The 68640-nt window shown below is 39.9% G+C and overlaps 1 protein-coding gene and 2 pseudogenes across 3 annotated transcripts; 1 reads left to right on the forward strand and 2 right to left on the reverse strand.

The window, feature by feature from the left end:
* The first annotated feature begins 25824 nt into the window (after positions 1–25824).
* Positions 25825–54013, forward strand: LOC149302999 (ATP-dependent chromatin remodeler CHD1-like). Of its 3 annotated transcripts, XM_089481872.1 has the most exons (37): positions 25825–25871; positions 27036–27222; positions 28138–28251; positions 28740–28801; positions 30166–30330; positions 31544–31800; positions 32536–32761; positions 33331–33431; positions 34388–34566; positions 34861–34988; positions 35399–35615; positions 36370–36459; positions 36744–36934; positions 37602–37790; positions 38250–38412; positions 39149–39301; positions 39425–39496; positions 40026–40175; positions 40363–40511; positions 40594–40690; positions 40794–40889; positions 41501–41674; positions 41982–42142; positions 42243–42284; positions 42381–42511; positions 42630–42768; positions 43539–43689; positions 44342–44464; positions 44679–44819; positions 47543–47785; positions 48094–48231; positions 48620–48798; positions 51366–51462; positions 51912–51963; positions 52527–52740; positions 53553–53555; positions 53653–54013. In XM_089481872.1, exons 1-37 carry the CDS (start codon positions 25825–25827, stop codon positions 54011–54013), a joined length of 5382 nt encoding a protein of 1793 aa, XP_089337998.1. The 3 variants fall into 3 exon arrangements, with proteins under 3 accessions (XP_089337998.1, XP_089337997.1, XP_089337999.1); XM_089481871.1 differs by lacking the exon at positions 53553–53555 and having other exon boundaries at positions 47540–47785; XM_089481873.1 differs by lacking the exon at positions 47543–47785.
* Positions 54014–58293: 4280 nt separating this feature from the next.
* On the reverse strand, positions 58294–58989 carry LOC149303000 (DNA-dependent metalloprotease SPRTN pseudogene; annotated as a pseudogene).
* A 4995-nt stretch (positions 58990–63984) lies between these two features.
* LOC149303001 (DNA-dependent metalloprotease SPRTN pseudogene) lies at positions 63985–64680 on the reverse strand (annotated as a pseudogene).
* Positions 64681–68640: the final 3960 nt, after the last annotated feature.

The following is a 68640-nucleotide window of genomic DNA, read 5'->3' on the forward strand; positions in this document are numbered from 1 at the left end:
AAAGTAAGACAGCGTCTTACTTTCTTTTTATCCCTAAAAGCCCCACTATGTCTTACTTTCGGGGTATGTCTTATATTGGGAAAAAATTTTCGAATTTAATGCTTTCCTACCTTTCCTTTCTTCTTTCAGCTTCTTTTCCTCCTCTTCGCCAGTTCTTGTCTCCTTCCGGGTCAGAGGGCACGGACAGCGGTGGGCGCGGCTTCAGTGTTGTGCGCCGGGATCTGACAAGAAACCCCGGCGCACAACAGCTGTTGCCGCGCAGATCACAAGGGAGCGGTATCGGAGGTCATTAACAGACCTCCGGCTCCCTTGAGTGATTTTAAGCCGGGTTGAACCCGGCTTAAAATCACTCAAGGGAGCCGGAGGTCTGTTAAAGACCTCCGATACCGCTCCCTTGCGAGCCTGCTCCTCCAGCGGCGGACATTACTGTCCGTCTCTGGAGGGGTGCCGGGTGCCGCAGGTTGGCACCCCCTGGAGTGTGGCGCCCTGTGCGGTCGCACACCCCAAAGGTCGGCCCTGCTCTAAGGGGCCGGCCTTAGGGGTCTGCGGCCGCACAGGGTTTAAATAAAAACATCGGGGGTTTTTTTCAACTTTATTTAACATCCTCCATGTTAAATAAAGTTAAAAAAACTTTATTTAACATCCTCCATGTTAAATAAAGTTTTTTTTAACTTTATTTAACATGGAGGATGTTAAATAAAGTTAAAAAAAAAACCCCGATGTTTTAATTTAAATCCTGTGCGGCCGCAGACACGTAAGGCCGGCCTTGGTGGGGACTTCCCGGCCCCTTAGAGTGGCGGACCCGGTCGCAGGTGCGGCGGGCCTAAGGGGCAGGCGCCCCTTATGCCCTGCGTTAATGCGGCCGTAGGCCGTAGGCAAATCCCCCGTGTTTCCCCGAAAGTAAGACATATGTCTTACTTTCGGGGTACGGCTTATATTAGCTGACCCCTCTGAAACTCCCGATACGTCTTACTATCGGGGGTGTCTTACTATCGGGGAAACACGGTAGGTGTTATTTATTTGAATAAATAATATGGTTTTTTTTATTCTAGCAGCATATTCACTGCTTAAATGTTACAACTTTAAATTTAACAACTGTAAACTTCGTTGTGTCTCACGGTACTTTCCGAAGCAAATGCATTACAGGTATTAGAGTGCCATCTAGTGGTAACCAATCCATTTCCTTATCTTCTTACAAAACAGTAGTATTGCAACATTTCCTGTAAACCAATATTGGTTTTGTAAACCTAAAATAAAATAGGTAGTGCCATTACTACCCCGTGCAAGGGAGAACAGATTAATTCCGCTATCTTTAGATAGTAGTGTAGGAGCTCAATAGCGTCTATAGTTACAACAAATAGCAATCACACAAACCTAATGGTGACTAACTCAATCATAAAAGCCAAAGATAACGGCTATAAACCCATTGTTGTGTAACACACAGAAGAACATTAGGAACCTCCAAATAAGTGTCCTGCCTACCTCTGGAATACACGGGGTCTCCTTTTCTGAGAACTCTCAAGATTGTAAGCTTGTGAGCAGGGTTGTCTCCATCTAATATATCGGTTTGTCTTAGTTTGTCAATTCTTGTCTTGTCATACCCATTGAATATATGTATTGTATTAAGTGCTGCGTAAACTGTTATATAAATAAAAGATAATAATAATAACTTTAAGTCTTTTCTGCCAGTTTGAGTCCCTCTTTTACACTGTGCAGCCTGCACCAGGTATGTGTGTGTGTGACTGTCTGTGTGACAGGGGTTAATTCTCTGAATCTGCTCATGTGTAGTAATAGAGGGGCTAATTATCTGAATCTGTTCATGCCTGGCAATAGAGAGGTTAATTATCTGAAACGGCTCATGTCTATATATTATATATATATATATAATATATATAATATAGTATATATAATTACATTTTGAAATCAACATGGTTCCCAAGGCTTCCTAACAATTAATATAAAATGCATTTTATGTGTATGTGACGGTGTGTAGTTGTGAATCAGTGTGTTTGATTATGTATACACACCTGTGTGTGTTATCTCAGCCGTTTCATAGTTCCCCATATGGAACTGAATGCTAACTTTAAATAAGGAAAATAATTGTAAGGTTTGCTGTCGCTTTCATCTACAAAACTATGATTACTCTGAAAAACTAAAAGCATGAGATGCTGGTAGATAAATTAATCATGCCAAATGATGTGAAGTAGGTTACTAAAAGCAGGTCCAAACTAGCCATTAAGCATACTGGGCAAATGCCAGGTGGGACAGTGCCCAATGTAATCCTAGTTCAGTCATGGCTATTATTTCGGTTTCTATGTGAATTATTTTTCCATAATTCTATGGCATTCATTTTTCGTTAGCGTGCTTTATTGAAAATATACTATTATTTAATAGTGAAAAGCCAATGACTTGGCTCTGATAAAACATAAGGTTTAAGATACAAGTACAGGAAAAAAGTATAAAAACAATGGGGTTTTATTACATTTTTTTTTTATCCCAATGTCTGCATTATAATGCAGTCCTCACTTTGTATTAAAATAGGAATTCCAAGATTTACATAAATGTTTTCTGTGTATTATTAGTTCAGTGAGTGGGGCTACAAAGGGTCTGTATAAGGACTTATGTTCCTGGCGCAACATTATGTCATGCTCCGGCATCCTCTTCTATGTGAGTAGGCCCTCATCCAGGCCTCTCTCTCATAGCAAAATCACATGACCATGACACGTGCATACATGAATGACGTGAACAGCGTTATGGAGACTGCATGACCTCGCTTCAACCCCATTTGCTGGCAGGCTTTTCTAATTACACCTTGGGCCTGTACTTTCTCCTTGCCCTTTGTGGTGTTTCTTGCTAAGCTTGTCCAGGCAGTCCTTTATTATTTTGGTTCCTGACTCAGCTTGTTCTTGACCATGGTTCCTCCTGGTGTTATGATGGTGAAATGCTATTTGTTGCTGACCCAGCTTCCCTTGTCGACTTTGTGTTGGAGCCTGTTTTGGCTGTGGTTATAAGGGAGGTAAAGAAGGTTCTTTTTGCAAGGGTGAGAGCAAAGTAGTAGGAATGTAGAATTAATTTATAGTGGAGGAAATCAGACATAGAGTTCCTATATATCTTCACAATTCCGTACCCAGCTTGCCTGTGACACAGTTCCTGCCATCATCTGGAGTATTCAGCTTCTCCGCAGGTTAGTCTCTGCTCCAGGGTTCCGGTATTCTAGTGTGACAAGCTGGGATGATATTTTGTTGAAGACTGTCCATGATCATATCAAAAAGAGTATTTAATGGTCCATGAAACTATGATATTTTTTTATGTGACTTCTTTACTATCATCTCTCTCATTTCTAAACTTTGACACTGTTGTTATCCATGACTTCTGCTTATCCACACACCCCAAATTCACTCTATTAGGTGTAATAAGAACTTAAGTATATTGTTAAACCTCCTAAACTAGTCTACTTTTCCTTTTGTATTATGTGTATTAGTTATATATTTACATCTTACTGTAGAGTACTAAATTGATGACTTCCATTGGCGAAAAATAAAAAATTGTCTGTGTATTTTCTAATTACTGAATCACAGGTGACCTCCATGTTCCACACAATATGTTATATTTGTAAATGCAAACCCCAATTATCCCCACACCACGTTATTGCCATTAAAGGAAAAGCTGCCACTCTACAATTATCTGCTGGGCACATACACATGGGGAAGTTGCCAATGCACATAACAGTTTGCTTGTGTAAAATGCATTCACGCCAGGAAGTCAGCTCCTCCATTGACTGAAGACAATAGGCTTGTATAAAGGATATTTTGTGAAGTTGTCAACACGATTTTTACCAGCTAGCCTCTTGAAAATGTAATTCTTTTCTGGTTCCACTTTTTGAATTTCTTGCCTTGCTAACCATTTTCTTTAAATAGGAAACCAGCACCCACATATAATGGAAACACATTTTCAGAATCAGAATTTATATATTATTTATTGTTTTATATACCGCCATCATATATACCAGTGCAATTCTAATTCTTATTTGAATTTGACCGTTGGTGTGAACTTTGATTCTGAACTAGCTTTCCTCCTTTGAACTGTGTTTGATATAGATCACCTGGATTTTCCCCCCATTTGCAGTCTACACTTAAGGACCAGGGACCCTGTTACCTGAAAGAGCTACTAACACCCTACATCCCTGCTCGCCCCCTCCGATCCACACATATGTCTCTTCTCTCATTACCCAAAGTGCGCACAAAATCCGTCTCCAACGCATTCTGTCATGCTGCTCCCACACTCTGGAACTCTCTACCACTATCAATCAGAGAGGCCCCATCTTTAGAGACTTTTAAAACAAGACTTAAAACCCAGTGGCGGAACTCCCGGGGTCGCAGGGGTCGCTACTGCGACCGGGCCCTGGAGTTCTGCCAGTCAGGGGGGTCCAAGGGGTGCCGAGCGGTTGCTGAAAACGACTGCTCGGCACCTCTTGGGCCCCCCTGACTGACAGAAATCCAGGACTCCTCTGCTCCCCGCCGCTGCCTCTGCTGCCGCCGCCTGCCTCAGCGCTGCCCAGAGTGCAGTGTTGGGAGCGTGAGGCGTTTGTCTCGGGTATATATGCATATGACGTCATATGCCGGCGCGCAGCAGTGAAGCGCCGGCACCCGAGACAAACGCCTCACGTTCCCAACACAGGAGTTGCCGGTAAGTGACCTACAAAGGGGGGTAGGGAGGGAGTGGGTAGATCGTGAGAAGGGGGGGTAGGGAGGGAGAGGGAAGATCGTGAGAAGGGGGGTAAGGAGGGAGAGGGTAGATCGTGAGAAGGGGGGGTAGGGAGGGAGAGGGCAGATCGTGAGAAGGGGGGTAGGGAGGGAGAGGGTAGATCGTGAGAAGGGGGCGTAGGGAGGGAGAGGGTAGATCGTGAGAAGGGGGGGTAGGGAGGGAGAGGGTAGATCGTGAGAAGGGGGGATCATGAGAAGGGGGGTAGGGAGGGAGAGGGTAGATCGTGAGAAGGGGGGGTAGGGAGGGAGAGGGTAGATCGTGAGAAGGGGGGGTAGGGAGGGAGAGGGTAGATCGTGAGAAGGGGGGGTAGGGAGGGAGAGGGTAGATCGTGAGAAGGGGGGGTAGGGAGGGAGAGGGTAGATCGTGAGAAGGGGGGGTAGGGAGGGGGAGGATAGATCGTGAGAAGGGGGGGTAGGGAGGGAGAGGGTAGATCGTGAGAAGGGGGGAGGGAGGGAGAGGGTAGATCGTGAGAGGGGGGGTAGGGAGGGATAGGGTAGATCGTGAGAAGGTGGGGGTAGGGAGGGAGAGGGTAGATCGTGAGAAGGGGGGGTAGGGAGGGAGAGGGGAGATAGTGAGAAAGGGATAGATGGGTTGGGGGGGCCCTTAACAGATTCTCGCACCGGGGCCCTGAGGTTTCTAGTTACGCCCCTGTTAAAACCCCTCTTTTCTCCCAATCATTCAGATAATTCACTCTTTTTCCAGTATGTATATACCTGTAAAGTGCTTTGAGTCCCACCGGGAGAAAAGCGCTATATAAATACTTGTTGTTGTTGTTGTTACACTTGCTACAGGCCCCACTTGCAGTCTGCTCGTACCTGCCTGGCTCTACAGACCCCTTTGGTGCCCCAAAGCTAGTATCCACAGATGGCGCCAGAGAAAAAACCCAAAGGCTTAATATACAACTGGATGCAGAATTGCCCTCTCTGTCTTGGGCACAGTCTCAAGACCGATTATTCCACTGCACAAGGACTTCCACCTGACCCAGCACCCAGACCCCTGACAATAAGAGAGTTAGAGAATGTGGGAATGGGGCTTGTGGAAGAAGTGAGATGGGGAGAGAGAGTTAGTGAAGGGGAAGTGCCTGAGAAGAGAAAATGGGAGAAGAAAGTAATGAGGGAGAAAGAAAATTATAGTGAGTTGATGCTTGTTGCTGGAGAGAGAAAAATTCTATTAATGATAGAGTAAAGTCAGAATAGCAACAAGAGGATTGTGGACATGGTACTTTAAGAATAATGGTGATGGGGGTGAAATGGTAGTGGAGAGTAAAGGGAGTGCAAAAAAACACAATAAACTGGTATGGCAGCAGATGACAAAGGGTTAATGGAGTATTGATTGAAGGGGTGCTTTCAAGTTCTCCTTTGTGCTTTCTTGTCCAACTCCTTGTTGCACTCCTTAGTGGACTTCATTGGTAAACTCCTATTTAGTGGCACATGGGAAAATGGTACTTATATGGAAAGTGGCAGACAAATGGAAAGTGCATATCTGCAAATGGGCCAAAAAGGATTCCGACAATTTTTTCAGTTTGTTGTTACCCATTTGGTTTTTAGAAAAATCAAGGGGGTCATTTTACATTTTGGAACAAAATTTGTTGCCCTGTGCTCACATTCACTCACACCTGGCACGAAATTCCACCAAAAGTGGCAATGCTTCCAGTGACCTCCTCTCCCATGATCCTCTGATTGGGCAGAGATTATTACTGAAAGCACCCTTATTTGCCTGGAAGTTCACCTTAGGGCAAAATAGTGGCAATGACGTCCTCTAACCTGATTTTCTATATTTTTGATGGTGTCCTGATGTTAATACATTTGTTTTTTGCTGCATCTATTCCGCCTGCTATCAGGACTTATACTGTATTCCACAGTCAACTGTAGGTGGTAATATGGGAAAGTGGAAGCGTTTACGAACAGCAGCAACTCAGCCTGTAAAGTCACAGAGCGGAGTCACTGATTTCTGAGGTGCATGGTGTATAAAACGCCAACGCTTTACTGATTTCATAGCAGAAGAGTTCCAAACTTCCACTGGTTTCATGGAATGTGTTTCCATGCCTCAGCAGCTCACATCACCAAATACAACCCCAAGCACCAGATCGAGTGGTGTAAAGCGCGCTGCCACTGGACTCTGAAGCAGTGGAAACTAGACTTGGGCACCAGGGGGCTCTTCGTGTTCGTCTTCGTGCTCGTCTTCGGGGGGGGAAAAAACCTTCGTATTCCGCGAATATTCGCCCGTTCCTGTCTTCTCTTCGGGCGAATATTCACGGACATTCTTCGTGCTCGTTTAATCTTCGTTTCCTTCCCGGTTGCCTAGCAGGGGTTAATACGGGGTTAACAACACATCCGAGCAGCAGCAGCTGCCGTGAAGGAACGTGTGTGTAACTCTATTGGTCGTTTCGGCAGGGGGCTGGTCTGGCATCAACGAGTGAATTGCAGAACGCACTTCATTCGTTGATGGCAGGCCAGCCCCCTGCCGAAACGACCAATAGAGTTGCACACATGTACTGAGGTGTACTGTACACAAAATGACCTAGAGACAAATGCTCCAAGGAACTTGGCCTCCGTTTATCATACACAATCACACATCCATAGATGTTTAATAAAAGAATAGGGATTATTTTACATTTTTAAATTGATTTTGGACCACTTGTAATACATGCCTAACATTTGCTACCTATTCACAATGGCATACTTTGCAACAACCCAACTTTTACTGGACAGGACTGGAAAAAAGCAGGACTGTCCACCAAAATCTTGGGTGTGTTGGCAGGTATGCGGATGGAAAAATGTTGGACAAGAACTAAAAAATAGCTTAGGGTTAATGTACGGTTATGTTTAAGATTAGTAGCAGTGCACTGGTTTGGTTAAAGATGTATTATGTCTAAATAATAATTTAATTTTAATGGGTTTAAAAAAAAAATTTGGGGTTTATTTAAATGTATTTTAAAGTTAGATTTATTATTTAGTACTTTATTATATTTATTTAATGTTTATACTAGTGCTACCTACCGAGCTATAACTACCAACGTGTATTTGCATACCTAGATAGCTAAATTAGATGGGACAGGACTGGAAAAAAGCAGGACTGTCCCTGAAAAAGTTGGGTCTGTTGGCAGGTATGTGGATGGAAAAATATTATAGTATGAAGTGTGAGTTATAGCGTTAATGCTAGTGAGTGTAGAAGTGAAGGCCAGGACAAATAACAAGAGGAAAGGTCCTTGTGATTTCTGCATTGTATGTGTTATGTGTGTTATGTGTGTTGTCACTGTATGTTATATGTGTTGTGTGTTATGTGTTATGTCACTGTGTTATTGTGTGTGTTATGTTTGGTTGGTTGGTTGTGTATCAGAAGGAAAATAATGAAATGGAAATGAAAAAGGAAATGGAAAAGGCGAATGAGTGGGCACTTGGCGACCCACTCACCTGTTTCACCCCAGAGCAAAGCATCCAAACACTGTCAGTCCTAGACGTTTGGCAGCGGACTTCCAGAGCTCAGACACAAGGCCCTAGCGTAAGCTGGCCACTCCGGCGGAGGTAGCAGGCGTTGCCACACCGCAAACAGACGCAGCCAGGGGGGAGAAACTGCCCTTACCATTAGGGACATTTTGGGCATGACTCTAGCCAGTAAGCGAACTGGCACAGAAGAGATGCTGGCACCACCACCAGCAGCAGCAGCAGCAGAATTGGGAAAGGCGAATGAGTGGGCAATTGGCGACCCACTCACCTGTTTCACCCAAGGGAAAAGCACCCAAACACTGTCAGTCTTAGACGTTTGGCAGCAGACTTCCAGAGCTCAGACACAAGGCCCTAGCGTAAGCTGGCTACATTGGCGGAGGTAGCAGGCGTTGCCACACCGCAGCAAGTGCAACCAGGGGGGAGAAACTGCCCTTACCATTAGGGACATTTAAGGCATGACACTAGCCAGGAAGCGAACTGGCAGAGAAGAGACGCTGGCACCACCACCAGCAGCAGCAGCATTGGAAAAGGTGAATGAGTGGGCAATTGACGACCCGCTCACCTGTTTCACCCCAGGGCAAAGCATCCAAAGACTGTCAGTCCTTGGCGTTTGGGAGCGGACTTCCAGAACTCAGACACTAGGCCCTAGCGTAAATTGGCTACACCGGCGGAGGTAGCAGGCATTGCCACACCCGCAGCAAGTGCAACCAGGGGGAGACACTACCCTCTCCATTAGGGACATTTGAGGCATGATTTCAGCCAGGAAGCGAACTGGCAAAAGATACTGGCACCACCACCAGCAGCAGCGTTGGAACCGGAAAAAGGTGAATGAGTGGGCAATTGACGACCCGCTCACCTGTTTCACCCCCAGGGCAAAGCATCCGAAGACTGTCAGTCCTTGGCGTTTGGGAGCGGACTTCCAGAACTCAGACACTAGGCCCTAGCGTAAATTGGCTACACCGGCGGAGGTAGCAGGCATTGCCACACCGCAGCAAGTGCAACCAGGGGGAGAAACTACCCTCTCCATTAGGGACATTTGAGGCATGATTTCAGCCAGGAAGCGAACTGGCAAAAGATGCTGGCACCACCAGCAGCAGCAGCGTTGGAAAAGGAAAAAGGTGAATGAGTGGGCAATTGACGACCCGCTCACCTGTTTCACCCCAGGGCAAAGCATGAAAGTCTGTCAGTCCATGGCGTTTGGGAGCGGACTTCCAGAACTCAGACACTAGGCCCTAGCGTAAATTGGCTACACCGGCGGAGGTAGCAGACGTTGCCACACCACAAACACGTGCAACCAGGGGGAGAAACTACCTTAAACATTACAGAGAAAAAAAATTAACTTTCCAAGCTAAGAGCTGGGTAACCCAACTTGGGCAGATTGAATTTAAGAAAGGCAATCTGCTCCATCAGATGAGGTGCCATGCGTGAGCGCTGTGGACTCAGTATGTTTCCAGTCATAGAAAACACGCGCTCACTTTGAACAGTGGTTGGCGGACATGATAGTAGCTGCTGCGCAACCCATGAGAGTGCAGGCCACACACTCTTCTTTTCATCCCAGTAGCTAAGAGGATCAACATTAGGCGCAGAAGGAACTTCACAGAGGTAAAGTTTGACCATTTCAGCAGCACTACTCTCCTTTCTGCTGCTAGCTCTGTCAGATGGTCCAACTATACTCCCAAGTGCCTCTTCCCAAAACGCAGCTGCTCCACTCAGCTGTGTTGTGCTGCTTGTGGCACTGCTGCTGATGCTGCTGCTAGGAGTAGCAGACCACATCATCTCTTCCTCCTCCTGCACCTCTCCCTCCTCGGACAGCATTCCCATTTTACGCTGCCAGTCACGCACCTTGTTGACCAATTGCTCCCGGTAGCTACTGAGAACATTAAATTTCAAAGCTAGCTTTCCCTTAATTCTTGGATCGCAAAGGCACGCTAGCATCATTTCGGGACTCTCTTCCATTCGTTTGCGCAGGTGTACTTTTAGCAGATCCTTCAGCTTCCTGACTATGGCTGCTACGTCAGGATGTAGAGTGCCACCTTGAACAGCCTCACGGAACACTGGGATTACCTGGGCCAGACTGGCAGTGTTTGAGCTTAAATTTTCTGTGGCATCCCTGAATGGTTTAAGGACTGCCACTAGCTGGGCAATCACTGTCCAATCCTCCCTATTCAATGGAGAGGTAATCCCAATATTGTGCTCTGAGGCAAATTTATGGATTGCCCTCTGCTGCTCCAAAATCCTCTCCAGCATGTCTAACGTGGAGTTCCACCGTGTACTGACAGTGTATGGGAAGACCTGACCTCTCTTGCTCTTCACTCAAAAGTTGGCTAGCCTTCACACTATGGTGAAAGTGCCCAGCGATCTTTCTGCAGCGGGACAGAACTACTGCTGCCACATTAGTTCCTTCTGACATTGCTGCCTTCACTACAAGATGGATGATGTGGGCTCCACAGCGCACACCAACAATATGACCATCTCGCAGCGCTATCACCATATTGGCACCTCCGTCAGTTACCACAAAACCAACTTCAACATTGGTGCCCGCCTCTGCTCCCACCCAAAGGCTAAAATATTTCCTCATGGCATGCAGAATATTTTGGGAAGTGTGCTTTTCATCCATCACTTCTGCATGGAGAAGGAAAGATCGGTAGCCTGCTGCAGCAGCTTCCTTAGACACACCGGGCTGCCACCAGTGTGCTGTCAAAGAAAGAAAGGCATGCTGGCCGCTAGGTGCACTCCACAAATCTGTAGTGAAATGAACAGACTGACCAGCAGCCTTGGAAAGCTCCTCTTTCACTGCTGCAACACAGGACCGATACAATGAGGGGACAATGTTCCTGCTGAAAGTGGAACGTGACGGAACTGTATATTGTGGAGCCACAGCCGCCATCAATTGTTTGAAAGGCTCCCCTTCGATCATAGAGAAGGATGCCCCTCCAACAGCAATGAACTGACCAATCAGTCGCGTTACTTTATTGGCCTGCTGTTTGGGCATTGACCTTTTGGATTGGAATGCCACAAATTGTTCCAGGGTGGGCTGGACATGCAGTGCTCCAACCTGCCTTGGTCTCTGGCTGCCAGCACTAGCTGCTGCTGCTGCTATTGGCTCAGAAGAAGAAGCTGTTGGGGTTTTTCCATGGCCACCAGCTATGCTGCCTGCACTAAGTTTTACTTCTGCATCTTTCCCCAATAGCACAGCGTTGTGTTGAGTGCTGAGGTGATGCTTCATGCTAGCACTGGAGGCTCAAGGGAAAATTGTGCACTAGTCATTTGGACACTGCTCCCTGAGGAATCTGATTCCTGACCACTCATCTCCTCTACTTCCTCTGGCTCATAGTCTAGCTCTTCATTAGCCAGATCGAATGGAATTCCTGCTAGGCTGGAGATAAGACTGATATCGTCGTGAGACTCGTGACTAGTAGTAGTGCGAGCAGGAAGAATAGACTCTGCACTTGGCCTCTCAGTCTCAGGCTCCTCTGCTACCTCGCTAGGTGGAGTTCCACTATGTGTAGCCCTCTCTCTAACTGTCTTTACAAAAATTTTGTAAGGACTTGGTGGCTTGCTAGAGGTACTAGGAGGACATGGCGTGGCGGTACCAGTGGGAACAGTAGGCGCAGCACTAGTGGTGGTAGAGGCGGTGGGGGTGGTGGTGGTGGTTTTCCCTACAAAGGAATGAGATCGCTTTGGTTTGGGACCCCTCTGAGTCTTGCTGCTAATTTGGCTCTGCTTGGTACCTTGCATGCTGCTTGTGGATGGGGAAGATGCTGCTTGGGGCAAAAGGCACTTCTTTTTAGTCACTGGGCTGGTACTACTTGTGCTACCCTTTAACTTTGAACGTGCTTCTGGTGCTTTAGGCTTTCCGTAAAAAAACATAGAGCTTGTGGGCCTAGCCGCACTACTACTGCCTGCTTTTGGTGCCTTTCCTTTACTTGATGATCCTTCAAGCAATGCTTCCCCAAATGATAAGCGAGAGCTTGGCCTACTTGGCCGACTAGACTGACGCAAAGGCTGCATCTTAGAACTGGTGGTGGTGCTGATGGTGGTGGTAGATGGAGCTTGTCCCTCCTTAGTCCCAAAAGGAGGATCCATTTCAAATTTTGTGTTGTGTGTGTTGTGTAGTGTAGTGTAGTGTTTAAAAAACTATAAAAAAAAAAAAAAAAAAAAAAAAGGAAAAACGAATTAAAGACAAAAAAATTAGAGGAAGTTCTCTTCAGTGCTACTGCTTAAAAAGTAAAACTATGCACTACTGCACTGTGCTGTTGTGTGCAATCTGCCAAAGTGCTAAAGTTATTTAAATTATTAACTCAAGATTAACTATTTAATAACTAGCAGTATTTTATTTTTAATTTGAATTTACACGGGCCTAAGAGCTTAGCCAACTACTATGCTAGCCTAAAGCTATATTTCCTTACTATAAGTCTACCTCTAGGCAGACGCTCTCAAACCCACTAAGCTAAAGTGAGGTTAAATCAGATTCAGTATATGATTTATTAATTAATATTAAGTTATATAATATTAATAGATTAGAAATAATGTTCTTATATATTATGTATTATAGATAGAAGAATATAGATTATGAATTAGAATTTAGAATTAGAATTACTTATATTATAGATTATGAATTAGAATTTATATTGTTATATATTATTTATAATATATTATAGATTAAGATTAAAGAAGATTAGAATTATTTTAGTACTACAGCTAGTAGCTTGAAGCTTTGCTTAGTACAGCTCGTCACAGTCAATTTTTCTTGAAAAGAATTAGAAATAAAATAAAATGTCACAGCAAAACAGTTAGCTTCACTGCTTGCTGAACAAAAACACACAGCACTTATGCGGCTGCACTCACTAGCCCAACAAGTTCACTTCACTGATGGACTGAGGTGAGCAAAACACTAAGGGTAAAATTGAAATAAAATGTAAAATAAATGAGAAAATCTTTGCAAAACAGTTAACGTCACTGCTTGCTGATCAAAAAAAAACACAGCACTTATGCGGCTGCACTCACTAGCCCAACAAGTTCACTTCACTGATGGACTGAGGTGAGCAAAACAAATGAAATAAAATGAAAGATTATTAATTAAGAAAAATTGACTTGGTCTCTTGCTGTTGCTAAAACAAAGCACAAACTATAGAGCTGCAGCAACAGTACTAATAAGATTAGCTGAACTATACGCTAGTAGTAATTAATTAATATTATTACTTTTATTTATAGCTAATTTAATTAACTATTAAGATAAGAAAGAATTATAGAATTATTGATATTACTGATTTTAGATTAGACACTAGTAGATGTCTTGAATGTCTACAGTACACTCTACATTAGTATACTATTACTAACTATAACTGACAAATATATATATCATTTTATAATGAATTCAATTATTAATTATATTAATTAATATTACTGATTTTAAATTAGACACTAGTAGATGAATGTCTACAGTACACTCTACACTAGTATACTATAGTATATATATATATGACTGACAAATATATATATAATATTATAATGAACTATTAAATTATAGATTCTATTAAATTATTATTTATAAATTCTATTTAATTTATTTAAGCAGGACAGGCAGTAGGCACTAGTGCCAGCCCAGGGCAAGGGCACCCCGGTGAAAAATGAATGGATCTCTCAGGCAAGCTCTGGTCTTATAAAGGCGCCTTCAGAATTAAAAAAACAGCAGCACAGGCATTGGACGAGACCCTTAGCGTGACGTCACAAGAGTGAGCTGATTGGACAGACGAGATCAGTTCACTCCTGTTTGAAATTTTGGCGGCTGCGCGGCAAAAACAAAGACGATTCGATTCTTCGTGGTTGTGAGTCTTCGTCTTCACCTACGTTTTGCCGGCACTGTATTCTCTTCGGCGTGTCTTCGGAACGAACAAAAAAACGACCTCTTCGTGCTCGTTTTCATGTTCGCCCGAAGACGAATGCGCAAGTCTAGTGGAAACGTGTTGGGTGGAGTGGCGAATCAGGCTTCCCTGTTTGTAGTCTGATGGGTGAGTCTGGGTTTGGATGATGCCAGGAGAATGATACCTGCATGACTGCATTGTGCCAACTGTAAAGTTTGGTGGAGAACGGATAATGGTATGGGGAGGTTTTTCAGGAGTTGAGCTAGGCTCCTTACTCCCAGTGAAGGGAAATCTTCCCTTCAGCATACCAGGATATTTTGGACAATGCTATGCTTCCAACTTTGTGGGAACAGTTTGGGGAAGGTACTTTTCTATTCCAGCATGGCTGATCCCCAGTGCACAAAGCAAAGTCCATAAAGACATGGTTGGATCATTTTTGTGTGGAAGAACCTGACTGGTGTGCACATAACGCTGACATCAACCCCTTCGAGCACCTTTGGGATGAACTGGAACAGAGATTGTGGGCTATGTCCTACATCAGTGCCTGACCTCACAATTGCTCTACTGGATGCATGGGCAACAATTCCCACAGAAACATAATAATCTTGTGAAATACCTTCCCAGAAACTGCTCAGGGGGACCAACTATATATATATATACCATATATGCTCGATTATAAGACGAGGTTTTTTTTCAGAGCAAATGGGGTCGTCTTATAATCAGACCTCAAATTGGTCTAACTATGAGACTAAGATCCAGATCCCCGCAGCACTGCAGGGGACCTAGATCCTCCTGTCTTATGCCCCCCATTTAACCTCCCCCAACTGACCGGTGCTTCTGAGTCCCCGGGGCAGCGTGTAGACGTCTATGCGATTTGCGTAGACAACGTCCGCTGCAGCCGGAAGGAGGTGTCGCACAGACCTTCCCCGGCTGTCAGAGATCAGAGTTTCCCTCACCATATAGAGGGTTAAAAGGCATGTCATGGGGCACAGTGGCATTTAGAGGGTTAAAAGGCATATCATAGGGCACAGTGGCATTTAGAAGGTTAAAAGGCATATCATGGGGCACAGTGGCATATAGGGGGTTTAAGGCATTTATGGGGCAGAGTCACAAGCCTGGGGGCAGATGTGCATAACTGGGGGGCAGGTTAGAAAATAAGGCATTAAAAACAAAATATTTTTCTCAATCATAGCTTTTATTAAAAAAAAAAAAGTTTACATGAATTAACATTTACTGATAAAACTTTTTTCCTACAGGCTTTTTCTTTTTTTCCTAAATTAATATTTAGATTTTGGGGGGTCGTCTTATAATCAGGGTCGTCGTATAATCGAGCAAATACGGTATATATATATCAATGTCTATATATCTAGAATGTGATGTCATAAAAGTCCTTGTTGGTGTAATGGTCAGGACAATAGTTTTGTCCAAATAGTGTATTTTCAGATCCTCTCTATGATGTTCTCAATGGCTGCTAGGAGAACCTTACAACAAATATATATTTTTTTTGTGAAATGCTCTTTGGCATTTAAAGATCTGCTTAGAGAAGACCGAAAAGAGGAGCAGGTTCCCTGGCAAATAGAAGGTCCTTTTGGGATCAGTTCTCCTCCTGAAACAGTATAGCAGTATTAATCAGAATAAGAATCCAATTGAGATCTGGCAAACACCTTCAGAAAGCAAGCACGATAGTGTTCCAGTTCACATTTAGGTAATGTAAGGAAAACTTCTGGCTATAAAACACACCTGGACATAATCAGTTCAAGACACTTCTAGACTGTTTTTGCGATTCTTATGAAGCCACGAGAACGAGGCCATACCCTCCATGAAGCTGATGAAAACAAAGCAAAAAAATTTTCAGAAATCCACAGCCCCTTTCACTCAAACACTCTCTTACACTCTCCTTCTGGGTCACTGCTCAATCGGGGGAGACGACATAACCGAGAGCACTGCAATATTGCTTTAAGGTGAACTTTAAGGGTAAGGTAAGGTCTCAACCGACTTCCATATTCTAATAGCCAGCTGTCAGTATCATCTCTGATTTGCAGTGCTTTGACTTTCTAGGTATGGGAATCAGAATTCAAAACCTCAGATGCCTCGGCCACCTTGTCCTCAACAGCTCATTTTACTTCATCTTTGCTTTTACAAACAGACCCAGTTACATTAAAGAAGAAAAAATACAAGACACAGATGTGCAGAGGAGAATAAGTGGACCAGAGAAAATCCTTAAAAGATCTATCATCTCAGAATGTATTATCCCATTAGTTTATTGGTAATAAATATTTTGGATATTGACTTATGTGAGCATGAGTTTAGCTAGGGGGCTCCTGGGCTGAAACCCCGAATCTCAACTTCATAGCCCTGAATGGTGACTCTCGGGCTAAAGTATGTGTTGGGCTAAAGTATGCTTTAGCAGCTATACATGGGGAAATACGGTATATGTCTGATTTAATCTTGTCCTAGCACTTGTGAGGGGGAAGCTAACCCAGTAGTAACTCGACCAGAGACAATAACCACAAAAAACTAAATTAGAATGGCATAACTTTTTTTTTCATTGTTGTTTACGTACAAACAAAGCAAAAGGCTCCCTTACATACTACATTATTTTTTACTTAATTTTGAACTTTGGATTTTTGTCAAAAAACACCCTGATCTCACGTGTACCGTACTATTACTTCCTCTGTCATCTTGGGCATGTTTTATAGCACTTAATAGTATGTAAAACACACTGGTACAAATGGAGAAAGGGACCCTGGTTTTGCAAGCTTACGATTCAGCAATCATTTAGGTAATCATTTAGTAATCAAATCAAGACCTAAAATGTATGATACTTTACAAGGGAGAATTCCCCTTGCATTTACAAATTTGAGGATTTTTAATTTCCCAATGGGGAAGGGCATTTTAACCCCTTGGCTGCTAAGCCATTTCCCACCCTGGTGCTAAGCTGGTTTTCAGCATTTTGGTGCATCTCACGTTTTAACGCGTTTATAAGTAAATTTCTTTGGAATAAACTATACAAACCATATATTGTTTTTTTCAGCACACCCAGCAGATTCCAAATATACCATTTTTATATGTGTATGTCTCATTAGGTTTGCAAAATATAGCCAAAAATGGGAAAAAAGTGTAATTTTTCACTTCCGACTCAATAAAAACTAGTTTGTAATTTTATTTTTCTAAACTCTAATATCAAAAGCTGTGCTGCTAAATATTTGTAGTAGGTAACCGGTCTAAAATAAACAGAAATTGAGAACAGTAGACTTTGTTTTTCTAATATTTTATTGCTAAAAGTTACATTTATTAGACTATCACAAAAGACATCTTTACATTTAATGCATGGCTGGCGTCAATTAAACAGCTCTAGCTGCCTGGGATGTTAAAATATGCCAACAAAACTATATATTTTTAGAAACTACACCCCCAGCTGCAGCAAATGTGGTCTTATTTGTATTTGTATCACAAATCTGACGTGCACAACAAATAAATATCACACTTATAAAAATAAAAAAAAAATTAAGTTAAAAGCGCCAAGTTCATTTATGTCTTGCGCACTCCAGTCTTGTGCTACGAATACATGCAGCTTCTGAAAATGTAAACTTTATGTACCATAATTTAACTTTCCAGCTGTCTAGAGCTGTCTAATTGCAGGCATCACCCCTAAATGTTTTAAGAAAATTTTTGACAAGATTCTCCAATCTTCCATATCTGAAGTTAAAGTGGTCTAGACATCTGGGAAGTTAAATTAGGGTACATAAAGTACACATTTCAAGAAACTACACCCCTTGGCGCTTCAAATGAGGGGCTACTAGGACAAAAGTTGAGTGCACAAATAATGATGGAATGTGTCGCTTTGGCTAGAAAATATGTTTTTTTTCTAACCATAGCGACATGTTCATTTGTGTCTTGCGCACTCCAGGTTTGGACTAGAAACACATGCAGCCCCTCATTTGATGCACCAAGTGGTGTAGTTTTTGCAAATATGTACTTTTTGTGCCATAATTTAACTTCTTACGTGAGCAGTAATGCCACGTCAAGGCTTCAACCCTAATTACTGACCATTCACACGCCTTTCATATCTCCATTCACTCGCAGAAGCACACACCATACTTTCCATACATTCACTCACAGACGCACACACACCATTCTTTCCCCTTACAATCCCCCAAAAAATGGTAATGGGAGAAAAAAAATCACTTTTACAGCAAAAATAAGTTTTGCAGTAAAAATGCAAGGAGCTCCAGGGATGAGATGGTTACTCACATACCGCAAAGGCTAAATAGCTGATTTTAATAATATTTGCAGTTCATCAGGATTTCAAAAATTGTCTCCCTCTACCATTGGCTAAATTTAACCCCATGAGCAAAGGGATCATGGGGTTAAAATGTAGTATCGGCCATTTTTAAAAAGGGAATGTGACTTTTCATAGCTATACGATCACTGTGGTAACATTGGCTACCACAGTGATTATTTAGCTAGAATACTTTTTTTTTTAAAGTTAAACTAGTTTATGTTTAGATAATTTAATTTGGGGGTCTCTAGGCAATTTTGATCTTTATTTATCTGCCTTTAGAGACCCCCAAATCATTTTTTTTACTTTTTTTGTACATTTTTATTTTTTTTACTTAATATCTTTTATTCTTTTTTCCAATGGTATATGTTGGGGGTCTGTAGCTGCTTAGATGCCTGAGATACAGGCATCTAAGCAGCATGCCCCCATACCGCTTTAACTGACAATTGTCAGTTATTAATAAAGTTGCGCGGTGACGTCATCGCGTCATTGTGCGTGCCGTCACCGGCCGGATCGGGTGGCCCCGGTGATATCCTTCAGTGTGAGGGGCAGATCGCCGGGGTAGGTGGTGATGGGGGTCCACAGACCTCCATAAAGGTAGGAGAGTGCTAGCGACGGCATGGTGCCGTCGTTAGCCCCTGACTGGGACTGCTAGCGACGGCACCATGCCGTCGTTAGCAGTCAAGGGGTTAAGAGACTGAATCATTTGAACTGACCACTTTTAACTGTGCTCACCCTGACTGCTGCACATACAAAGACCACTATTATTAACTACAGTAAGATACATCACAGTTGATACAAGATAAAATTAGCGACACAACTTACTTTTTAGTCTTGAGACTATTTGAGACTGACCGGACAGCAAACTCTCTATTTTGAAAATATCTATCAGGTCCAGGTGGATTCTGCAATTCATATTATAAAACTTTCACACAAATTTTATAGCCCAGAGAGAGGATGTCAGAACTCATTGGTCCTTCTTGAGTTTCACAGAACCTGTTGCATGCTATTAGATGGTGCCATGCAGTAATTCCACAGCTACAGTCCTTCAGTCAGGCTTTCTTTCCAATACCTTTAGAATTTGTAATTGAACATGCCAGGGCATGTCCAACAGAGAACATTGACAAATGTTGGGGTTTTCCAGGGGGTCCTCCAATAACACTGGGGTGGTTGGCAGGTGACATAATTGCCTCTATTACCAATGTATTTATTTCATTTATTTTCACTATTTCGTTCTTGATGGGGTGTTATGCGAAATATAGTTAAGCCTCTTAATGTAAATCTAAAAAAGGCACAAATATTAAGCTTGTACACTCTCCATCATATAATTGAGATGACACCTGGACTAAGGTTAAATCAGATATCTGTAGGTGGCAGTCATTTGAGTTATTGTGGTTGTGAAGAGGTTGCGGCCTAAATGACAGCAATACCCAAATTGCTACACATGATTAGAATGGATGGGAATAGTTTTTCTAGCTTTTATTAACTCCTGTTTTTTTAAATGTATCCTTCTTGACCGAGGTTATTATAACGATACTGTGGAGATTGTTTAGCTGTAAGAAGAGCTTTCTTTAGATACCAATATTTTGATCATGTCATCTAATTTACCATAAAAAAGCAAAATTTTGAAAAATTACACCTCCCCCTTTTCTGACTTTTATTTGAAAAATCTTTTACTCATCTACAGAAGCTAATGGAAAAACCTGCAATACCCATTTTTTTAATGTTTTTTCCATGATATGATTTTTAGGAAGATACATCGCCTATTGTAGGTCTTGCTTATAATTTTTTTTTATAATTATTTTACATTATTTGGACATTTTTTTTACATTTTCCTGTGGCTGGATGGTTCCCCTTATGGTGTCATGGTGACATCACTGGGGTCCTTTAATTTTTAACATTCTAACACAAGTCAGGCTCTCAAAAATGTATGCCACATCATCCACAGATTGCTTAAGAGAATCCTGTCGTAGGGGTACAATGTTACACATTTGGTTTCCTTTACCGCAAGCACTATGGAGGAAAATGTTCAAAACTAGTTTTTTTCCAGAAGATACCCCGTCGACGCATCGAGGGTTGTCAATTCACATTATCCTTGCTTTCAAACTCTTGAGAGCTAGGAAACGGATACCAGCCATCGCTGAATTGAAGGCCACACTGAAAGGCCATGGAAGAAATGTCACATACCCTGAAGAGCACACTGAAATCATATCAAGCGTGATATAAATCAACATGTTAGTCTCGCTATACAGCGTGGTGTTAAAGGTAATAAAACCATATATGTATACTTTAGCTTCTTGGGGGTTAAGTCTTTATCTATGGCCTCAAATTAGAAGCTGTGTACCTAGTTAAGGAAATGGAAGCTGGTTCTTTATCGTACAGACTATACAGTACAGTAACTATGTCTATTTTGGAGAAGTATCCCATAAAATGCGAAACTGGGATTCCATGTGCAATTGGAATAAGTGCTTGACAAGTAAGATTGATTTATTTTGGATTTATTTTCTTAGTTGTTTCATTGTAATGATATGATTTAATTGCAGTTGTCTTTTGTTTGTTTTTGCTTAAGCCTTTGGTGGTTTATTGGTCTTCAACTACAATGTAACTTTGAAAACTGTCATTAAAAATCTGAAGTTAAAAAGAAAAAAAAAGTGTGGAGGGGCATAGGTTTCTTCAATAAAAGGCAAGATAAAATCTGTAAATCATACTGCATTAAATAAGCATTATAAAGGGTAACATGAAATTCCTTCTCTGGGAAGCGCTGAGCAGCTCAGTCAAAATCCATAATTAAATTAAATGTTTAATTTCATCACTAGGAACATGTGACTATATTATGTAACCGAAATCATTCAGAACTGATTAAGCCTGAATGACAGTTAGCGCCCACAAAGTGCAGAAGTGTATGAGTTCACCACAAATAATGGAAAAACGTACGTCTCTCGTGTACTTAGCCTCAGCTCTTCGAAAGGCTTTCTACCGAAATACAGCTTGTTACACAGACGCTAAACCTGCTACGCTACACCACACTTCGCGCCTCAGTAATCTGTCACAGTTTGTTACACAAACGACAGTTCGCTTCCGGTAACCTCCCCCTGACTTCAGTAATTCTGAGGCATCCATTCACGCAACTTCCCAAAGGGCCTGTGGTCACGAACCGGAAACACAATGTTTGCGTCACATGACAACGCCATCTGCTGCTCTCCAGGACCACTGCGTTCTAAACACAAGAGACGTCTTCACCAATATGGCGGAAAACGTGCATTCCACAAATACGCTTCATCCTCAGGCACGTGTCATCGTGGTTTCCACAACATTTTCTAGAGCCATGTCCGATCGGTTTATTTAGACCTAAAACAGAGCGCGTGCACGCTATGTTTAGATACCTAGTTCTACGACACATTCGCGCCACGTCCAAAGACAGTAGCTTTGTAAATAGTCTCCAGTGCTAAACACAATTCACGTCCGATACGAAGAGCGTTTGAAGTCTGTGCTACTGGCCAAGAAAATGACCTGAGTAACCGAAACATCCGGCTGTGTATAGCACTCGCCTCTAAGCCTCTGTGCCGAGCAGTACCCGCCCTCTAGTCACTACTATCTGGGTGCAGAAGCTGTTACAAGACTGGAGTGGGCGGGGCGAAGTGCCTTCGTGTGAATCCACGGCCCGAGTTACGCGCCCTGCAGCGCTCCTGTGACATCACGCCCGGGGTTTCCATCCATCGTGAGTTTCGGAGAAGCTCGGCGGCGTCATGGCGGCTTCCTAGAGATAAGGCTCCTCAGTAGGAAGCGGGATATAGACAAGCTCAAGGGAGCTGGAAAGCGGCCCCTTTAAACGGATTTGTTAGTATTTTTACGTACTTACCGACTTTATATAGCTACGCTACCGAGATCCGGGACACGAGCCAGGCCTTTTCCGACGCTTTTGTAAACAAAGACAAGATAACTCTCCTTGAGCACGGTTTGGGGGGTAGACCCCATAGCCGGAAGGAGGTCTCACTGTAGCCGGCATCAGCCCGTGTCTTGTGTGAAGGCCTCGCGGGCATCTGCAGCGGACCCTCAGTGCGGGGATTGTCGCGTGCCGGCCTCGAGCCGAAGACCAGCGCGCGCAAGACAAGAGGTAAGGCTCCTGGCGGTCACACTAGAACCCCGTACGCACGATGGCGCTCGGGCTTAGCAAGAAATCTGGCCTGCCGGCTTGTAGGCCACGTTCTGGTCAGCGCTACCGGTGTGAGCACGGCGGTCCCTGCCAGCATGCGGGGCTCACCGGTGAGCTGCATAGGAAGGGACTAGGATCCAGGCAGCACCCTACGTACTGTCCTGTATGTGACTACAGCGCCCGGGCCTTTCCGTGTGCCCTGGAATGTCCTGTCTCATAGAAGCGGGGGGGGGGGGGGGGGCGTCGCGTGTGGAGATATCGGTATTGGGGCTCATCCGTAATGGCCAAGCAGTACCAGTACCTCGTTCCAACGCCGCCAAGCCTCACCTCTATAACATTACCTCAACGCATTAACGTAGTTAACCCGACGGGCTAATGCCGATCAGTGGAGAGTGGCCACCAGGCCGATGGCTCTCCTCCGCTGCTATTATAAATATACGGCTGTCTCGTTTGATATTGTAAGGTTGCTGCACTTTTGGATGTGGCAATGGAGGTGTCACGTGGGTTGGAGTGGCTCTGCATTTCATGGATCCTGCTTACAGGAGTCAGCAGCAGTCCTCATGTTAAAGCCTAAACTCATCAATGACATTTTATTTTCTTGAAAGCTTCAAGCGCTTGCTTTTTCTTTACTACAGGAAGTAGTTTAGTATTTGCATGTTATGCTTTTTCGTTGACGGCTTTGTTAAAGGATGTTTGGGTTTTTTTTTTATGCAAAGGAGTTATCTACATGCCTTTAAATTATTAGAAAGCTGTGCGGGTCTGTAAAATGCTACCCGAACGCATGATTTTCATTACTTGGCTTTAAATAGTTAAACGAGTTAAATATTGTGATTCATTTAAAAAATTTCTCCATGCTGATGTGCTGCAGATCCGTGAGAAATTGTGTCAAGTTGCATTTTATATATCGCCATCAGATTCCGTAGCGTTGTTACAGTCAGACTATTTTATAATCACAAACAATGACAAGCTGGTACTAAAGGAGAAGACGACCCTCGCATCTAAAGTGTCTAAAATATTGTCTAGCGTTAACTTTAATACAATTTTGGTCCAGTTGTAGATGCGTGTTACACGCATTCTCTGTTTACAGTATTTTGCACGTGACGTATCTATTATCCTAACCTCATAAATAGAAACAGGATTTGACAAGTAGTATCAGGAGATATATATAGTGCGCTTTAGTACTGTCTGTAATATTAGTGAATGAAAAATGTTGTGCATTTGTTGTGAGATGCATGTGTTCTTTCCAGTATTTCAGAATATTGTATTTTCTGTTCCTACCCGTTACCGTTGTATGTGTGATTGAGGGGAGCGCACAGATATTGGGTGCTGCTGATGCGGGGTATAGGCGCTGGGTGGCTCACATTTTTGTTTTGGTTCTCATCAGTAGACTTTGACAGCAGATAAGACCCATTCGGACCATCTAGTCTACCCGTTTTTCTTGATGTAAAGACCTTAAACAGTCCTCGTGTTACATTCTGATGGGATGTTATTACTCTGCCTCTGGTTTTAGCACGTGTTATCGCTCTGACTTATAATACTTTGATATAACTTTACTGAATATTTATAAAAGCCATAAAATGACCCAAATGTGCATGTTATAGGGAAACTTTAAAAATAGCGTAAACAACAAGAAAATAAGGTTTGAGGGTGTGGTGCTAACGGTTTCAGTTTCATATAATTTGTTTGTCTAAACATACAGCTGGTAAAAAGTTGTTTGGTTTTTTTTACCAGTTGGGACATACTTTTCTACTCCACCAAGAGTTTTTTTTTGTTTGTTTTTTTCTAATCTCCTGTTTAATGTTCAGTGTGTTTTAAAAATTCTCAGCAGGGTAATCATATAAGTAATACATATATAAACTCTAGACGCCACCGGCTCGTAGCGTGGACTGTCGAGAATGGGGATTGTCCTCTCTAGACCTCCATGAAAAGTATGTTGGCACCTATGGTGGTGAATCCACTTTTTGCCTGTTAGTACAGAAATTGTATGAGCCGGTCATTGCATATCTACACATTGAATTAAAACAATTGTGTTTGAGTGCAACCGATATCTTCCCTTCTCTAATAAAACATAAGTGCCATGAACGCATGTGGCTTTTGTAGGAACTTTCTAGAGTTTCGCTGGCGTGCCTGTCAGTATTGGACATCTCTGCTGATTGATGTTTCAGCTTGGTCATATTTAAACATTCTATCACATATGAGGAATATTCACAGCTTTTTTCGGAAATAATAAAAAGAATATACTATAAGAGCATATGTAAAGCGAAGCCGCAGTGTGCCAAGTAGTGGACCTTGATATGAAAAACCAGCCCTGCCTTGCGCTGACAAGTTCAGTTTTTAGGAATATTGCTAGATTGCATTGAATTGTTGTACGTCAGGATTTCTGATTATGAAAGTCCATGTTAATTGTTTGCTGGTTCGTATTCCAGGCGCACTTGCTGTAGGGTAGAATGTGATGACCAATGAGCGTGTTAAAACTAGTAAACCGTCAATGAGCCTAATACCACGACAGTAGCTAGAGGGAACCTCTAGTGTCTGTGAACTAAACTTTGTGCCTTACGGATATCCTGTTTTGAGAATGTATATGTGTGTGTGTGTGTGTGTATGTATATATATATATATATATATATATATATGTATATGTATGTTATTCGTGTTTCCAAGTAAAGTATTAGCCGTGGCTACTTGATGCAGAATTATCGGTTTTTATTTCTGAAAAGTGTCTCACAAAAGGCTTGTTCTGTCACAGTTGCTACATAAATAATTGTAATCCTAAAACCAGGGATTTAATACATATCTCTGTTCCTATAGTATTTTTCTGTTTTAAAGTTGCTCGACTCGCTTTTCTTTTTTTTTTTTTATGCATTATTACCAACTTCTACGTCTTGGCCATATCTTAAAAGAAATATGCAAGTTGAGCAGTCAGTCTTGAAGTGTCTGGTTTTATTCTGACAAATGTTTGGGAAGAACCCCATATTAAGTGTTCTGCACACCAGTACCTGCAAATTCTCATTGAAATGATCTGGGTAGCACCACCAATGAAACTAACTAAGTATGGTACAGTTTAGTCATTTCTTTGTATGTATTTTGTGAATTCTGTGCTTATACTTTGTATATTTGTCCTGTTTTTATTTTGCAATGCAGCTGTTACATAAACCATATTTTTTATATATATATATTTTATAGGCAACCCGGTGGATTTTCTCATACCTACAGTGTTTTATTGAAGAAGTCAGTGATTCATGTGGGAGTATTAACATCCATTCATAAACCTTCTGAATTTGTACATAATTGTTTTAAATCTGTGAATATTTAACAATGAATGGACACAGTGATGAAGAAAGCAACAGTAGTGGAAATTCAAGGTGAGTGTGTGTGTTCACGTGTTTTTAAATGTGCCACTTTATTTACGTAAACGCCATTATCCTGTCTTCACCCATTAAGTGTAATGTTATTTGCAGATTATAACTAGTTTTTGACATGTTAGTGGGGCATTATATTTCCAAGTGTTTGCTGAATAAACCTACTTACTACTTCGAAAACATAAATTAGTTGGCTTCAAATGCATTGTGAAGTAAGCTAAAAGGTTTATTTGCTCTTTTTTCACAAATTAAACCTATATAAAGGGAGTTTAGACATGGAAATAATCAGTAACTCTCAGTACATTTATGTCAATTAGAACAGCAAACTTAACTCGTGTTCTCAAATTCTGCTTCATTATACCACCCCATTAAGGTCTTTCACCCTATTTAATGGCTCATCATCCTTGCCCCGACCCTTACAAAGTCTGTCTGAGCCAAAGTGAGAACTCATGACATTGCATTGACAATCGGGATGCAATTTACAATCCTGTCTTCAGTTAAAGCTGTTCAGAGGTTTCTCTGTTCATCATTCTTCTGATCTCCACTTCTCAGCCCCAAGATTTCTCAAGGCCTTGCCCCATCCTCTTAAATGTTCCTCCTCAGCTTATCACACTCTCTCCTTACCTTCATTCTTAAATGGCTTTTTCTGTAGGGATGTCCACCAACTTACACGTTCACTCCCTTCTACCTCTAGCTCTAGCTTTCCTAGTTCTTCTCCCACCTCAGTTAAATATTATTTATTCTGGATATACTGTGACTTGTGTAATGTAACGTAAGTCCAAATTGTTGCATTGCTTAGGTCCTGTCTATTGTATAGCACTGTGGAATATGATTGTGCGATATAAGTCAATAGTTTTACCAAGACTGAAATAAGTAGGATATATAAATGGTGACCGTATATTAAAGTTAATTCGCTTACATTTGTTTCGTTTGCACCAAATGGGAAGCACACGGTACCATAGGAAGGTGGTGGTAGAAGAAGCATTTCAGCCACCTATACATAATTGTATGACTGAAACCAACAATCGTTAGCCCATACAGATACTTTATTATATGTAAAACATTGTACAACAAGGTAATTGTGCGATGGGTTTAATCTCCAGTACCTTATATCTCTTGTGTAAATACAATACTTCTGACTGTTTTGCGTTCTGTGTTTTGAAACAGCCATTCTGATAATGACTCTGGTTCTGGATCCAGCTCGGGGAGCAGTAGCGATGGCAGCAGCAGCCAGTCGGGGAGCAGCGACTCTGACAGCGGCTCTGAGTCTGGAAGCCAGTCTGATTCCGAGTCCGAGAGCACAAATGAAAAGAAAATTGTTCAGTCCAAGCCACCGAGAATGGATGGTGCAGAGGTGAATGCGCGGAGATAGACATGTACTGCTTAAATATGTTCTCCTTGCCGTCTTAAGTAGAACACTAGACAAAAACTGAAGGCGTGCTTAAGAGAGGCCCTGCTCTCCTGGTCACAATTTTCAGTCCTACTTGAGGTGGTTTGCAGTCTTCTAACTACTGCCTTTTTATGTTGTAGGATTCTAGGTTAGGCCCTTTCGTTTTTGTCCTTCAGTCCAAGTTTTGAACTCAACCCTCTTTGCCCAGAGAAGAACTTTGAAGGAATATAAAGTACAAAAGATGTATTTTCAACATGGATTTTACACAGTGGTGTGAGAATCTGTTCTTTTATTTTGTTAAAAAGGAAACCGTGCTACGCTAATAGGGGGACAATAACACCTTGGTGTTTTTGTTCATTCAAAAAGGTATTATCTAATTGAGCTTTAACATGCCCAGTTAGCATACGTAACCCATCTCAACATCATACTATGGTTTCCAGCAAAAGATCTCTTAGGCTTTGAAGCATTTACCGGCACCATCAAGGAAGAACTTTGTATTCGTCTAGAACAGCCCCTTTCAAAATGAAAGTTCTCTGAATTAGTATAGTAATTACCAGGGCTTTGCTGTTTTCTTCAGTTTATTAGAAGTCTGCCATTTCCTTTCCAGTATAGGGAAGGAAGAGCCAATTTTATCTTGTTTACTACCTAGGATGTAAAAGGGAATTCAGGTGAGACAGAATTCCAAGTGGCTGCACATTTCTGATTGTGTGATAAACCATAAATTAGCAGTTGTGAATATTGGCAATTACATCTTCAGCGATCTCTAGATCTATAACCTGTTTTATTTCATCTTTTTTATGTTCTATGGGATCTACTTGTATTTATTCTCCTTCCAAATCTTAAGTGAGTATTTAAACACGCTTTCGCCCCTTTTTGCAGTTTTGGAAATCTAATCCCAGTATTCTTGCCGTGCAAAGATCTGCTATGATAAGGAAGCAGCAACAGCAGCAGTTGCAGAGGCCGCAAGCATCTTCAAATAGCGCGTCAGAAGAGGTAATGATAGTGTTAATGTATTCTGGCTTCAAAGCAGGTTTAATGGAAGTATGAGTTTCTTGTCATCATAACATTGGATCACTTCATTCATCTTCTCACCTTTCTTCTTCAGGCCAAAGCACCCTTTTAGATATCTGACAAATAGCTCTATAAATCTGCATTTTGTCTTGAATACTGCTTTCTGGGTAAATCCCGTGGCATGCGTAGCGTGACTCTGTGGGCTCTCTATGATTGTCATTCATGTAGTTCAACAATGTAAGAATTATAGCACTGCTTGGAAAACTGCAACCTTAAGTATGATTCGGTGTTTTCTGTGATTGCTGAATGAATGTGTTGGCTGCTTTTAGCTTCATTTCAGTGTAAAGCTGATAGAGTTGTATAGTTAGATGGCCGACTTTCATTGCGTTTTGGATTTCTTGTTTTCTTCTTTTCAAAATAAATTTACTTAACTTATTACGTTGTGTTTACAATTCTCATTCACTTACCAGGACTCCTCTAGTACCGATGATTCAGATGCGGATTCTAGTGACAAGAAGAAGAAACACAAGGAGTAAGTTATGAGACTTTTCTGTGTTTGTGTTGCTTCTTAACAAAAATGTCCTTAATCTCTGACCATCTAAGTGCTTCTTGGTGCTGGTGTTATTTTCATTAATTTGCGCACATAATTCTATGTCCACTGTCCACAACTCACGCACCTTCTCTCCCTTTTGTGTGTTAATTCATGTACGTAACTGTGTCATTCCACTAAGACTCTATTTTCACATTCGTTAACGCCTTGACATTTGCATACAGTAATTCATCGCACAGGGTCAGTTTAGTGCAATAATCTTTCTTAGTGGTGTCAGTCGTTCTTTTCCGGGCATATGACTTCTGTATTGTGATGTGTTGGCTTTCATGCTCAGGGTATGGGTCTTTTAATAGATTACAAACTGCCCCTCTGTTCTTCTTGGCTTGGTATAAGTGTTTGCTTTTCTAAATTTGTTTGTTGGCATTCGTTGTCGTTTTGTATGGCGTTTGTGTCACTTTGTGCCAATGGAAGTGAGTTTGTATACTCAACTTGGGAAACACGTGCTGTTGCCCGGTACCGTGGAATTGGTGATAGCCGGCATATTTATTTAATTAATGGTCAAATCTTTTTTTGAAGTCGGACATATCTTTATATTGGTGTTGGGTAACTATGAAAGATGTAGATTGCAAGGCAAATTAGCAATATTCAGCCCCATGTCCACTAGCACAATATACATCTTTATTGGCGTTGAACAGAACGCTGGTTTAGACACCTAATTCAATCTGACTTTCTTGTTCGCCTGGAAAGTTAAGTTCACATATCTAGTTCTTTCACCTTCTACCTGAGGGTCTGAACCAACCTTATTATGGAGGGGGAATGGTAAAGTGGAAGTATCAATATTTTCTCTAATTTGTATGCCGTTTTTATCTTTTGGTGCTTTACTGTGTAAATGGAATTAATTGTCCGTTACATAGACTTTCACCTGTCTTCTACCATGAGTGGCTGATCTCTTGTTTGAACCCAGTGAGAACAAACGTAGAATTACCTGTAAGCATATGTTTAAAGCCATGGCACTAAAAAAAAAAAAGTGAGTTTTATGAGGGTTATAAAAGGCTATATTTGAATATTAAATTCAGAATTTTGGAAGTACAACAGAGTATGCGGGTTTTTGTTACTGTTCTGCTGTAACTTGTTCACGGTGGCACATTTTAGGTCTGACGCTTCCTTTCCTTTTGTGATTTTTTGTGTTTTTTGTTAAGGTGTCTCCTGTTCTGGCTAATAATTTGGCATTTTAATCTGTATTTTCCCCTTAAATGTATTAACTTAGATTGTGCTTGCATACTATAGAGTTTGGCACACTTGCATGTTATAACTTTTCAACGTTTCCACCCTCTCAATATGTCCAGTGAAGATTGGCAGATGTCCGGCTCAGGTTCTGCTAGTGGCTCTTCATCGTCCAGTTCCAGTTCAGATTCGGACACAGGGGGGGATAGACAGAAAAGCAGCAGTAGGGGCAGCGAATCTGATTATGAACCGAGCCATAAAGTTAAAAACAAGAAGGCTCAAAACAGGTAAGGGCTAGAACTTGATATTAAGATTTCATATTCAATCTTATTTTAAACATCTCGTGCACAATTGCTTACAGCCCAGACACTTTGTCATGTTTACCTTTTAGAGGACATATCATAAAGCGCAACGTAACCTGCCACATTTTCACTCTTTCAATGAAAATACATCAGCACATGATTGGAGCAAACTTTTCTGTTTTGTATTTTGTTTTTCGCCTTTTTCGCCTTTTATTCTTGCAATTGATCTGATTGAATCCTGCTACACATTACTGCATGGTGCAATGGCAAGAGTTGATAAATGTTGTGGAAAATAAATTAAACCATGAATCCCGTTTTTCTTAAAAATAAATTGAAGGGAAACCAAGTTTGGATTACGAAAGTGGGTTTAACATGCGCTAGGCTGTGAGCAATTCATTGTGCCCACATTGGTCAAACGTAGACGCAATACATTGTCAGATCTTTTGACACTTGCCTTGGTATTTCTGCATAATTTGTCCATCAGCAATGATGTACAGGAGAATGAATTTATTAAATTGAAATGTCAAAAACTTTCATCAGAAAAACTTGTGAATGGATGATAGCCAATAAAACATCATCAGTGAGGTGATTTGAAAGACGGTATAGCCATCAGGTTCATAACTTCTATAGGGTGTAACAGGACTGTTTTATTAACCTTCTGTTTGTGTGTGTATGTATAATAAATACACACACATGTGCATATGTAAACATAGATATATTTGTTTATGGTTTATGTAAATATGCATATAGAGAGAGCATTATGTAATAATGTTTACCATTATTTTCCATGAATGTACATTGGATGGAAAAGCTCGAATGTTGTGGCCAATTTTTGCATAATGCAAACTGCATTATAACAAAATATTTATCAGGGAGAGAGAAAAATTATATGTTGCTGTTTAGCACCAAAATGCCTTGATACAATCCAAATGTAATATAATTTACAATACAAAATTATGTTGCCCAAGAGCGTTAATTCCAACCGATACTTAAGTGAAGGATTGAATTGCAATTGATTAGTGAAGATGTCCCTGATTTGGATCCTAGGCTTGCAGTTAGATCTCTCTGCCATAGACTGTCGTCGTGTTCTGCTTCCACTGTACATTGGAGAAAAATTGCCGAAAAGTCGTTTCAAAATGTATATACGGTTACTCGGCAGTGATTCCGTTTTTACCAGAGTTTGTCTCTCGCTGTTCAGAACCAAAGCCAAAAATGGAAAGAAAAGTGTTAGCCAAAAGAAGAGAGAAGCAGATTCTTCAGATGATGATGATGACTACGATAAGAGAGGATCTCGTCGGCAAGCCACCGTCAACGTTAGTTATAAGGAAGATGAGGAAATGAAAACCGATTCGGATGACTTACTGGAAGTATGCGGGGAGGATGTTCCTCAACCTGAAGAAGATGAGTTTGAAACAATAGAAAGAGTAGTGGATTCCCGGTTTGGACGTAAAGGAGGTACTGTGTTTTTCAGAAGAAAGCAGTTACAAATGCTAATGTCCAGTGTTTACAGCAATCCAGTTTAACCGTGAAGAAAGCTAAATTATATTTTCCTGTGAACATATAGCTCTACAGGCTGTATGTCTCACAGATACTGATCCTTAATGGCAGCCCTAATGAAGTCCCTTTCCCCTATATAAACCTTTTTTGATCATTATAAGCATTGATGTATACCTCTTTCATAAAGGATTTTAAAAGCATAAATGATATGCAAACCTGTGGTTTACCTTTGCTGGCATTTATGATTATTTTATTGCACTGCTAATGAAGTCTCTTGAATGCATGAACACCTCTGGCTAATTAAGACTTAGACATTACATTATTCACAACAAAGCAGGATAGAGAGTAAAGATGTTTGTCTACTAGATTGTAATACGATGGCAGAGCAGAAATACACACACACACACAACTTATATGCAGCTGCCTGTAACATTATGTGAAACTTGCGTTGTTTCACGATGGAAAGCACCATTACTGAAACTTTTTTTTTATATGGACACCTTTTGATTTTTCCCCTTTTTAATTGTCCGAGGGTCCCTGTGGGTAGTTAAGACCCACTTAACTATTCTGATTCCCACCAGTGATAGAAAAGTGCAGTGTTGCAGTACTTAAATTTATATTCATGAAGCAGAGATAATCTTACATGGGTTTTTGGTCAATGGGGAAGTTCTCATTAAATCTTTCTTTTGACAGTCACTGGTGGTACGACCACTATTTATGCTGTGGAGGCAGATGGCGACCCAAATGCTGGTTTTGACAAAACAAAAGAGCCCGGGGAGGTACAGTATCTAATCAAATGGAAAGGCTGGTCCAGTATCCATAACACGTGGGAGACGGAAGAGACGTTAAAACAGCAAAATGTAAAAGGAATGAAGAAACTGGACAACTACAAGAAAAAGGAGCAAGAAAAAAAAAGATGGTAAAAAGCATCGAAGTTCTATCAAATGAAATGCTGACCCACCAGACTGATTCTTTCTCTCTACAAATGCTTATGCACCAAAACAATGTTTATTAGCTTTGTATGTAAAGTTAAAGTAAAGTCATCTGTCCATATGGAGAAGATTTAGTGCTGCGATATACGTTCTGCTCAAGTTGTGTTTTAGCTTGTCTACAGAAATATGCTTAGACAATGCCTTTAACCCTCTGCGTAACAAATACTACGTTCAAGTGTTGCTCTCTATGTTTTTAAATACTTAATAATTGTTAGAGCCACCTTTCACGGCGATAACCGCTTTTAAGGGTAAATCTGTACCAGCTTTGTCGTGGTGTTTTACTCCAGGTCATTCAGATTGGTTGGATGTCACTTGTGAATGAGAATTTTTATGGAGACTGTATATGTCTGCACTACGTGTTCTATATACTATACATGCACAAAACCATCACGAATATTGGTTTATTTTACTTCTCAAAAGCTGTATCTGTTACATTTTATGTAATGTACCTGTTGTGAAACAATTATCTTTAATGTTAATTTTAATTCTAATATAGGTTGAAAGCTGCATCACCTGAAGATGTAGAGTACTACAATTGTCAGCAGGAGTTGACTGATGACCTGCATAAACAGTATCAGATTGTTGAAAGAATTATAGGTAAAGTACCATTTTTTTTTTTTTGTTCTATGGAAAAGTATTCCTTTAAATGTTTTTAAAGAACTGATATATCAGTCTGTGATATAAAGACTTGGCCACACACCTTGTGGCTGCACAAATTGTAGCATTGTTTGTTTTTCTCCTTATTCTGCTGAGAGGTTTTATTTTATTCACCAAAACATGATTGCTGTGGTTTAAACCCGCAGACTTCCTTGTACATTATGAAGGCCCAACCCCAGTGAGCTCTTCTCATAAGAAAACATTGTCTGCCACTAGTTATGTACAGTGGAATTTGTGCATCCCTGGTTAAAATGTAACACGTAATGCTGAGCCAGCTCGGTTGTTCTTGTAAAAAAAAGTGCTTCGTCATTCTTTACCTAACCAGCAATCTTGGTATTTGTATCGCTGTTCACGTTCACTACAAATGTACAGAACAAGTATGATGAGTACCGTATTTGCTCAATTTATAAGACGCGCTTTCTAAAAAATAACTATAGTCTTATATTCGAGATCGTCTTATAATCAGACCTCAAATAGTGGTCTGACTACAAGACTAAGATCCAGATCCCCCGCAGCAATACGGTCATTACTACCATGTATTTTTCACCTTAATGATACATGTGTATGGATGACTCTCAATACACAACTGCAGTTGCCTCTGTGGTAGGACTCTGATATGTTTGGGGATTTATTTGCCACCAGAAGGGCTAAAATATTTATGCATGTTATCAGACTTTTGTTTTGAAAAAGTCATGAATCATTCTGAGCTTTCTGTTCCCATTGTCATATGAGCACGGCTTTAAAAAGTACGATCCTTTTATGTAACTTAATTTATTTTTCCCTTTCAGGGATAGGTTTATCCGCTTACTAGAATTGTTTCATATACGTATCATCGTGTTAATTTCTTAAGAAACCAATTTTAATTCTTTCCCTTTTGTAATATTTTTTTTTGACAGCACATTCAAATCAGAAATCTGCTGCTGGATATCCTGATTATTTCTGCAAATGGCAAGGGCTGCCTTATTCAGAATGCAGCTGGGAGGATGGAGCACTCATAGCCCGGAAGTTTCAGGCAAGGATTGATGAGTACGTCTGTCGAAATCAGTCCAAGACCATTCCATTTAAGGAATGCAAGGTGAGTGGCGCTGTAGGAAAAGACTGTATATTGCTTTTCAGAATCATTGCTTTACCTTTGCCCTTTCACCAGACTTCATCAAGTGAATCATTCCCACAGTTCCAAGATAAAACGTTATGATGCAAACCTGATTAATGGACAAATTGTGTATCTTATGTCTTTCTTTTCTAGTGAACCGTAATGTTCATACATGTATATTACACATAGCTCCTGTTTTGATATTCCTTCTGTGACCTCTTTTTCTATAAATCCAGTTGCTTATCAAATGTTTGAAGGACAAATATTTTCTTGTAGGTTTTAAAACAGAGACCAAGATTTGTAGCTCTGAAAAAACAGCCATCCTATATCGGAGGGAGCGATGCTCTAGAGCTGAGAGATTATCAGCTAAATGGCTTAAATTGGCTGGCGCATTCATGGTGCAAGTAAGGACCCGTGTTACTTTACAGCACTTTACCCTGCTGTCGAATGGTTTTTAAAGTGAATAGTGAAATGAAATGCTCTACCAAAAATAACTATCTTGAAGTGGTTTGGGTTATATGAGTCTTGATGTTGGCGGGTACAATCTATATTAAACAATTTAACACGCCACAGCCAACAGATTGTTGTATCAGTCCGATTTGTGTTTAACATTACTCCTCCCCTTATTGTGTGGCTCTTCTTCATGTTAAAAGAATAATGCCGGGCTATATCGGCTTTCATAGCGGTATACAAAAAAAATAAACCCCGTCTACAAAACTACCACATAAACTGGCTGTTCACGATTTACATATTTTTACATGTTTGCTTGAATAATTTCATGGAGAAGTAACTATTTCTCTTTGCACCTTTTCAGGGGAAACAGCTGTATTCTAGCAGATGAAATGGGCTTGGGAAAAACCATTCAGACCATTTCTTTTCTGAATTATTTATTCCACGAACACCAGCTCTATGGACCTTTTTTAATTGTTGTTCCACTTTCTACGCTCACATCTTGGCAAAGAGAAATTCAAATCTGGGCTCCATTAATGAATGCTGTGGTTTACCTTGGTGATATTAACAGCAGAAATATGGTAAGTAACATTCATTAATAAGTAAATTCTCATCCGTCAGTAGTTTGTGGAGATATGCCTCCACTAGAAAACTAAGTGAAATGTATTGCTTTTTCTGTGTGTAATATATTTAGTACGTGTGTGTATTTATCTATCGATCTATTGCGTTTACCCAAACCCATCTCGCTCATAGAAAATAGCTGGGGGATGGGCACATCTTTACTTTCCTGTTACTGGCAGTGGCTGTCTTCCTACTTAACAGGTTAGAAAAAAAATAGAATTTCATAGCAGATAAGGATCATTTGACCAATGTTGTCGGCCCATCTTTCCTGATGTAAGACTTGGGTCTTAGTCCTTGGATCTTATCTTAGATTGGTGATGGCATTATGCCTGTCCCATGCATGTTTAAGTTCCCCCACTGTAGTACCCTCCATCGCATCCAAAATCTCTCATCTATTTGTAAATCGTAAATCCAGCACAGCCTCCTTGTTGGCTCCTCTAGCAATTGCCAAAGACTCCATCCCTGTAAATAATTTAGGATGTCTCTACTGGCTGACCCAGCTGCTTGGTTTTAAAAATATACACCTGGGAGATTAACGTCCCCTATAATAACTTCACTTTTCATTGACGTGTCAATCCTGTTATTTTTATTGGCATCTTATGCCAAAGAAAAGCAACTCTACAAAGCATAGCACTGCCTAGAAGTTTGTGTATTTAAGGTTTCAAGATATGTCCTGATAATTGGCAGCTGACTTCAATATTTATATCTTAACAGATCCGAACTCATGAATGGATGCACCCGCAAACGAAGAGGCTTAAATTCAACATACTTCTAACAACATATGAGATACTGCTTAAAGACAAGGTAAGCGATATATAGTTATCTGCTTTGCAATGAACATGTCAGGGGTCCACCTCTCGCTTCTAAACTTTCTGCACATGTTTTGGTTCGATATTATAACTGAATTTATTTTAATAAAAAATTTAGCCCATTTTAAGGTATATATTGGTTTCTCTTGACACATTTGTGTACTTTCAATGTTTTTCCTTTTCTTTTGTTAAAATTCTTAGGTAAATTTCATCGAGCTTTATCTTGACAGATCACACAGATGTCTTCTCTATTAACATAACTTTTTGCATTCATTCAAGTCATTTTTAGGTGCTGTTAATTGGGCTTTCGTAGGAGTTGATGAAGCCCATCGCTTAAAGAATGACGATTCCTTGCTGTACAAGACCCTGATAGACTTCAAGTCTAATCATCGGCTTCTTATCACTGGAACCCCGTTACAAAACTCACTGAAGGAACTATGGTCTTTGCTTCATTTCATCATGCCTGAAAAGTACGCTATTTTAGTAATCATTCAAGCTATGTTCCTATTAATATTACGACAAACTCTAAAAATGTGCCTGTTGTGTGTCTTAGTCCTTAGAACGAAGGAATTATGTGACATACATTGTGTATGAGAGATATAGATTGCTACCTACAGGTGGTCTTTTAATATGGATATGATTAGTATACACTTATAATACCAGTAATGGCAAAAAATATTTTCCCTATTTTCAGTCACGTACTGTTTTTTATTAGAAAATGCAGAAAATGTGACACCAGTTTTGTGTAACTTGTATTCCTAAGACTGCTGTAATGTGTGTTGACAGGATCTTCAACAAATTGCTGCATATCCCTACAATAATGTAATAATGTGCACTTACATCCCTGTCATCAGAGCGCTTGCTATTGTACATTGTGAGAACCTGGTTATTTGGTTAAATTCTGGGAGTCTGCGTCTCCCTAAAAATGGAATCAAATTCAAGTTCAGTAATAAGTTTTGGTTTTGCTGAGACAATAAGTAATTGACACGTGTGTGTATATATATGTATGTATATGTGTGTGTGTGTATATATATATATATATATATATATATATATATATATATATATATATATATATATATATATATATATTTGTATGTTTGAGTGCGTAATTACCATGTTTGCGAAATTCTGTAGGTTTTCTTCTTGGGAGGATTTTGAAGAGGAGCATGGCAAGGGCCGAGAGTATGGCTATGCGAGTCTCCACAAAGAACTAGAACCATTTCTTCTAAGAAGAGTGAAGAAGGATGTGGAGAAATCTTTGCCTGCTAAGGTTGAACAGATATTGCGGATTGAAATGAGTGCTTTGCAGAAACAGTACTATAAGTAAGTTGTTTTTTTTTAATTTATTTTTTTAGTTTTTGGGGGCATTTTGTTTCACCCATTCCTCTTGTTTAGCACTTAATGTGTTAACCATGTAGGAGACATGCCTTGCAAACTAGGCACAGAATAACAGCCACATATACATGGCACTGTACCTTGCTGCGTTGGCTAAACTGCTTTATCTCCGTAAAGGAACCAAAAAAAACCTCATCCCTGTTAACAGTAATCTGGCAGTTTAGTGTTGTTCTCCTTTTCCATGGGAACAGATATCTGATCTCTGCTGACATGACTGGAGCAAATAACTACTGGTACCAATAAGAATAAACCATGTACTTCTTACTTTTAATCTATTTTTATTTATTTTTATTTGCTATACTTATGCAACCACTTTGGAAGAGATAGCAGTCTGTCCTGACTGTTTGTGCTATATGTTTAGCTCTGTTTGCCTTTTTCCCCCACTAGGTGGATTTTAACAAGGAATTATAAGGCTCTAAGCAAAGGCTCCAAGGGAAGTACGTCGGGCTTCCTCAACGTAATGATGGAGCTAAAGAAGTGTTGTAACCATTGCTACCTCATTAAACCTCCAGATGATAGTGAATTCTACAACAGACAAGAGGCTTTACAGGTAATATAACAAATGAAACGTTAACATCTTTAGCAAATACTTCTGTATTTCACATTAAATTAATCTCTGATGCGTAATGTGTGTCTACTCGTCTTAGTCGCATGACACACTTGGTATGGTCGAATGCGTTTTTGAGATGTTATTGATACCCATCCTATTAGTAGTTCTGCACTCTGCTGCAAGTTCCTATAGTAAAGTTGGTTTATTCAGTTCTGCAGTGATGGCGGGACTGGCTCTATATATATATATATATATATATATATATATATATATATATATATCTCTTTTATCAAAACACTTCTAAAAGCTGTTAGGAATTAAATTTCATATTACATATTATACGTGTATGTAGTTTGATGGTAGGCTTTCTTGCATCAACTAAGTGAAAAAGCACTGAACAAATGCAAGCTTATTCTATAAAGTGACTCAAACAATGTCAAAAGGGAATCTGTTCCCAAATCTGTAATGACGTAAAAAGCAGGAGACCTGAAAATGTTATACATGTCACAAGTTGAGTCAATAGGTAGACATAGCCTTCTCTTTATTTAAACTTGGTAATCTTATAGATAAAAGCACCACTGGAAAGACATGACATTTTGTATGCATTATACAGCGCTGTCTTTTAATTGGAAAATGTCTCTTGTCTTAAATGAAGAATATATGAAAGTAGATGTTTTTCTGCATCAGAAGAATTAAGATAAACAAGATATGACTTGACTTTTTCTTCCTTCCCCAGCACTTAATAAAGAGTAGTGGGAAGCTAATTCTTCTTGACAAGTTGTTAATTCGCTTGCGAGAACGTGGTAACAGAGTTTTGATCTTCTCACAAATGGTGCGGATGCTGGACATCCTCGCAGAATATTTAAAGTCACGTCAGTTTCCCTTTCAAGTAAGTATTCGATATTCGATTTTCTATCTGCGACATTTCACTTGGGGAATAATAGTGGAATTTGGTAAAACGAACATTGGAAATGCTAATTTTCATTGTTCTCTGTTTGTCCTTTCTTGCTAGAGACTTGATGGGTCCATTAAAGGAGAAATTAGAAAGCAAGCTCTGGATCATTTTAATGCAGAAGGATCAGAGGTAAGAAATATCTTTTATTCATGTTTTTATTCTTGTTAAGAATGTGCGACATTAGACCTGCCATTTAAATTTGTAGTACTGTAAAGTGTTTGATAATGGATATTAGCAATAAGATATACCGTGTTTGCTCGATTATAAGACGACCCCCCAAAATTTTAATATTCATTTAGGAAAAAAGCATGACTGTGACTACCCTATACGAAAAAAGGTTTTACTAGTAAATATTCACATGTAAACTATGACTGAGAAAAATGCATGTTTTTGTTTATTTACCAGCCTGCCCCCTTATATGCCACTCTGCCTCCCAGATATGCCTTATACCTCTATAACCCATTCTGCCTCCCTGATAATCCTTTTAACCCCATATATGCCACTCTGCATCCAGAAAATCTTTATCCCTCCCATCTGCCGGCAGCAGCGGAGGTTGTCTGTGTGCATTTGCCTTGATGATAAATATATTGGTGTAAGTATTACATGAAATCGAAGTGTCTTCTTCCACATCATGTCTGAACTTGTAATTTTTTTGCAGGATTTCTGTTTTCTGCTCTCGACCAGAGCTGGAGGGCTTGGAATAAATCTGGCATCTGCAGATACAGTTGTGATATTTGATTCAGACTGGAACCCGCAAAATGATTTGCAGGCCCAAGCTAGAGCTCACAGAATTGGACAGAAGAAACAGGTATATGCTCCTGGAAATATGTTTAGTTTGCATTGTGAGAAATGTCTCTGTGTGTTAACGTGGTACATGCCAAGAGTCCAGGAAATCCTGTAATTAAGATGTCGATTCTTTAAACGTGTGTACTTTGTTGTAACAAACATTTAAATGCCGTGTTATTTTTAAGCTAACATTATGAAATATTTTTAAGGTGAATATTTATCGCTTGGTCACCAAGGGATCAGTAGAAGAAGAAATTATTGAAAGGGCAAAAAAGAAAATGGTGCTAGATCATCTTGTAATTCAGCGTATGGACACCACAGGCAAGACTGTCTTACATACTGGATCAACACCATCAAGGTATTTACCGTCCGACCCAGAAAAACAATATACCTGTTTTCGGTACACACACAGTAACACTTTTTTTTTTCCTCCGCTGAAGTTCTACACCGTTTAACAAAGAAGAATTAGCTGCTATTTTAAAGTTTGGTGCTGAGGAACTTTTTAAAGAGCCTGAAGGAGAAGAAGAGGAGCCTCAGGTAATGTTTTTCAGTCAGCGTTCATTACCACCATGCACCCAAAGCTATAACTATGTTTAAATATGTTATAAATGAGCCTTCTGTTCTCCCTTTTATTAAAAAGGAAATGGACATCGATGAGATATTGAAAAGAGCGGAGACGCGTGAAAACGAAGGTGGTCCTTTCACTGTGGGGGATGAGTTACTTTCCCAGTTTAAGGTATGTGGGAACTATACAGTTTGTCATATTCGTGTAGAAAAAAAAAATAAATCATCACATATAAAGTCACGCTGAACTTAACATATTAAATAAAAAGGTAAACTTCATTGTAAATCTTGGACATTTAGATGTGGTTGTTTGTATAATAACGGATTCCCAGGAATGTTCCTCCAAAAACATGATTCTGCTCAGTGACACCAGCATGGAGATATAGAACAGAAAACATACAAGGTATCCCCCATGGGGCTTTTATCTTCCCATCTTAATGAACATCTATTGAAGGCCTATGACCATAGCCATAGGTTAACAATGTTTTCTGTTCTTTTTAACTAGAATTTGTCTGGGAGGGGCTTTTAGCTGTTTATAGCCATGATGTCGAAGTTTCTGTTAAAATCTTGGTTATTTCTTACAAATATGTAGTTGCAATGCTTTGTAATCTTAAAAACATTCAATGAAAACCTTAGATTGAGCCCTATTTGCAAGACATTAAACACCTACAACAGGAATATATGTTTTCCTTTACTAGTACATTTTTATCTATCCGCTTGTTATGTTTAACCGCAAGCCATGCTGACTTAACATTTCATATAAAAATAATTGCATTTCACAAGGTTGCTAACTTTTCGACGATGGATGATGATGATATTGTGGATCCTGAAAGAAATTCAAAGTCCTGGGATGACATTATTCCTGGTGATCAGAGAAGACGAATTGAAGAAGAAGAAAGGCAGAAGGAACTGCAAGAAATCTATCTGCTCCCGAGGATGAGGAATTGCGCGAAGCAGGTGAGCAGAGATGTTTACCGGTGCTTTCTTTCTGTATTAGAATACTTTTATAGCAGTGGGTTTGGTGCGCTTTTCAAGGTTACCCATGAGCCCTGTTGCAATGTGTGTACTCAAGTTGAGACAAGATTATCTTTCAGTAACTCCTCTGGGGACATTCATTCTCTAGTGTGGGTACGGGATGAAAATTGTTGCATCTGGATATATTTTTATATTTCTCCCAAGGATCAACCTTTTGTAGTTATTTCCAACATGGCATTTTTCAGTCTGGATCATTGTAGTTTTATACATAAATGACTTTGATTTTTAGGCAAACTTTAATGGAAGTGAAGGGAGACGCAGTAGGAATAGAAGGTACTCCGGGTCTGACAGTGATTCTATGTCTGATCAACAACGCCCTAAGAAACGCGGCAGACCAAGAACTATCCCGAGAGAGAATATTAAAGGCTTCAGCGATGCAGAGATAAGAAGGTAACATTTATAAACTCAACAGAATATTTGGAATTATCAAAACACTAATCTGTTTATTACACTATTTACATTTTTTCTTTTTTGTTTCCTCTTATCCTAGGTTTATCAAGAGTTATAAAAAGTTTGGTTGCCCACTTGAGAGGTATGTCTTCCTGAGAATGCAGGCAATTAGTTATTACATTGCTCGCCGTAAATATAATGTTATGCAGGTTTAAATGGGAAAAATATTTGTTTGCAGGTTAGATGCAATTGCTCGGGATGCTGAACTGGTGGATAAATCTGAGACAGATCTCCGGCGACTTGGAGAACTTGTGCACAACGGCTGTATTAAAGCCTTGAAAGATAGCTCTTCTGGCACCGAAAGAACAGGTGTGTGACAGCATAACTTTACTATTTCTAGTGCTAATATATATTTTGTTTACTTCAAAATGTGTAAGGGGTACAAAAAAAAACCCAAAGGTTTTCATTTTTTTTTTTCTTATCCAAGGAGGACGACGTGGGAAAATGAAAGGGCCGACATTCCGTATCTCTGGTGTTCAAGTAAATGCCAAGCTTGTCAGTTCTCATGAAGAAGAGCTGGCTCCATTGCACAAGTCGATTCCTTTGGACCCCGAGGAGAGAAAAAGGTGTAGTATATTTGTGAAGGACCAAGTCTTTAACAAAATACCATGCTGACTGCTATGCACGGTTACGTGTTTGTGCTAGCACAAAGTCTATTTTGCTGTCGTACTTGTACATACTTCTAAAAGCTGTTTCATTTTAAACATTATTCTGATTGGTCTCAAGCTGTCTCACATTGCACTTAAAGAAGGAATGGTCATCTAAACCAAGAGCTGAAGTCCCGGTTAAGAAGGAGACCAATCCTTTTTATATAAATCATCCCTAAAAAAATATATAACTTGGAACATTAAAAAGAATTACAGGAAGCAGACATTAAAATGTTCCCTATTTACTAATCTATTTACTCATCTAATCTAGTAAATTGCTAGTAGTCACTACTATATTATATTGGGAATTAGCATTGTTTAAAATTAAAAAAGCGCTTTCACTTCACTGACTCCAGTCATGGGGGGAGAGGTAAAAAGAAATCAGTAAAAGTAGCTAGATTTGGAGATTTGGCAAATTATAGCACCTCTTGGTACACCAGCATATGAAAAGCACTTACATTGACGTCAATGGATGTTTTTTGTGTGCCTGTGCAAATGGGTCAGGGCTGGAAGCAACTGGCAGTAGGTATATCACAGGCAAAAAGGGGCGATGGAAATTTAAAGGCAAATGTCATACGTATTAATGCAGATGTCCCTTTTTCTTTTCTCCTTTGGTTAATGTATGCATATCCTATTTAGTGTTAATGCTGCAGTACTTTATATATAAACTCACTTTCCTTGTTTCGTAGGTATGTTATGCCTTGTCACACCAAAGCAGCTCACTTTGATATTGACTGGGGCAAAGAAGATGACTCCAATCTTTTAATTGGTATCTATGAATATGGGTATGGCAGCTGGGAAATGATCAAAATGGACCCTGACCTCAATTTAACACACAAGGTATGTAGGATGATATTTTCTGCATGGCTTGTAAAATAACAAGTGTTATGATATTAATGTTCCCATTTTGTGGCGTTTTAATCTTGAATCACATTAATTTGCAAACACATTTAGTAGAGCTCTTGTTGATTGGACAGCTTACTGTCCCTGGCGGTCCCTCTAAAGTAGAAAGTACAAGAGTACTCTGACAAAAAAATACTCCTAGTCTGTAGTCCCGTAATTCTTCTGTTCATCTGAACGCATCTCCTTCACAGTAACTAGCAGGGGGCGAGAGGAAATTTCTGGTGTTTGAGTACTGCGTCTTCCCTTGAAGACCGCAGTTTGTTTGTTTTTTTAAATTAATTCCGTGCTCGTGATTCGCTTCAATCGATCACGTGCACGGAATTGAGGGGGAGTGGCTGCTACGGCTCGCTGGGGACACCCAGTGGTCAGTAGCAGCCACCCCTCGCGATCCCAGCGTTCATAACGACGCTGGATCGCGCATCATCGATGACGTACCTGGTACGTCCCAGTCTGCTGGTGACCTTTGACCAGGAAGTACCAGGTACGTCCCGGTCTTGAAGGGGTTAAAACGGGTTCACAGCTATGATGTTGATGCAATGTCCCTTTTAAATCACAATGAGTGTATATAATGTATTTTACTATTCCCCAGATTTTACCTGATGATCCAGATAAGAAACCCCAGGCCAAGCAGTTGCAAACAAGAGCAGACTACCTCATTAAGCTTCTTAACAAGGACCTGGCACGGAAAGAAGCACAACGGCTCTCTGGAGGGGTATGTTTTTCAGAGAATGTTATTACAGAACGAGGGAAATAGTACTTGAAAAATAAATAAAAGCTTAAGACAATACTCATTTATGCTTTTAGTGTTCCCTTTCAACATTTTTCAAATTTAGTTATACGTTGCTAGCATGAAGCTGGAATCCCAGTTCTGCAATTTAATTTTTGACGGAAATTTCTAAGACTTTTTTTTTATTTTTTATTTAAAGGGTAATTCAAAACGAAGAAAAATGAGAACAAAAAAGAGCAAAGTTTCAAAACCTGTAAAAGTTGAGGAAGAAATAAAAAGTGAATCGTCGCCACCTTCTTCAGAAAAATCAGATGATGAAGATGACGAGGATGAGGAAAAGGTGAGCAACGCATACATGTAAAACCTTTTGATAACTATGGAAGATTTAAGGAAATATTTCTCTACTAATGTTATAATTTTAATGTATTTCTGTATTAAGGTTACTTGTGAGATAAAGGTTTTGGTACCATTTGGAAACCATTTAAAGACTTAAATCCTGTTTATAGGAGTAAAACGATTTGGTATTGTTTTTTACGGTAAAGAGCGTAAAAAATTAACCTCTTTACTGACAGTACTCCAAAACCTAAAGCCTATTTCTATAGACTATATAGCTAAGCTAACATATAATATATAAAAACTGTATACAAAAGAAACTTAAAAAGCCGTATTTTTTTATGATACTAAAGTAGTTAACCAAATTACACCTATATACAGTGGGGCAAAAAAGTATTTAGTCAGCCACCAATTGTGCAAGTTCTCCCACTTACAAAGATGAGAGGCCTGTACACCAACTATGAGAGACAGAATGGGGGTAAAGAATACAGGAAATCACATTGTAGGATTTTTTATGAATTCATTAGTAAATTCTTCTGTAAAATAAGTATTTGGTCACCTACAAACAAGCAAGATATCTGGCTCTCACAGACCTGTAACATCTTCTTTAAGAGTCTCCTCTGTCCTCCACTCGTTACCTGTATTAATGGCACCTGTTTGAACTTGTTATCAGTATAAAAGACACCTGTCCACAACCTCAGTCACACTCCAATCCCCACTATGGCCAAGACCAAAGAGCTGTCGAAGGACACCGGAAACAAAATTGTAGACCTGCACCAGGCTGGGAAGACTGAATCTGCAATAGGCAAGCAGCTTGGTGTGAAGAAATCAACTGTGGGAGCAATTATTCGAAAATGGAAGACATGCAGGACCACTGATAATCTCCCTCGATCTGGGGCTCCACACAAGATCTCACCCCGTGGTGTCAAAATGATCACAAGAACGGTGAGCAAAAATCCCAGAACCACACGGGGGGACCTAGTGAATGACCTTCAGAGAGCTGGGGCCAAAGTAACAAAGGCTACCATCAGTAACACACTACGCCGCCAGGGACTCAAATCATGCAGTGCCAGACGTGTACCCCTGCTTAAGCCAGTACATGTCCGGGCCCATCTGAAGTTTGCTAGAGAGCATTTGGATGATCCAGAAGAGGATTGGGCGAATGTCATATGGTCAGATGAAACCAAGGTAGAACTTTTTGGTAGAAACTCAACTCGTCGTGTTTGGAGGAGAAAGAATGCTGAGTTGCATCCAAAGAACACCATACCTACGGTGAAGCATGGGGCGGAAACATCATGCGTTGGGGCTGTTGGGGACCAGGACGACTGATCCGTGTAAAGGAAAGAATGAATGGGGCCATGTATCGTGAGATTTTGAGTGAAAACTTCCTTCCATTAGCAAGGGCATTGAAGATGAAATGTGGCTGGGTCTTTCAGCATGACAATGATCCCAAACGCACCCCCCGGGCAACGAAGGAGTCTCTTCGTAAGAAGCATTTCAAGGTCCTGGAGTGGCCTAGCCAGTCTCCACATCTCAACCCCATAGAAAACCTTTGGAGGGAGTTGAAAGTCCGTATTTTCCAGCGACAGCCCCAAAACATCACTGCTCTGGAGGAGATCTGCATGGAGGAATGGTCCAAAATACCAGCAACAGTGTGTGAAAACCTTGTGAAGACTTACAGAAAATGTTTGACCTCTGTCATTGCCAACAAAGGGTATATAACAAAGTATTGATATGAACTTTTGTTATTGACCGAATACTTATTTTCCACCATAATTTGCAAATAAATTCTTTAAAAATCAGACTGTGATTAATAGACTTTGTTGTCTCATTCTGTCCCTCATAGTTGAAGTGTACCTATGGTGAAAATTACAGGCCTCTCTCATCTTTCTAAGTGGGAGAACTTGCACAATTGGTGGCTGACTAAATACTTTTTTGCCCCACTGTATATAGTAATATTTTTGAAAAATATATATCTATATATATATAATTAAATATTAGATGGCATATATTGCATCACTGTTATAGGTTTATCACAGTAATCAAAAACAAAACCATAAAAAGAACCCACAAAGTATATATTTCTGTAAGGTAGACAACCTGGGGTATTTAGGCTTTTGTCATGCTGCTGTTTGGCCACCAGTCTCTGTCAAAGTTAGCCTGTTTTGTTTCAAAAACACTATAGCGTTAGTTAGCAATAAATCACCAAAATGTAATTAGCTGCCTCTCCAGGTCCCGGAAGTATTTGTTATTGCGTAATGTTTGAAATCTACAGGCTTGCTACATGACACACTTGTTTTACTGAGCGACAGAACTGCACAAAGGGTAGGGAAGGCACAGCGAAAACAATTGGTTAAATACACCATACAAGCGGAAGCACCTGGCTTTGTGGACTACAACTCCCTTCACACTCAGCAGTTTATAAAATGTGGGTGTTAGGGTATTTATTTGTGGCTGGCTAGCAGTGGCATAATGCCTGATGAGTTAGCATAAAACAAATTATAATTGAGAGAATACCCTATGGAAGGCGTACTCCGCAGGTTAAGAGCCCTGCCGACTGATCTAACTGTAGACGTGCACTCCGCTACTTTTATTGTGACGTTCCATGTCATCGTAGTACGTTTTCTGGCACATGTTTTATTGACGGCATGGGAAGTCATGAAGACTTTAACAGGCTTACTATTGCTAGTGCAAAGTGTTCTCCTAACTCTGGTGTCTTTGTATTAGGAGGACGTCTCTGTTAAAATTCCAAACAAAAAAATTAAATCGGAGAAGGAAACTGAGGATCGAGCAGAGCCTGAAGTAAATGTGAAAAAGGAACCCGAAGAAAAGAGAGAATTAAAAGAAAGCAAGAAAGATATAAAGAAAGAAAAAAGGGAGGAGAAGAGAGAGACTAGTGAAAAAGAAAGCAAAGACAAAAAGGAAGCGAAAGCTAAAGAGCCTGTTAAAGACAAAGATGTCAAAGAAGAAAAAGTGAGTGCTCTAATAAAGTAATTTTTTATAACTTTCTTCTAGCTGCAAAATATGTAACATTTCAAATTAGAAATCTTTTGTTGCCGTGGAAAACTGTTGTTCCCACAAGTAGAGCTACCAGAAAGTAATATGAATGGTTTGTAACAATATTTGTTTGTGTGGAAAATGCAAGCTGTTCTTTTGTACTTCACCTTTTCCTAAATCTGAATATTTAATGTAAATTTTAAGTAGATCTGCTTTACTTTTTCTCGTATGCAATATTGGTTTTTTTGTTAACCTCTGTTTTTAATGGTTTTTTTTTTTTTTAGGCTAATGACATAAAACCTGAAAAGGAAAAGAATAAGAAAAATATCAGCGCAGAGACCCCTGTTCACATTACTGCTAGTAGCGAGCCTGTTCCAATTTCAGAGGAAGCAGAAGAACTTGATCAAAAAACTTTCAGTGTTGTAAGTTTGCATCATACATACTGATCTTATGTTTGCCCCCTCACTAGTCCTGACATTCGATGAAATGTTAGCACTTTAGAGTTTTATTTTTATTATATTATACAGTTTAATTGGCTAGTAGCACAGCTACATTTTACTTGCCATACTACTGTTCAGTTATTTAGAACAGCACCTCAAAACTGCGCTCTCTATAGTTCTTGTTAATGTAGATCACCGTTCTGGTGATACAAAATGTTATTGTCTGCATTCTACATAGTTACAAAACTATGTGATAACGTGATATTCTAGATGAGAGCCTGCTGGTAGTTTTAATGTACCGTATTTAATCTAGCATTTTAAGCATAAAAGGAGTTGTTGAAATTTGAATGACCTTTGTTTAATTCTTTAGTGTAAAGAAAGAATGAGGCCGGTAAAGGCAGCGTTAAAACAACTGGACCGACCAGAAAAAGGATTGTCTGAGAGAGAGCAGCTTGAGCACACTCGACAGTGCCTGATCAAAATTGGGGATCACATCACTGAGTGCTTGAAAGAGTACTCTAATCCTGATCAGATAAAACAGTGGCGAAAGTAAGAGATTTGGGCTTTAAATTGCTATTTTAAATGCGGGGATGTTACTTTATAAGTAGAAAACACATTTCAGTGTCTAATGGACACGTTGTTCTGTTTTGCATCTTTTTGAGTGTCTACTATTTTGGTTCTTGGATTCTTAGTTACAATCCCAGTTTTTTGGTTTTTAACCCCTTCGAGACAAAGGCTGATTTTACTTTTTGTACCCTTTGTGACAATGGCCTTTTTAACATTTCTGCGCTGCTTGTGTTTAGCTGTAATTTTCTTCTTTCCCGTTTACTGAACCCACACACATTAGATATTGTTTTTTTCAGGACAAGAAGGGCTTTCTTTAGATGACATTGTTTTGATTGTATCATATTATTTACTATTAAAAAAATTATAAAATATGGTGAAAAATTTAGAAAAAAATGACTGTTTCTAACTTTTAGTTGAAAAATCTTTTACTCATCTATAAAAGGTAATGAAAAAACCTGCTAAATAGATTCTACTATTTGTCCTGAGTTTAGAAATACCCAATGTTTTTATGTTTTTTTGCTTTTTTCTACCCATTATGGGGCAATAAGTACAGGTAGCGTTTTGCTATTTCAAAGCCATTTTTTCCAAATCTGGTAATTCTTCCCCCCATGTGCCATTTCGGGTATCTTTGAACCCGGCCAATGCAATTTACCCCATCAAATCATATATTTTTGAAAACTAGACAGCCCAGGGTATTCCAAATGCTAGTATTTTAACTCTTTCCATGCACCATATCTACCACCAGTCTTTGTCAAACTTTATGGTAGTCATTTTTTTGCATTTGTTTTGTCATACACATTTTACTTCAGGTATGAATTAAAATGTTCTAGTTTATGTCACCATCACAAAACACCCCAATATGTGTTCAGCAACATCTCCTGAGCGCAGCGATACCCCACATGAATGATTTTGCCTGGCTGTTTGGGGGCAAAAGGGCCACATTTGGGGCATGCGCTTTTTTCAATGTTGAACTTTGGCATTTGGGATCCACTGCCCATGCCCTATTTGGTACATCTTTGAGCCGGGCCATTTCAGTGTGCCCAACAAAACCATATATTTTTCAAAACTAGACACCACAGGGTATTTTAAATGCTGGTATTTTAACTCTTTGCATGCACATATTTTACCACCAGCATTTTTTCAAAGTTTGCAGTAATATTTTTGTGTGTGTATTTTTCCCACACACACCTACTTTATGTATGAATTTACAGCTCCTGGTATATGCCGCTGTCACACGACACCCCATAATGTGTTCAGCAACATCTCCTGAGTGCAGTGATACCCCACATGCATGGGTGTGTCATTTTTTGGGGGAACTAAAAGGCCACATTTGGTACGTGTGCATTTTTCTAATTGGAAATTAGATGTGTGGCCATCCTTCCCCCCTTGTTAATTGGGACGTTGTTGAACCTGGCCCATTCAATTTACCCCATCAAATCATACATTTTTTAAAAGTAGACACCCCACGGGCATTTAATATGCCAGTATTTTAACTCTTTCCATGCGAGAATTGTTTTAAGCTAATATGCTAATTTTAGGACTTGCTCACAAAAATATATTTTTTATATATATATATTTTTTTTTGGTCTTTTTAAAAAAAAAATTTTAACATTTTTTTTCAACTTGGAGGTTCCCCTGATAGTGACATCAGTGGGAAATGATTTTTACATTTTACTAGTTTTTTACTATTTTTTTTCTAATTATTATAAATTTTATTTTATTTTTTAATTTATTTTTACTAATCACACTGTGATTAGAAAGCTGGCTTCCATTGACTTGCATGGTGAATGCAGTACCTGTATTCAACCTGCAAGTGGAGCCAAAGTTCTCTAGATGGTCTGGACCATCTAGCGAACTTTTAAAATTTGTGGTTCCTGTTACAGGACGGCGGCCATCTTCCTTGATGGCGAAGATTGCCGGCAGCTGCGGCTGTGACCGCTCTCCGGAGCGGTCACAGCCCATCAAAAGGTTAGTGTTTGGTGTCGCTGGATGCCTCCTGATCGAGGCATTCCAGCGACACCATTTAAGTTTAGGAGGCGATCGTCGATCGCCTCCTAAACGCTTTTAAAACGGGCGTCCGCCGCCATACAAAGTATGGCGGATGTTGACGCCCCGTGGAGGGGCCAGAGATGGCCCCTTCGTGCCGATCGCGGCGTTGCTGAATGCCTCGAGGTCGAGGCATTCAGCAACGCTTTTTGGGTGCAGAAAGCGATAGTAGATCGCTTTCTGCACCCGTTTAAAGACGTGCCGGTCCTGGCACGTCAATTGTCGTAAAGCACATGCTTTGCCGTGCCGTGCCAGGACCGGCAATTGTCATTAAGGGGTTAAATGGAGTGTTTACAATAATTTTGGCCCAAGCATTTTTATTAAAAAAAAAAAAAAAAAAAAAAAGCCTCTACAATTTTCCAGGAAGCCTGATGATTTTACTTATTTGCTGCTGTTACACTAATTGGGAAAGTGTATTTATAGTAATATGCAAATTACTTTTAGAGACTGCTCGTGGTGTAGCGTTCTTTTGACTGTTACATTGTTTGTTTTTCACCTCACAGAAATTTATGGATATTTGTGTCAAAGTTCACGGAGTTTGATGCCAGGAAGCTGCACAAGCTATACAAACATGCAATCAAAAAACGACAAGAATCTCAGGTGAGTCATTTTCATTTTTTTTTATTTTTTTTTTTTGTGCGGGGTTTGCAAATATAGGTGATTACTTGTCCTATTGGTGCTGCTTCTAAAAAAAAAAAACACTTCAGCATTCACTCTTCACCTCCACAGATTTTATATGTATAGGAGAGATGGAACGTTGTAACAGACAGGGCTCCGCGGTCCTGCTTCCATAAACCCACAATCTGTAACAAGTGACGGATGGTTATCGGGGACCCCAGCGCGGTCCCCACTCCCCTGATGGATTGGTCCTGCTGTATAAGAGCAGATGCCAAAGGAGGGGGAATATATGCATTTAAGCTCAGTCTGTTGCACCTGATTTCCCTTGCACCCGTTGTATGCCCTTTGACAATGTTAATAATGTTGTTTCAGCGTTGTGTATATAATGTTGCCAGAATATTTACAACAGAAGCTAATTTTATTTCTTTCAGCACAACGATCAGAATGTTGGCAGCACTGTGAACACAGCAATAAGGCATCCGGGTAAGTTTTTTTTTTATTGGTGCAATTAATAATAAAATATATGCCCTTTTAGTCTTGCCAAAGTCATCTGCACACGAGGAAGCATTTTTTGATTGATCCAATGTTGATGATTTTTCTGATTGACGTTGCATTGTGTAAAGAATAGACTGATTTATGGCATCCAGATTAAGTTTTGTTATGAAAAGTCCAGATATGTATAATGAAGTTGCTTGTAGGGAAGTAGTGACTAATTCGTTTAGCCCTTGCTATTGCTAATATAGTAATGGTTTCATGATGTGATGGTGTTTAAACCAAATCAATTGGAATCGCAGAATAAATTTAGCTTTTGTAAAATAAGGAGCACATCTTCTGTTAGTGCTCAAAATTTTCAAACTCTTAATTTACAGATTTGACTTTTTTGTCTCCCGATCACTATTTTCTTGTTATTTTGCTGTAAACGATCATATAATAGACACATTCCAAATACTTTAATATACACTGGCACCCAGGAAAGTTAAAAATGTATGTAAATTAGTTGTGGCCATCACACACAGTTCATTTTTTTTTTTCTTTATACTTTTTAGATGTAGAGAGGCTAAAGGAAAATACCAACCATGATGACAGCAGTCGGGACAGTTACTCTTCTGACAGACATGTATCTCAGTATCACGATCATCATCACAAAGATCGGCATCAGAATGATTCTTACAAGAAGAGCGAGTCCAGGAAAAGGCCGTATTCTAGCTTCAGCAATGGTAAAGATCACAGAGACTGGGATCACCACTACAAACAGGACAGGTGAGCTCTGCAATCCCCACCTGTATCACATAAAATGAATACATGGTTTTTTTTTTCAGACTTTTTCCTATCCCTTTAACACTGTAAAAGACTAGGTCATTAATATAGTCCTCAACATTTCTAGCTCTGACCTTAACACATGCGTTACGTCATTATGGCCTTCCCCTTTAATTCAGAATTTTTTAAGCCTTTTTGTGACCTGTGTAGCCAGTAACTCCTGCATGATGTGTCTCATTAGAAACACAATTCTGGTAAGGCGGGCTGTGATTTAACCCAAACTTTGTAAGATGTACAAAAGCTGGACAGGTTTGTTAAATGTATGTTTTGTTAAAATAGAATTTGATAAATTGATGTTGCCCAGACACTCGGCATGCTATGCAGTAGTAACTGGTTAGTGGATTTAATTGACCATTAATCTATCGTTACTGATGAAGCTTTTTAGGTTAAATTATCAAGCTAGCCAACATCAGAAGCAATGATGAGGTGCACTTAAATCGGTCAGTTGGGTCAATATGTTGCTTTTAGCAAGGTTTCTCGCAAATAGAGTGTTAAAACTTGTCAGAAAAGTTTGGGACTTGCATCTTAGTACCAAGTGAGAGGGTGTCTGTACACCTGCAATCCCCTATGAAAAGAAAAAAATGGCATTGGCGTGCTTACCGCTAAGGATATTTGTATTATCTATCTCTATGTGACGTAAATAAATAGCCTCGGACATCTCAAACAAATTCACGCAAACCGTCCTCCAGGCATCAACCCACTTAAGACTATGTGGCCATTTATGCTAAGAGCAATATAACTACCCCCCCCCCAAGCAGGTTATGATGATTCCCCCACCCCCCCAAAAAAAAAACTTCTTGATGGTTTTTGTGTCATAAATATTTGTGTTAACTTCATATTTTATTGCATTTACAGATACCACAATGATGGCAAACACAGAAAACTGGATGACCACAGAAGCAGAGATCATAGGTCTAATATGGAAGGGGGTTTAAAAGATAGACCTGTTTCTGACCACAGATCACATTCTGACCATCGTTCACATTCAGACCACCGTTCCGGTTCTGAATACAGCCATCACAAATCTTCCAGGGATTATCGGTACCATTCAGACTGGCAAATGGACCATCGAGCCTCTAGTAGTGGACCACGATCACCCTTAGATCAGAGGTCTCCATATGACTCACGATCTCCTTTGGGGCGCAGGTCACCTTTTGAATGTTCATCTGATCATAAAAGCACCCCTGAACAAATATGGAGTGGCCGTAAAACATAACACGAGGATTACTTTCCTGAACTTTAGCCATATTCACTAAACTTTCACAGTGATTGCCTTATGTGACATTAAAGAAATGGACTAGACTTGGAGTGTCGCAAACATTGTTTCTACTTTTCAAGAATGCAAGTTCCATTATCACAACAGAACAGAAGAATATTTTTGTACTTAAGGTATATGCTGCACTGCTGCAACTGTGGCATTTTTTTAAGAAACAAGATGTTTACTATTTCAGAGACCTCAGCACTGCCCATTGAGACTGAATTTTAATAAATAAAAACTTTACATCAGATTATCTTGAATTGTAAATTCTTTATTTTGACCTACGATCAAGTTTGAGAAATTAGAGGGTTTTTTTATCCCGGGAAACACTCTGTGACTTGGTTGACTTTCCAAAGCTGTTTGTTTACATTGTACACTGCAACCACCTTGCCGCTTCTCATCATATGCTTGAATATTTAAACGCTGTACCTAAACTGTAAAATAGCTTTTTTTTTTTTTTTTTTTTTTTTTTTTTTTTTTTTCTTTTCTGTGATCAACTGTAATTTTTTTTTTTACAAACTACACTGCTGTAAATTATTGTAAATTAATTAAATGAACATTTTTTTCCTTTCTCAGGCTTTCTTTGACTGTTCCTTTCCCCACAACTCAGGCCTTCTCAAGTATAGAAATATGTATGTTCATTAACACAAAAAAACAAAAACATTTTGATGGAATGACTGTTCAGGATGACAAAAATGGGGAAAGGGAACACTAATTCCAGTCATATGCTCTATAGTGTTCCACTTTATTAATATTCTTTATTAGAATTGTTTTAATTTTTAAAATATCAGTGTTGTATTGAAACAGTGCTAAAAATGTATACCTTCAAATTTTACTCATCCTAAAAGTATTTGATATGTTTTGAAAAGTCCGATAACTGCACACAAGTTGGTGTCCAGAGTGGCCAAATTCTGTAAATCAGTTTGTTTTCCTTTTTTTAATGAAATGGCAATAATGTCAAATGTGCTATGCAGCCAGTATAATTTTTAATGAGTTGGCTTTATAAATTGTTAAATACACATTGATTGTATATAGATTTCTTCTCTCTATATAAATGTATATGAGAAATTAAACTTAAGAACCATCATGGCTTCCGAATTTTATGATGAACTTTAAACCTAATATTTTAATACATGGGTACAGTAAGTCAAAAAGCTTACTCTGGTCAGCACTGTTTGTTACTATAAAACATGTAATATAAAATATTGTCAAAGTGGTTTTTATAGGCTTCTAAGCAGCAGATTTGTTACAATGATAATTAAGCAATATGTAAAATGAGGTAGCTAGCAGTATATTGCAGCACATAATTCCCAATAGTCTTATTTATACAGTATGCAGGGTGATTTTAGCTATTCTTGCAGTAGATTTTGGTTATTATACCTGCTCTGCACAATATATAGTATAAACACCAGGTCCTATATGTAAAAAAAAAAAAATGCGCTCAGCTACTTTTGAGCGAAGTGATCTTCAGCGGGAAAATGATGACTTGTCTTGGTGGGGCGTCGGGGATAAGTTGAGTATGGTTTAATATATTTGTACAGAGAGAATTCAGACTATAAATGCTGCATAACCTCATGGAGACCAATATCCCATTCACCCATTCCATGTAAAAGCTGGGGAAGATGTTTGCAAAATTAGTGCTATTTGTTTCAAACTTGTGATATCAAGCAGTATTTGTAATTTATAATGGGGATGGTCCTCTGCATTAACATTTTCTTTTGTAACTAAATGATAAACGAAGTGGCGCTCTTGACGGGGTTTGCATTAGATCAGATGTTCTCAGCTTGTTGGTTCGTGGCTGCCAGGACGATACATCAGAGGTGCCCGGGGTACTGGCTGGTCGTGATATTTCTTATACAAGGAACCTGGTTATAAGGGTTTTCAGAAAAACAGCAGAGTTGTTATAGATGATAAACATCTGATACAGCAGGGGTGTCCAACCTGTAGCCCTGCAGCAGCTGGAGGGCCACATCTCCCATAATGCTCTTTCAGCTCAATGGCTGGCAGAGGAGTATGGGAGATGTAGTCCTGCAGCATCTGGAGGGCCGCAGGTTGGGACACCCTTGCGATACAGAAATGGAGTAAACGGGCAGGATTTTTCAGCTGCTGTTTTAGACTGAGTGTTTTCAACTGTTTTGTTTTAAATTTGTGCGAGTATACAAACCGACGTTGTCAATGAGTAAATCTAAATAGTATTACCGGTAATTGTTTCTTTTATCTTAACCCAGTTTAGGAATTTTCCACAAACTATTGCCGATATATTTTAATACAGTTAATGCATAGAGATTGCATTATTGATTTCATTACACTTGGCTGCGAATCTTAGATTGGGAAATGTTTTCTTTATTTGAAAATTAAATTTTTATTTTTATTTTTTTTTTACACATGGAATTGTTAACATTTGATAATTTCATATTATCCAAAATTTACCAAAGGGCCCCGCACACAAGCCTCCCATGTGCAGTGTTTCTGTAATGGAGCTCACTTTTTCAGTTTGGGATTATTAACACAGGGATAAAAGCTAACTGGGATTCGGCTTGCCCGGACCCTGAAAACATATCAAAGACTAGTAACTACAATACAGTTTACTGATTTGTGTTCACGTAGCCATTTTCAAAGGTGCCATGCTTCACTAAATGATCAAATTAATATATTTCCAAGTTTAAAATAAAAATGAATGTAAAATAAACTATTCCTTCAGTATACACTGTTCACACCATAAGGTTAGAAGCATGGTGGTCAGACAAGCCATATCTGGGGTCTCAGTGACATATTGGCGGATATAAGTCATATTGAGGGGTCAACAGGCATATCTGAGGGCAGAGTGGCATATAGGGGGTTTAAGGCATATCTAGGGGTAGTAGGTTATCTGGGGGGGGCATAAGACATATATGGAGGCAGAGTGACATATAGGAGGTATAAGGAACATCTGGGGACAGAGTGGCATATAAGGTGGTCATAAAGCATATCTGGAGTCACAGTGGCATAATGGGGGGTATAATGCATATAGGGGGTTTAAGGCATGTGGGGGGGTTATGGCATATCTGGAGTGGTTATAATGCATATATGGGGCAGAGTGACATATAGGGGGTATAAGGCATATCGGGGGGGGCAGAGTGACAAGCCTGAAGTCAGATGTGCATAACTGGGGGGCAGGTTGGCAAATAAAATGAAAGAAAAACAAGAAATGCATTCTTCTCAATCAGTTTTTATTAAATATGAAAAAATGGTTTACATGTGAATATTTACTATTAAAATGTTTTTCTTATATGATAGTCTTATATTCAGGCTTCCCCCCTCCCCTAAATTAATATTAAAATTTGGGGGGTCATCTTATAATCGAGTAAATACGGTCCTCACAGTTCATGGCTCTTTTCTTTAGAGGTATGTGGAGACTCAATGACAACTCCAAACACAGCTTAAATTAATCGTATGATATGACATTCTGACGTTATTATAAAACAGGTTATTGATTGACGAGTTTGTCCAACGTACTAGAAGCCATAAGAGGTCTGCCAAGTTAATTTAATTCCCATCAGCCACTTCTTGCTCTATACCGAGCAACCTTTACCAGCAAACTCGCTTCAGCAGCTTTGCTTATAGCCTCACCGCGCCGTTCTGGTCATGTAGCACCGTAAACTGGGCTTGAGCTAAAGGAAGGCGGCTGGGACAAACTTCTTTGAAACGCGAATTAACTTTGTTGCTGGGCTACGAGAGCTGCTTGTCAATTAACGATACCCAAACAGCTATGCATGAACTTCCCAGACGGCATTGCTGTGATGACTTGCAGCGAGCTCAATTGCGTTTGAGTTGTGGTTTTAGGTATGAAAGTGTGTTTTATTCCTGTAGATATAATTTTGTCAGATAGATGTTTCCCTTGCAGAACTGAAAATAAAATGTTGTGCAATTTTGGAAATGTGATGATTTATGCCAAATAACGTATCACATAAATCATACCTCCCAAGTGTCTCTCTTTTGGACCTAAATTGACCCAATACCACCTGTTCATCTTTCCTTAGCGCTGAGAATGTTTGGTGAGCCCAAAATTATTAAAGATGCCTGTCTTTATGCACTTATCTATATATCTATATATCTATAGTAAGGAATTCAATAGAAATGTTCACTTGGGTTTTAAACAATTTTATTGGTATATAATACAATCAAGAACTCCAAGTAACTAAGTAGCACGAGAACCATGTGCTGATCAGTATGTATAGATGTTATCACATAGCAATGAATTATTTGTCCATTCTGGCCCTCTTGCTGGGCAGTTCATGGCCACTGTTGTCATTTAGAGTGGCGGTTGGTGAACTGAAACTCCTCTTCCTCCCTTTTTGAACGTATTTTTTGGGCTCATTCACTTTAATAAATGTCCCCCCACAGGTAAGCTGATGGTGTGACCACCAACGTTCCCGAGCAGAGGGTGCCCGATTCATTGCCCGCCTTATGAAGCCAAACCTTGGCCCCCAAGCCCTGCAGGGTCCATCACAGAGCCACCAGTGCTTTCTGCATTTAGCAACCTCTGCATGGAAATTGTGGTAGATGGAAATGTTGGCGCCAGTGATGTTGTTTATGCGCTCCATGTGTTTGCAGAACTCCGGACCGTGGTCTCCTTCATCTTTGTATTTGTGTGTCACACACAGGTAAGCGTGAATCATTTCGTGGAGAAGGACCTCAACAAGATCTTTCCTTGATCTCAAGCTTAGTAGTGGCTTGCTGATATAAATAGTGCACAGGTCTTCATTTATCTTGTAGCGACAAAGCCCGGCTTTTTGTGTCATCCTGTGGCTCCATTTTACTTCCACCCACATCAACTTTCCCTTGAAAAACTTGTGATTAAGTGACATGAACAATTCCTGGAGGTTGGGGTTTGGGTCCAGCACCTCCCAAGCAGGATCAATAACTGATAAGCACTCAGGATCTATATAATCCATCGCACTGGGGAAAAGCTTCCACAACTAATCAAGTCTGCCACCGCAACAGCTCCCTCTCACAAAAATCAAGTAGCAAATGGGATGACTGTAGAAGCTTATGATACTATGATGTCATAGTGAGTTATTGATGTCCATGCATAGTGGTGATCTCGCCCAGCACTAAGCTGCGTACACAAACTCACTAAAACTGCAAAAAAGTTGAATGCTTCAACTTAACCAACTTTGCTGCACTCTATGACCTTCATGGCCAGGGTTTTTCCCACCCTACTGTCCAAAGCTTTTTGCGCAATTTTTTTTACCAATCGCAATTTCCATTTTTGCTATTTATTGTATCCACACAATTTATATATTATTTTTTCCGCTCTCAAGGAGAGATAGGGCTTTCGCTTCATGCAATTTTTTTACAAACTACACTGCTGTAAATTATTGTAAATTAATTAAATGAACATTTTTTTTCCTTTCTCAGGCTTTCTTTGACTGTTCCTTTCCCCACAACTCAGGCCTTCTCAAGTATAGAAATATGTATGTTCATTAACACAAAAAAACAAAAACATTTTGATGGAATGACTGTTCAGGATGACAAAAATGGGGAAAGGGAACACTAATTCCAGTCATATGCTCTATAGTGTTCCACTTTATTAATATTCTTTATTAGAATTGTTTTAATTTTTAAAATATCAGTGTTGTATTGAAACAGTGCTAAAAATGTATACCTTCAAATTTTATTCATCTTAAAAGTATTTGATATGTTTTGAAAAGTCCGATAACTGCACACAAGTTGGTGTCCAGAGTGGCCAAATTCTGTAAATCCGTTTGTTTTCCTTTCTTTAATGAAATGGCAATAATGTCAAATGTGCTATGCAGCCAGTATAATTTTTAATGAGTTGGCTTTATAAATTGTTAAATACACATTGATTGTATATAGATTTCTTCTCTCTATATAAATGTATATGAGAAATTAAACTTAAGAACCATCATGGCTTCCGAATTTTATGATGAACTTTAAACCTCATATTTTAATACATGGGTACAGTAAGTCAAAAAGCTTACTCTGGTCGGCACTGTTTATTACTATAAAACATGTAATAAAAACCACTTTGACAATATTTTATATAGGCTTCTAAGCAGCAATGATAATTAAGCAATATGTAAAACAAGGTAGCTAGCAGTACCGTATTTGCTCGATTATAAGACGACCCTGATTATAAGACGACCCCCCAAAATCTGAATATTAACTTTGGAAAAAAAGAAAAAGCCTGAATATAAGACGAACCTAAAGGAAAAAAGTTTTACCAGTAAATGTTAATTCATGTAAACTATTTTATTAAATAAAAGCTATGATTGAGAAAAATATTTTTTTTGTTTTTATTTCCTTGTATTTTCCAACCTGTCCCCCAGTTACGCACATCTGCCCCCAGGCTTGCCACACCAATATGGCACTGTGGCCCATGATATGCCTTTTAACCCTCTATATGCCACTGTGCCCCATGGCATGCCTTTTGACCCCCTATGCGCCACTCTGCCTCCAGAAATGCCTTTTACCCCTATATCCCATTCTGGCATTTAGGGGGTTAAAATGCATATTATGGGGCAGAGTGGCATATAGGGAGGTATAAGGCATTCCAGGAGGCAGAGTGGCATTAAGGGAGTTAAAAGGCATTGTATAGAGCACTCTGCCTCCAGAAATGCCTTATACCCCTATATGCCACTCTGGCATTTAGGGGGTTAAAAGGCATATTATAGGGCAGAGTGGCATATAGGGAGGTATAAGGCATTTCAGGAGGCAGAGTGCTCTATTAAATGCCCCCTTAACGCCACTCTGCCTCCTGAAATGCCTTATACCTCCCTATATGCCACTCTGCCCCATAATATGCCTTTTAAACCCCTAAGTGCCAGAGTGGTAAATAGGGGTAAAAGGCATTCCAGAAATGCCCTATGCCCCCATTTAACACACACACACACACACTTACCGGTGCTTCCAATTTCCTGCTGTATTGCCGAGGCAGCGGGTTGACGTCTCCTTCCACTGCAGCCAGAAGGAGGTGGAGTTGGCAGCGGGGGTTTGTCTGCGTCCGTCGCGGATACCTTCCCCGGCTGTCAGAGATCAGAGTTCCCCGCACCGGTGCGGGGCAGTCATGGTTGATGGGGTGTTAAGGGTTAATTTTAGGGGCAGACATGGTTGATGGGGTGTTTAGGGTTAATTTAATGGTGAGGGTTAATTTAATTAATTTAATAAAGTTAGCTTAAGGTGCAGTTGCAGGTAAAGGGGAATGTAAATCCTGGGGGCAGTGATTATTAATATATTATTTATAACAGTATGGTGATATTATCTGACTGATTCGAACCCCAATGAAGGCAGAGAGTCGTTCAAAGATCCGGATCTTAAGATCACTGTAAGATTCGGATCCCTGTAAGATCCGAATCTTTGAACGACTCTCTGCCTTCATTGACATCACTGGAGGCAGGGGGGAGGATTCATAATGAAAGGGGCGGGGCCAATCATTAGTGTGCCTGCACGGAGTTACTGGAAAACGGTAACTCCTGTGAGTCACACTGAGTGATCCGAAGATTCGGATCATGAATCGGATCATTTCAGTGAACGAATCGAAATGATCCGATTCACTTTAATGATCCGAACTTCCCATCACTAACCTGTAGCCCTGCAGCAGCTGGAGGGCCACATCTCCCATAATGCTCTTTCAGCTCAATGGCTGGCAGAGGAGTATGGGAGATGTAGTCCTGCAGCAGCTGGAGGGCCGCAGGTTGGACACCCTTGCGATACAGAAATGGAGTAAACGGGCAGGATTTTTCAGCTGCTGTTTTAGACTGAGTGTTTTCAACTGTTTTGTTTTAAATTTGTGCGAGTATACAAACCGACGTTGTCAATGAGTAAATCTAAATAGTATTACCGGTAATTGTTTCTTTTATCTTAACCCAGACCCAGTTTAGGAATTTTCCACAAACTATTGCCGATATATTTTAATACAGTTAATGCATAGAGATTGCATTATTGATTTCATTACACTTGGCTGCGAATCTTAGATTGGGAAATGTTTTCTTTATTTGAAAATTACAATTTTTTTTTTATTTATTTTTTTACACATGGAATTGTTAACATTTGATAATTTCATATTATCCAAAATTTACCAAAGGGCCCCGCACACAAGCCTCCCATGTGCAGTGTTTCTGTAATGGAGCTCACTTTTTCAGTTTGGGATTATTAACACAGGGATAAAAGCTAACTGGGATTCGGCTTGCCCGGACCCTGAAAACATATCAAAGACTAGTAACTACAATACAGTTTACTGATTTGTGTTCACGTAACCATTTTCAAAGGTGCCATGCTTCACTAAATGATCAAATTAATATATTTCCAAGTTTAAAATAAAAATGAATGTAAAATAAACTATTCCTTCAGTATACACTGTTCACACCATAAGGTTAAAAGCATGGTGGTCAGACAAGCCATATCTGGGGTCTCAGTGACATATTGGCGGATATAAGTCATATTGAGGGGTCAACAGGCATATCTGAGGGCAGAGTGGCATATAGGGGGTTTAAGGCATATCTAGGGGTAGTAGGTTATCTGGGGGGGGCATAAGACATATATGGAGGCAGAGTGACATATAGGAGGTATAAGGAACATCTGGGGACAGAGTGGCATATAAGGTGGTCATAAAGCATATCTGGAGTCACAGTGGCATAATGGGGGGTATAATGCATATAGGGGGTATAAGGCATATCTGAGGGCAGAGTGGCATATAGGGGGTTTAAGGCATGTGGGGGGGTTATGGCATATCTGGAGTGGTTATAATGCATATATGGGGCAGAGTGACATATAGGGGGTATAAGGCATATCGGGGGGGGGGCAGAGTGACAAGCCTGAAGTCAGATGTGCATAACTGGGGGGCAGGTTGGCAAATAAAATGAAAGAAAAACAAGAAATGCATTCTTCTCAATCAGTTTTTATTAAATATGAAAAAATGGTTTACATGTGAATATTTACTATTAAAATGTTTTTCTTATATGATAGTCTTATATTCAGGCTTCCCCCCTCCCCTAAATTAATATTAAAATTTGGGGGGTCATCTTATAATCGAGTAAATACGGTCCTCACAGTTCATGGCTCTTTTCTTTAGAGGTATGTGGAGACTCAATGACAACTCCAAACACAGCTTAAATTAATCGTATGATATGACATTCTGACGTTATTATAAAACAGGTTATTGATTGACGAGTTTGTCCAACGTACTAGAAGCCATAAGAGGTCTGCCAAGTTAATTTAATTCCCATCAGCCACTTCTTGCTCTATACCGAGCAACCTTTACCAGCAAACTCGCTTCAGCAGCTTTGCTTATAGCCTCACCGCGCCGTTCTGGTCATGTAGCACCGTAAACTGGGCTTGAGCTAAAGGAAGGCGGCTGGGACAAACTTCTTTGAAACGCGAATTAACTTTGTTGCTGGGCTACGAGAGCTGCTTGTCAATTAACGATACCCAAACAGCTATGCATGAACTTCCCAGACGGCATTGCTGTGATGACTTGCAGCGAGCTCAATTGCGTTTGAGTTGTGGTTTTAGGTATGAAAGTGTGTTTTATTCCTGTAGATATAATTTTGTCAGATAGATGTTTCCCTTGCAGAACTGAAAATAAAATGTTGTGCAATTTTGGAAATGTGATGATTTATGCCAAATAACGTATCACATAAATCATACCTCCCAAGTGTCTCTCTTTTGGACCTAAATTGACCCAATACCACCTGTTCATCTTTCCTTAGCGCTGAGAATGTTTGGTGAGCCCAAAATTATTAAAGATGCCTGTCTTTATGCACTTATCTATATATCTATATATCTATAGTAAGGAATTCAATAGAAATGTTCACTTGGGTTTTAAACAATTTTATTGGTATATAATACAATCAAGAACTCCAAGTAACTAAGTAGCACGAGAACCATGTGCTGATCAGTATGTATAGATGTTATCACATAGCAATGAATTATTTGTCCATTCTGGCCCTCTTGCTGGGCAGTTCATGGCCACTGTTGTCATTTGGAGTGGCGGTTGGTGAACTGAAACTCCTCTTCCTCCCTTTTTGAACGTATTTTTTGGGCTCATTCACTTTAATAAATGTCCCCCCACAGGTAAGCTGATGGTGTGACCACCAACGTTCCCGAGCAGAGGGTGCCCGATTCATTGCCCGCCTTATGAAGCCAAACCTTGGCCCCCAAGCCCTGCAGGGTCCATCACAGAGCCACCAGTGCTTTCTGCATTTAGCAACCTCTGCATGGAAATTGTGGTAGATGGAAATGTTGGCGCCAGTGATGTTGTTTATGCGCTCCATGTGTTTGCAGAACTCCGGACCGTGGTCTCCTTCATCTTTGTATTTGTGTGTCACACACAGGTAAGCGTGAATCATTTCGTGGAGAAGGACCTCAACAAGATCTTTCCTTGATCTCAAGCTTAGTAGTGGCTTGCTGATATAAATAGTGCACAGGTCTTCATTTATCTTGTAGCGACAAAGCCCGGCTTTTTGTGTCATCCTGTGGCTCCATTTTACTTCCACCCACATCAACTTTCCCTTGAAAAACTTGTGATTAAGTGACATGAACAATTCCTGGAGGTTGGGGTTTGGGTCCAGCACCTCCCAAGCAGGATCAATAACTGATAAGCACTCAGGATCTATATAATCCATCGCACTGGGGAAAAGCTTCCACAACTAATCAAGTCTGCCACCGCAACAGCTCCCTCTCACAAAAATCAAGTAGCAAATGGGATGACTGTAGAAGCTTATGATACTATGATGTCATAGTGAGTTATTGATGTCCATGCATAGTGGTGATCTCGCCCAGCACTAAGCTGCGTACACAAACTCACTAAAACTGCAAAAAAGTTGAATGCTTCAACTTAACCAACTTTGCTGCACTCTATGACCTTCATGGCCAGGGTTTTTCCCACCCTACTGTCCAAAGCTTTTTGCGCAATTTTTTTTACCAATCGCAATTTCCATTTTTGCTATTTATTGTATCCACACAATTTATATATTATTTTTTCCGCTCTCAAGGAGAGATAGGGCTTTCGCTTCATGCAATTTTTTTACAAACTACACTGCTGTAAATTATTGTAAATTAATTAAATGAACATTTTTTTTCCTTTCTCAGGCTTTCTTTGACTGTTCCTTTCCCCACAACTCAGGCCTTCTCAAGTATAGAAATATGTATGTTCATTAACACAAAAAAACAAAAACATTTTGATGGAATGACTGTTCAGGATGACAAAAATGGGGAAAGGGAACACTAATTCCAGTCATATGCTCTATAGTGTTCCACTTTATTAATATTCTTTATTAGAATTGTTTTAATTTTTAAAATATCAGTGTTGTATTGAAACAGTGCTAAAAATGTATACCTTCAAATTTTATTCATCTTAAAAGTATTTGATATGTTTTGAAAAGTCCGATAACTGCACACAAGTTGGTGTCCAGAGTGGCCAAATTCTGTAAATCCGTTTGTTTTCCTTTCTTTAATGAAATGGCAATAATGTCAAATGTGCTATGCAGCCAGTATAATTTTTAATGAGTTGGCTTTATAAATTGTTAAATACACATTGATTGTATATAGATTTCTTCTCTCTATATAAATGTATATGAGAAATTAAACTTAAGAACCATCATGGCTTCCGAATTTTATGATGAACTTTAAACCTCATATTTTAATACATGGGTACAGTAAGTCAAAAAGCTTACTCTGGTCGGCACTGTTTATTACTATAAAACATGTAATAAAAACCACTTTGACAATATTTTATATAGGCTTCTAAGCAGCAATGATAATTAAGCAATATGTAAAACAAGGTAGCTAGCAGTACCGTATTTGCTCGATTATAAGACGACCCTGATTATAAGACGACCCCCCAAAATCTGAATATTAACTTTGGAAAAAAAGAAAAAGCCTGAATATAAGACGAACCTAAAGGAAAAAAGTTTTACCAGTAAATGTTAATTCATGTAAACTATTTTATTAAATAAAAGCTATGATTGAGAAAAATATTTTTTTTGTTTTTATTTCCTTGTATTTTCCAACCTGTCCCCCAGTTACGCACATCTGCCCCCAGGCTTGCCACACCAATATGGCACTGTGGCCCATGATATGCCTTTTAACCCTCTATATGCCACTGTGCCCCATGGCATGCCTTTTGACCCCCTATGCGCCACTCTGCCTCCAGAAATGCCTTTTACCCCTATATCCCATTCTGGCATTTAGGGGGTTAAAATGCATATTATGGGGCAGAGTGGCATATAGGGAGGTATAAGGCATTCCAGGAGGCAGAGTGGCATTAAGGGAGTTAAAAGGCATTGTATAGAGCACTCTGCCTCCAGAAATGCCTTATACCCCTATATGCCACTCTGGCATTTAGGGGGTTAAAAGGCATATTATAGGGCAGAGTGGCATATAGGGAGGTATAAGGCATTTCAGGAGGCAGAGTGCTCTATTAAATGCCCCCTTAACGCCACTCTGCCTCCTGAAATGCCTTATACCTCCCTATATGCCACTCTGCCCCATAATATGCCTTTTAAACCCCTAAGTGCCAGAGTGGTAAATAGGGGTAAAAGGCATTCCAGAAATGCCCTATGCCCCCATTTAACACACACGCACACACACACACTTACCGGTGCTTCCAATTTCCTGCTGTATTGCCGAGGCAGCGGGTTGACGTCTCCTTCCACTGCAGCCAGAAGGAGGTGGAGTTGGCAGCGGGGGTTTGTCTGCGTCCGTCGCGGATACCTTCCCCGGCTGTCAGAGATCAGAGTTCCCCGCACCGGTGCGGGGCAGTCATGGTTGATGGGGTGTTAAGGGTTAATTTTAGGGGCAGACATGGTTGATGGGGTGTTTAGGGTTAATTTAATGGTGAGGGTTAATTTAATTAATTTAATAAAGTTAGCTTAAGGTGCAGTTGCAGGTAAAGGGGAATGTAAATCCTGGGGGCAGTGATTATTAATATATTATTTATAACAGTATGGTGATATTATCTGACTGATTCGAACCCCAATGAAGGCAGAGAGTCGTTCAAAGATCCGGATCTTAAGATCACTGTAAGATTCGGATCCCTGTAAGATCCGAATCTTTGAACGACTCTCTGCCTTCATTAACATCACTGGAGGCAGGGGGGAGGATTCATAATGAAAGGGGCGGGGCCAATCATTAGTGTGCCTGCACGGAGTTACTGGAAAACGGTAACTCCTGTGAGTCACACTGAGTGATCCGAAGATTCGGATCATGAATCGGATCATTTCAGTGAACGAATCGAAATGATCCGATTCACTTTAATGATCCGAACTTCCCATCACTAACCTGTAGCCCTGCAGCAGCTGGAGGGCCACATCTCCCATAATGCTCTTTCAGCTCAATGGCTGGCAGAGGAGTATGGGAGATGTAGTCCTGCAGCAGCTGGAGGGCCGCAGGTTGGACACCCTTGCGATACAGAAATGGAGTAAACGGGCAGGATTTTTCAGCTGCTGTTTTAGACTGAGTGTTTTCAACTGTTTTGTTTTAAATTTGTGCGAGTATACAAACCGACGTTGTCAATGAGTAAATCTAAATAGTATTACCGGTAATTGTTTCTTTTATCTTAACCCAGACCCAGTTTAGGAATTTTCCACAAACTATTGCCGATATATTTTAATACAGTTAATGCATAGAGATTGCATTATTGATTTCATTACACTTGGCTGCGAATCTTAGATTGGGAAATGTTTTCTTTATTTGAAAATTACAATTTTTTTTTAATTTATTTTTTTACACATGGAATTGTTAACATTTGATAATTTCATATTATCCAAAATTTACCAAAGGGCCCCGCACACAAGCCTCCCATGTGCAGTGTTTCTGTAATGGAGCTCACTTTTTCAGTTTGGGATTATTAACACAGGGATAAAAGCTAACTGGGATTCGGCTTGCCCGGACCCTGAAAACATATCAAAGACTAGTAACTACAATACAGTTTACTGATTTGTGTTCACGTAACCATTTTCAAAGGTGCCATGCTTCACTAAATGATCAAATTAATATATTTCCAAGTTTAAAATAAAAATGAATGTAAAATAAACTATTCCTTCAGTATACACTGTTCACACCATAAGGTTAAAAGCATGGTGGTCAGACAAGCCATATCTGGGGTCTCAGTGACATATTGGCGGATATAAGTCATATTGAGGGGTCAACAGGCATATCTGAGGGCAGAGTGGCATATAGGGGGTTTAAGGCATATCTAGGGGTAGTAGGTTATCTGGGGGGGGCATAAGACATATATGGAGGCAGAGTGACATATAGGAGGTATAAGGAACATCTGGGGACAGAGTGGCATATAAGGTGGTCATAAAGCATATCTGGAGTCACAGTGGCATAATGGGGGGTATAATGCATATAGGGGGTTTAAGGCATGTGGGGGGGTTATGGCATATCTGGAGTGGTTATAATGCATATATGGGGCAGAGTGACATATAGGGGGTATAAGGCATATCGGGGGGGGCAGAGTGACAAGCCTGAAGTCAGATGTGCATAACTGGGGGGCAGGTTGGCAAATAAAATGAAAGAAAAACAAGAAATGCATTCTTCTCAATCAGTTTTTATTAAATATGAAAAAATGGTTTACATGT

Source organism: Sceloporus occidentalis, unplaced genomic scaffold (assembly GCF_023333645.1).
Source record: "Sceloporus occidentalis isolate IW3139 unplaced genomic scaffold, rSceOcc1.0.p SCAF_16, whole genome shotgun sequence".
NCBI classification, from domain to species: domain Eukaryota; kingdom Metazoa; phylum Chordata; class Lepidosauria; order Squamata; family Phrynosomatidae; genus Sceloporus; species Sceloporus occidentalis.

Coding starts and splice junctions, on each gene's coding strand:
- LOC149302999 (XM_089481871.1), top strand. CDS start 25,825: ATGAATGGACACAGTGATGAAGAAAGCAACAGTAGTGGAAATTCAAG. Junction 28,252..28,739: donor CAAATAGCGCGTCAGAAGAG/GTAATGATAGTG, acceptor TTCACTTACCAG/GACTCCTCTAGTACCGATGA. Junction 41,675..41,981: donor TGAGGAATTGCGCGAAGCAG/GTGAGCAGAGAT, acceptor TTTGATTTTTAG/GCAAACTTTAATGGAAGTGA.